Here is a 72,089-nt window from a genome sequence, read left to right on the forward strand (position 1 = left end):
AATCTTCTTTTCCATTTAAAATGATTTTTAATATAACCACACTTCATATGAAAAACCTCACAGACTAGCACAATGTCAAGCACTTAGTAGATCATTAATATTTGTTAAATGAAATATTCTTAATCATGAATTTGTCTCATACGTTGAAAGTTTGGGGTGATGTTGCCAGCTGTGAATAAAGATGTGATAGTGTGATACAGATTTACAAGGAGTCGAAGGAACATGCCAATGCCACCATCAATGGGCAACTTATCAGCACCTGAATCACTTTCCTATTGGACAGAGATCTATTCTATGCAGAAATTGGTCCTTACAGTTTCCAACTAAAGGCAATGGAAAGAAATGTGCATTTAAGATAATATCTCCCACTAGATTTCAGGATTGACTCTATGACATGAACTCATTTGAGTATCGAGAAAATAATCAGGCAATAACTGTTCACTTCTAGGAGTGGCTAAAAATATATTCAGTTCATATAGAAAAGAGCATTAATTTCATTTATTTTATTGTGAGAATACTTCTATAGATCATGACTGGCTGATAAAGTATTTTTGCTGATTAAATCTTGTAATTAGTTACATATGTGCTTGCAAATAGTAACAGGAACAGCAAATAACATTATTTGCATTTACACACATGCTTGCAAATAATAACAGGAACAGCAAGTAACATTATTTGTAAAGGTCCAAGCATGTTACATAATTCAGTGTGAATATCATATTTGATACAATATGAACAAGATAAGTTAGAACAAAATCCAGATGTTTTAACTAAAAATGGAAATTGCTGCAGTATTCAAGTTCAAATTTTCAAAATGCTCCAGGAGTTGGACAAACTCTCAGAGTCTTGATTCCTAAATCATAAAAAAAAACTCATGAACTTCCACTGAGCACAGGTTGAACTTTCCTCTTAATATCCTTCCCAATTTAGTCAGACCTTCCTGCACTTCCCAGATGTGCCAGATAGTAGGATTATATGGATTGCCCTTTCTATCTGTCCTTAAAACATGGAGATTTCTGCTTCCTTTATTTGTTACTTTTTATTTGAAATAATTTGTCACTGAAAATTGCAAAAATATTACAAAGAATGCTGCAATCCTTTGTAATAGTTTTACAATTTTCAATGATTCTTGAAATTGATTCTTCAACACAGATTCTCCAAGTGTTGACAATTTTCAAATTTGCTTTTGTTTCCCTCTCTCTCTTTCTTTCTCTCTCTCTATATAATTATATTTATATGCACATATATGTATATTTTGTATACATACACTTTTAATAAACATTTGAAACTAAGTTACAGGCATGCTTTCCCTTTACTTGTAAATACTTCAAAGTATATTTTTCTAAAGACAAGAACATTCTTTTATACAATCACAGTATAAATTATCAGCATCAGGAAATTATCACTGATTCTACATTATTCTTTCACCTACAATACTTATTTAAATTTAGCCATTTTCCCCCCACTAATGTCCTTTATAGAAAAAGGTGGGAAAATCCAGTTCAAGATCAAACATTGCTTTGATGTCATGTCTCTTTAGACTGCTTTAATCCTTCATGAACTGAATGTTTTTGATGTGCACCTGTCAGTCTTTTGCAGAATGTCTCTTAATTTGAGTTTGTCTGCTGTTTCCTTGTGGTTAGATTTAGACTTGCATTTTTGGTAGGAAAGCCACAGTAACAATATTGTGTCCTAAGGGCATTCAAGCAGGAGGTACATGAGGTGTCTTTGCCCCATTACTGATGTTAACTTTAATTACCTCTTGCTGGGTGAGGTGTCAGAGCCCCGGCATCAGAAAGTGGTCCCCTCGCAGGTTGGTAAGAAGAATTTACAGACAACAGTATAGGTTTGAAAAAGGAAAGTTTTATTAGAAAGGAAGAACGCTGCAGAAGAGTGCAGTGAGGTGCTTCAGCGAGACAGGACTGAGTGTGCTACAGCGGATTTTCCTTAGGGGTATTTATGAACCCTAAAGCGGTAGCTTAAGGGTTGGACCGTGTTAGCCACATAGGTCATAATAAATGATGACATTTGTAGACACTGGTGCCTTAATGTCAGCCAGGGATGCACAAGGAATTTCTATATGCTTGCATTCCAGAGATATATAGAAATTCTAGTTACTTATAAATTTTTGGGAAAGAAACCTGGAACCAGATGCTTGCTTTAGATAGTAGGAAAGTCCAATTACTTCTGAATTCCTCCGATAAAGAGTTTTGCCTCTGGATGTTCTGCTGGATGGCCACCAGGTGATCTTTGCTCTCCTCATTTTCTCCCTGACAAATATCTTGGTTGAATCTTTCCCGCTTTATATTCCCCCATGCTCATGTCTACCTGCTGCCTATTGCGGTCTCAAGGAAGGGAAAATGACACAGTGAAGAGGGGCATCGGGTATGTCTGGCTACTTCCTGCTGAAAGGGGGCATAGAGAGGATAAGTTGTTTTTTTCCCTTTCTTGCTCTCTGTCATGAAGGGAATGAAAGATCATGAAAAACTTGCTCATGGGGAAAGACCAGATTCCAGCAAGAGGCCCCACGTAAATGGGAGTTGCTGTTGCAGGCCGGTATTGGGATTGCCTAGTCATCTGTAGGTGGAATCCTTGTAATCTGGGAGATATAAACTTAATGAGAGTGTTAAAGAGGCAGGACCAAATATTAAAAGAATAATAATGAAGAATAAAGGTCTAAGGAATGGGAGAAGCCAAGTGATTTCTGGAAACCAATCAGTAAAGGCTTTGGCACAGTTTTGGTTGCTTTGGGAAAGTGTGTGTAGCCATTTGGCTTATTTGAACATTTATGTTCAAATTAGTGATACAGGAGCTAGAAAGAAATTATTTAGGCAGATAGTGAGAGCAACAGAGTCCTCCGCAGAATTTCTCTTTTAACAAAAGGCAGCCCCCAGAATCATTTCTTTTCTAACAAAGAGCAGCCTGAAAACTCGAGCTGCAGACATAGATAAGCAAGCTGGAAGCTTGCACGGGTGAATGCCAGCAGCTGTGCCAATAGAAAAGGGCTACCTGAGAGTCAGGCATGTTCGACATGGGGGCTCCATCTTCCCTTTCCTTTGTCACCACGTGTACAGTAAAGCAGCAGGCAACATGGCACCAGCCAGGTAGAGAATCCATCTGCATATTACAAGATTGGGGTGGGGGTGGCCAGATTCTTGAATGCTATGCAAATGGCATGCCCGGTCCAACCAATCTTTTACACCCTACGTAAATCAGACACTACCTCCTCAAGCTCATCTGTAAAACTTTCTGCATTTCACCACGGAAGTGGCAACCCACTTCTCCAGGACCCTTCTCTCTGCAGGAGATAACTTTTCTCTTTCTTTCACTTATTAAACCTCCACTTTTAACTTTACTCTTTGTGTGTCCACATCCTTGATTTCCTCGTCATGAGTCAACAAACCTTGGGTATTACCCCAGACAAATGACGCTACTTTAGTTTCCACTTTCCCAGACACGTTAATGTAGGTGCAACAGGTTTTGTTGACAACAGCACAGACTCCTCCTTGTTCAGCTAAGAAGTATTCCAGAGCTGGTCTATTATCAAAAGCCATTCCTGCTAGTGAGTCCAAAGGCTTTTCTAGCACCAATAGACTTGCACCAGTTTTTGCTAAGGCTATTTCAAGGGAGGTGGTAAGTTCCCATAGTATGATTTCATAGTAGCTAAAACCTCCCTAAGGGTTGAGAGTTGTGATATCTCCTTTAGGTATCGTCTGCTAGGTTTTTCTACAGAAAAGCAGTGGCTTTTTCTCTTAGAATTAATAAGTAATTTGTGGGAAGTTATTTTGAGACCACATAAACATCCAGTATATCATCAAATTACTACTCATTGATGATTTTTTTCTTCTTAAGCTTTTCCTTGCATCTCACAGTTTTCTCAAGGTAAACTGACAATATCCTTCTTTTCTTTATATAAAACATTTTGTAATGGTTTGGGCAATTCTACTGCAATTGAATTTTTAAATTTTTATTCATCAAGTGTCCACTTGTGAGAATTTGTTAGAAAAATTTTAAACTCTCTATTCCTCTCTTTGTGTGTAGAATTACAGCAGATAATTTTAATGCAATAAAGCTAGTTCTGTAATTCAGCAAAACTGTTTAAAGACTCATTGATTAAAACGCACTGCCAGTAAATACATAAGAAGGCATCAATTTGATAAATCTCAAAATGGGCTTCCAGGGAAGAGGTGAAAGTGAGAAAACTTGGCATATTTAAATTAAGATGCACTTTTAAGTTAAGATACATGTTCCTCCAGCAAAACAGCTAGCCAAAGCTCTCAATTTGAAATTAAATGTTGACGACTAATTGCTTTCCACATTCTATTTCCTCAAAGTTGCTAGAGTGAATGTTTCTTTGTTTCACAAATACTTATTTGAATAATAGAGATTTGTATTTTATTCTGCATAATCTTTCCATCTCTCAGGATGTTCTTTCCCTGCCTTTAACTCTGGGAATGTAAAATTCATTCACGGGTGGCAAATAGAGAAGAGCTGTAGAAGAAATTATGGAACTCCTACTGGGCTGAAGCATGAAATTATTCACCCGAACCAGAAATACATTAATTCAGCTCTGTCGGGATTACCTAAAACTACTTGTGGCTGTACGTTCGCTAAGGATCCCAGTAGGGTGTCGCTTTAAGAGCCTTTAGCAGTCAAGAAAATATATCATCTCAATGACTTCAGCAGAAGGTCTTTAATAAGGTGGTCCATTCTTGTATAGCTCCACTAGATCAGCAAAAAGCACTATATACCTGTAGCACACTAGCCCCCAACCTTGACTCTACATTGTAACCACATGACTCCCATTCTGAGAATCTACTGGTATTGATCTGAGTCTAATGGCCTGGCATTCAAGGCTTTTAAAAGCTCCCCAGGACATTCTAATGGGCAGCCAAGGCTGGGAACCACTTGTGTAGAAGGTTTTTATTTCCCCCTTAAGGCCTAAGGAATAAAATTCTAGTCTCCCTATTTATGCAGATTTCTGTGAATTACTATACTTTCCAGATCCCCCACTAGTGTATTTCTATACAGAGGGTGAATAAAAAAACAATTTTTATAAGCTGTTTTGTACACTGGGGGTTGCTAAAAACTTCGCAGACTAATGGACTAAAAAATATCTTACTTGGCTTAAGTTTCACCTAACAGAGTAATGAATTAGAAATACCTTATTCTCCTCATTCAGTTCCACCATACCTGTCACATCATTACCTTCTCTTCACGTTTGTTTCCATCACTATGATGCTTTCAGATATTGGCAGCTAAATGAGCTGGTTCTGGGGTTGTTATAATTATTTTAGTAGTGTTTATCGAGTGCCTCCTAGCTACCAAATGCTTTATGCATAACTTCTAAAATTTTATTTTAAGCAGAAATTTATCAGCTTGAAATAAGAGAAAGCCAGGATTAGAACCTGGGTCTGAAAGGTTCCAACATCATTGCTGTGTCTACTGATGAAGACCCTGTAGAAGACATTTCCCCTCTGTTGATTAGTCCAACACACAGCCCATTCCTTTTCTTAGCAATTGTTATTGGCTTAGAGGTTATCACATATTATAGGATCTCCTGGGAAAAAAACTCCGCTATATTCCACGGTTGAAAGATAGGTTAATGCTGTCTTTCTCCTGAAAAACATGGTAAGGAAGCATGGAGCCTTGATTTCTGCTGGCTGCCATTTTATGACACGTGGGAAAAAAAAAAAAAACAAACACAAAAACAAGAAAACCCCGAATTTAAAGGCAATGCTGAGAACAATGTAAGGCTCCAAAAAGTCAGCAGCAGGGTCAACATTATCCACGGGCAGCTGCTTACATAAGTGATTTCATGGGCACTGGAAGGATTTCCCAAAACAACTCCTTTCTGCTCTTAGGTGCCTGGAATTCCCTTAAAGGAGAGACTCTGATTAGGTATTTAAAATGAAGACTTAATATGCAGACAGCTTGGAACAAGGTAACTCACTGACTCATATCCAGTGGTTGACACAATAATATTTTCTGGGAGCAGATTTGGAGGTGAACACACAGAGATGCAGATGGCAGAAAGGAAATCTGAAGGAGGTAGAGAAAGGGATGCTGAAAAGGAAGGTGGTGGTTGGCAGGAGGCTGGATGGTTCTAGGACTAGCGCCAGGAGAGGTCATGGAATTTCTTTCCCCAGCAATATATTCTGGCTGAAATGTCTTCCATATCCTCCTGTTTGAACAAATGCAGGTAGCTTAAAGGATTGCTCAGGGATGTTTTTTCTTTTTTGGTGTACATTTCTATGAATTTTAACACATGTATAGATTCATGTGAACACTGCCATAATCAGGATAAAGAACAGCTCCACCACCTCAATAAAGCATGTCATGCTACATTTTCTGGTCATCACCTTCCCCACCTATAATACCTGGAAACCTCTGATATGTCTTCCAGCACTTTATTTTGAGACCGTCAAATAAATAGAATAATACAATGGTAAATTTTTGAGACTAGCTTCCTTTTACTAAGCATAGTGTTATACAGGCTGTCGTGTATCAATAGTTTGTTCCTTTTTACTGCTGAGTACCATTTCATTGTATGTATCTACCATGACCTGTTTATTCATCCATTAGTTGAAGAACATTTGGATGCTGGAAGTGGATATCTTTGTCTTGTTCCTAATTTAGGGGCATTCAGTCTTTCAGCATGGAGTAGGATGTTAGCTGTAGGGTTTTTGTAGACACACTTTACAGAGTTGAGGAAGTTCTCTTTTATTCTTAGTTTGCTGAAAGTTTTTGCCATGAATACATGTTCAAGTTTGCCAAATGCTTTTTCTGCTTAAATTAATATGATCATGTGTTTTTTTTCTTCTTCATACTGATAGTTTGACAGATTCCATTGATTCATTTTTGATGAACAAACCTTATATCCTTGAGAAAAATTGCCCTCGCCATGGTGTATTGTTCCTTTTAATGTTCCTGGATTTGAATTTGTTGATGAATGTTGCTGAAATATTTTGTTGATGATGTTCGTGTCTATGTTCATGACGGATGCTGGTCTGAGCTTTTATTGTACTATCTTTGCCCAGTTTTGGTACCAAGGTAATGCTGGCTTCATAAAATGAGTTGTGAAATGTTCTCTCTTCTTTTGTTTTCTGGAAGAAAATGTGCAAAATTAATGTTATTTCTTCTTTAAATGTTTGATAGAATTTGCCCACCAAACCATCTGGGCCTGGAAATTACTTTTTCAGGAGGCCTTTATCTAAAAATTTATTTGTAGATAAATTATTTTTTATTTTATGTTATCTATTTTTAGACAAAAGTACAGATATAGTACTATTTAGGTTATCTATTTCATCAAAGATGAGTTTTGATAGTTTGTAGTGTTTGAGGAAATACCTCATTAAATCTAAGTTGCCAGATTTGTGTGTGTGGAGTTGCCTGTCGTATTGCTTGCTATCTTTTTTTTTTTTTTTTTTTTTTGAGATGGAGTCTCGCTCTGTCCCCCAGGCTGGAGAGCAGTGGCCGGATCTCAGCTCACTGCAAGCTCCGCCTCCTGGGTTTACGCCATTCTCCTGCCTCAGCCTCCCGAGTAGCTGGGACTACAGGCGCCCGCCTCCTCGCCCGGCTAGTTTTTTGTATTTTTTAGTAGAGACGGGGTTTCACCGTGTTAGCCAGGGTGGTCTCCATCTCCTGACCTCGTGATCCACCCCCCCCTCTTGTCCTCCCAAAGTGCTGGGATTACAGGCTTGAACCACCGCGACCGGCCGCTTGCTATCCTTTTAATGTCCCTGGGGCTTGTCCTGATTTCCTCTCTTTCATTTACGATCATGGTAATTTGTTTCTTTATTGTCTCTTTTCTCTTTCTTTCTCTCTTTTTTCTATCAGTCTTGCTAAAAACTTACCATTTTTATTGCTCTTTCCAAAAAACTAAGCTTTTGTCTCACTAGTTTTGCTTTTCTGTTTTCAACTTCATTTACTTCTGCTATTTATTTTTTCTTCTGTTTGCTTAGTTTTATTTTGATTTATTTTCTACTTTCTTAAGGAGAAATTTCCATTGTTGATCTGAGACTTTTTTCTTTTCTAATATAAGCATTTAATGGCTTACATTTTCTGCTAAGCACTTATTTCCCAGAGTCCTCAGATTACTCCTCATTGCCTTCTTTCCAAGCTTTGTCGCTGCGTTCAGCAGGAGACACAAGGTGTGGTATGCTTCCTCTGTCTGACCCAGAACTGGCTAGTCTTTGAAAATACAGTTTTTCTAGGAATTTTATGCCAAAGAAAATTCCTCTATTTCCAAGCACACACAGCGGCAAGATAAAGGTATGGCATTTTTCTGGTGGTTTGCCAGAAGTGCATGCTTAAAGCTAATGGCTACCATGAGAAACTTTTTTTTCATGATTAGTGCTTAGTTTTCGAACAATTTATTATTAATTATTATTAATTATTGCTCCAAACTTCTGTTACAGAGGATATATTATTAACCTCTCTTTAGAGAAGGAAGCCAATGCCCTCACAAAAGACATCTTTTGGCCGAAGTGTCTGAAGGCTCAGTCAAGCCCCCAATTCAGATGGCACAGGAGAAAAAAAAATTGATCCTCGGTAGACATTCCTATGGCCTACCTAGTTTGTTCTCTAATCCATTTGGCTTGACCTAGAAGTAGCAAGTCAATTCCAATGAATTGAGGTAGGGAATCTCATTGCACTATTTGTTTTCCGGTGTTTGCAAAGGAAAAAAGTCAGGGAATGAGCCAGGATTATGCTTTGGAATCCTGAGGCCACAGGCTACTGCTCTTTATTCTCCTTCATCAATGATACAAGGATACCTTGTTATCACTCTTTCTCCACCCCAGCCACATATATTTTAATATTTAGTCTTTGCATTGGCTAGGAAAGCATCATTTCTGCTGCTAATCTATCTGTGTAGTCATGGTCAAGATTTTCTTTATTAATTCATATAGAAATCAATATAGGCTGGTGCACTGGCTCAGGCTTGTAATCTCAGAACTTTGGGAGGTGGAGGCAGGTGGATCACTTGAGCTCAGGAGTTTGAGACCAGCCTGGGCAACATGGTGAAGCCCTGTCTCTACTAAAAATATAAAAATTAGCTGGGCATGGTGGCTCATGCCTGTGGTCTCAGTTACTCGGGAGGCTGAGGCGGGAGAATCTCTTGAGCCAAGGAGGTAGAAGCTGCAGTAAGCTGTGATCATGCCACTGCACTGCAGCCTGGGCAACAGAATGAGACCCCGTTTCAAAAAAAAAAATCATTATAAACAGTGCACAATCACTCAGGTGAATGTGGGAGGCCCCAGCCTATATACAATGGCCCCTGAAATCCCACATTTTGTCACAATGGTATAGGCTGAGCCTTTCCATTAGTGAAGGCAGACTAAAGAACCCCCTTCAAAAGCAGAAATCAAGATATTTTCCATTCATTATTGCAACTCCATAATTTGATCTTTGGTTGTAATAATAAGAGTCGAGCTTTGAGCCTGGTTTCTGAACATTTGGATAAGCAAATTAAAATAAACCTAGCAACTGAACAGCTCTTTTCTGCCACTGAGCAGCTTATAGAGGATCACCATATGTGTTTTATACCTAGAATACCAATTTTTAAAAAATTTAACCCAGAAAAAAATTTGAACCCAGAAAAAATGAATTAAGCCCTAAAATAATTCTCAACCTCATCCAAATTTTCTTCGGTGATTTATAAGAATCCCCTGAAATCCTACAGCATCTTCACCACAACCGCCAATCATATTTGGGCAACAGATGTGCAGAAGTGACAGTTAGCAGAGAATTCTGGTTAACAGAATGTCAGCTATTCAAGAGTTCACTTAGGTACCAGGAAGAATTTATTTAAATATTGATGTGGATGACAACCTCTTCATCTGAAAGACACACGCACTCACTGACCTGCCTGAAACTCCTCTCCTGTGCCTGTAGTCATCTTCCAGCAGCATCTTGGCCACAGATTGTCACCATCTGGATCATAATACAGGAAAAACATGATGCTTAGTAAAACTGAGATGAAGGTGATACCAGGAGCTGTCAGCATCATAATATATACATACTGGGAAGAAACTTGAACTTGCCTTTTGCAAAGAAGCTCTGATTTCCTCAGCGATGAGTCCAGGCTTCCTGTACCAGTTGCTCAGACAGCATCACGTTTTCTTGTTTTCTTGTCATCCAGACGTGACTTGCTGAGGGCCTGAGGTATCTTGAATTTTATTTATCTCCTAAATGATAGAAGGAAGTAGAGAAGTGTGTAATTACTAGTTCCTCATACTCACCGGAATCCTTGTGAGAGGATCCCACCATGCCTATTCATCGGCCACAGCCTTCCCTGCTTAGATGTTTTCCAGCCTTTTCTTTTCCTGTGACCATAGGTTTTTCTGTTACAGCATGATACACTAGATCTGACTGGGCTCCTTCTAGTCCCACAGACAAGCCAAAGGTTCTTCTCTTCCTGTTGGAGGTTCTAATTCTACAGACTCTGTCCCCTCTGGCTCCCTTCATCTTGGGAAAAAACACACACATGAACCAAGACAGCTTCCAAATCATTAAGTTATATGTGATTAGTAACCAAAAATTTACCAATCACAGACAGATACACTAATTAGTTTATGGAAACACAAGGAGAGTCAAGACAGGCCGTATGTAATTTTCTATGTAGATGTGTGTAGTTATTCCTTGTATCTTTTCCTAAGCACCCTCTTCCTGCTTGGGATGTTAGATCCAGCCTATGCTGCTGTTACAGATCTTTCAGCCAAAATTCCTTGGCACAGATTTTGATGGTCAGTTTTATTGATTCAGAAAGTTTTTTTTTTTTTTTACTTCAGTGTATATTCATGTCTGCAAGAGGGACTCACTTAAGCTAAACTAACAATAGATTTATAAACTAGGTTATCTATGTATTATTAATTTACAGGCAGATTCAGACGTAGCCAAAAAGCCACATCTGATAACCAGTAAGTGGCAATCCCTTAACTAAGGTTTAGACTTGTTGGAGAAAAGTTGAGATGGAGCAGAAGGTTATTTGGTGATGTGCTATCTGAATAATCAAAATTAGATGACCCTAAGACAGTGGTTTCCACCAGGGGTGGTTTTGGCTCCAAGGAGGCATTTGGCAATGTCTGCAAACATCTTTGATTGTCATAATTGGAAAGGAGGGTGCTATTGGCATCTGCTGGGTAGAGGCCAGGGACGCTGCTCAGCATCCTCTGATACACAGCACAGGCCCCTGCAAAAAAGAATTATTCACCTGCAACTATGAATCGTGCTGAGGCTGAGAAAGCCTGCCGTAAAAGAGAGCTCTACCTGGGTCTCACACTCCTTTTGTCATCTTCTCCTTCTCTGCATGGAGGCGAAACACAGCAAAGCATAACAAACAAAACTCCTCAATAAATCAAATCAAATCATTAACTTCCCTATGGAGCCAACAAAATGCTAGCTATTAAATGTCCCAGTCGTTCCACAGAATTAGCTGTGAATGCTTTCTGGCACATTTATTCCTCCTCTGAGTGAGAGGTGACGGCATCATTTAAGAATACGTATTTCTTTTCAGGCATCATATGCATGAGAGGAGGAAAGCGTGCTGGGAGGAAACATCTTAGGGTTCTGATCAAGTCATAAAAGGGCAAAAAGCACACACTCCAGGCTGGGTGAATGCACAGAGAACTGTCCACAAGGAAAGATTAAATAATTACTGTTAAATAGCTCATCAAAGCTTTGGGGGTGGGGGTAAAAAGATAAGCTTCTTTAAGGAGAGCCCTGCTGCAAATAAGAAATGCAAGCTTCTCCTGAAAGCTTTTGGATTGGGGTGAGTAGGGAGGGATTAGGATAGAGGTCAGGGCCTGGGGAGTCAGAGCTGCAGGTTGTGGAGACAGCCAGAGAGCCACAGTAAGAACAGGAGGAGGATTTTTGGGATTTGGGGTGGTAGAGGAGCTGGAGCTGACATAGGCCCCTGCCCTTTGGAGATTACTGTGGTCCTGCCAGTGACCTCCCCCAACAGGGCTCCGTACCCCAAAGTTTCAGGTCCTTTATAAGAGTCAGGCAAGTTGATCCCAAATGATACAACGCAGCAAAGCAGCACTGGCTCCCCAGGCATAGTGACCAGACCCAGAGGAGACACACGGAGAAACAGGGGTTGCCCCAGGGCAGGCAATGCTGATGTTAGTGGAAAGCTGGAGGTCTGGGGCTGCAGGCAGGCGTAGAGCTGGGTGGCTTCCGATGAGACTCGGGCCTGCCAGGGGGAGGCTGTGGGACTCTGAGCTCCATCTCCATTTCCATAAAATGAGGAAGTTAGATTAAATCATAGATCAGATTTTTCCCCACTCTGAAGTGTCTGGTTTTATCATTCATATCTACTGCATACTGTTCATCAGCTGGTGCCTACAGTTTTAACCTCAACTTCCTTTCACTAGCTTTGCTCTGTCCTCAAGTTAATGGTTAAATCTGAAAAACATTTTTTTTTTATTAAAAGGTAATTGTTTTGAAAAAACAATAATGCAGTTTTGAGGGAGCCTTTGTCTGGGTTTGGCCTCCCCTAGAACCCAAGCTAGAGATAAGGATTGAATATAAGCACTTCTTGTGACATGATCCTAGGAAACACCACTAGGTATAGGGAAGTGAGACAGGGGAGGGACAGGAAGAAAATGAAGCGTGTTTTGTGGAGTCAGTCAGGCCATACTGGAGCTTATCTGCTTTGAGGCCACTAACTCCTTTTTACAGGCTGAAATGTCCTTGGGCGGAGAGTCACAAGTGTTCATGGTTAGCAGCCTTTGGTGTATACAGGTGAGTGCCACATGATATGGATGACTCACTCACAGCATCTGCTGCAAGACCTGCAGGCAGGAGTGAGTTGGGGGCCCAGTGGCTCTGTTCTCATGGACAGTGTAGCTTGGCCCTGAGACTGAAATGAAAGGCAGGTTATCTCAGAGCTACAGGCTGCTCTTGGGGTCATGGAGATCAGGACTAAGAAAGCTAACCCCAAAAGAAGGCAAGGAAGAAAAAGGGCTCCCAGGGGAAGGAGGCCAGAGGGTGTGAGGCCCTCTCTATGTGCAGGTGGCAGGGGGATATAGGGTGAGCAAGAGCAGCAGAAGCTTCACTTCTAGACTTCCCTGAAGCAGTAGGAGGGTAACCTCCACCTAGGAGAAATTTCTCATTGATGTGTCCTGGCCAGAAGATGGGAAGTGAAGGTCTTTCTCTTACAAAGAGCAATACAAGTAAACAATTCAGAGGTGTTCAAGGCAGTTACCTTTGGTCTGCAGCCCCCAAAGCCTTGAGGGCATTGGATTATTGAATGAGGTCTGAGAATTCACACAGACCCTAAGCATTGCCCTATCTATTGAATAAATGTAATGCCTGGCACTTATATGTCCTATAATGTTTCAAATACAAATTCTTTTAAAGGTATGACTGATTATACAATAGTCTTTAGTCATGTATTTTTTTAAATTAATCAATAACAATACATGCATACATGGGGTTATAAAATTACTATGACTTTTAGAAGAAACTGCAGTTATGGAACTTTACACACGTATCATTTCATCTGACCCTCACAAAAACCCTCTGAGGCAAGCATTATAGTATCTCCATTTTGCAGAGGTTAACTAAGGCTCAGAGAAGTTTGGTGACTTACTTGAAGTCACAAAGCTAGAAATTGGAGGATCCAACTTAAGACCTGTTGTGCTGCCTCTGCACTGCACACTTCCAGTGTAAATTCATGTACAAGTAAGTACACATGTACAAAATAATCTAAAAGAAAAAGATAATCAAAATAACCAAAAAACTGAGAGTTGAACTACCATTTGGGCCAGCAATCCAATTATTGGATATACACTCTCAGGAAAATGAATCATTCTACCAAAAGGACACATGAACCCGTATGTTCACTGCAATGCTATTCACAATAGCAAAAACATGGAATCAACCCAGGTGCCCATCAACAGTGGCCTCGGTATTTAAAATGTGGTACGTATATACCATGGAATACTACATAGCCATAAAGAAGAATGAAATCACATCTTATGCAGCAACATGGATGCAGCTGGATGCCATTTTCCTAAGTAAACTTATAAACACAAAACCAAATACCATATGTTCTCACTTATAAGTGAGAGCTAAACATTGGGTACACATGTACATAAAGATGGGAACAATAGACAAGGGGGACTGCTATAGAAAGGTGGGGCAAAGGCTGAAAAACTGCCTATTGGGTACCGTGCTCACTATGTTGATTATGGGCTCAATCATACCCCGAACCTTAGCATCACACAATATACCTTTGTAACAAACCTGCACATGTGCCCCCAAATTCTAAAATAAGAGTTGAAAAAGAAAAAAAACCCACAAATGTTTAAATGTGTCTTTAAAGGATTTTAAAGGAATCTCTTAAGTGAATCAGGAAAATGGAGTTAATGCAGTGATTCTCAACTGGGGGCAATTTTGTTTCCAGGGGACATTTGGCCATGTGTGAAGACATTTTTGTTGTTGTCACAACTGAGGGATGCTACTGGCGTTCAGTGAATAGAGATCAGGGATGCTGCTAAATGTCCCACGAGGCACAGGACAGCCCCCTACGACAAAGAATTCTCTGGCCAAAATGTCAATAGCACCAATTTTGGTTTGATTCTTTAAGTGGAACTCCTAAAGGCCAGGCCAGGGCACCTGAGCCTTTCCGTTACTCTGACTCCCTTATTTGGGTAAAACCAAAATAAGGCCCCGATGCCGTGGCTGTGCTCATGGAGCGCATCAGGCACTCTCCCTGCGTGCTGTCTTCCGGCCCTGGAGGTGGCTTCTACACCAAGAACAAGCTGCTTTCATCAGTGGCCTTTTGGGTAATATATTTTTTAAATGTTTACCAAGTAACTGGAAGGTAAAAAATTAGAGAATAATTGAGAAAATATCCGTCCATGTCCATTTGTTCTTGGAAATCATGACCAGTATTAGAGTCACAAAGAGCAAGGTTGGCGTTCCAAGTACCAGTATATAATGAGGGACAGGAAGCACCTGCCTCACTGGCCACCGCATGTTGTTCTGTACATTGTGCTTGCCAAGACCAGGTCTGTCATCAATATCCTGTTAGATACTGTGGCATGGGTCTTGCCCCTAAAAGTTGTAGTCTCACCATTTCATCTCCTTAAAATCACCTTATCGACATATATTTTAATGCCCACTTCACTTATGGCATTATATTGGAGGGTTTGGTTTTTTCTCTAATTGATCCTTATTAATTTTCAAAGTTCTGGCAGGAAATATATAAGAACTGAGACAAATCTATTACCTTGAAAATCATTCATCTATTCACTCATTAATTCATTCCCTATTCATTGAGCCCTTTACTACACTAAGTAGGATTGCTGGGTCCTATAGTATACACACATCAGGTTCTGTGTAAGCTTACATTTACAAAAGCAAAGACAGCAGCTCACTATCTAGGTAGCTGAGATAGAATTACTTTTAACACTGCTAACCGGGAGTGGTGGCTCATGCCTGTAATCCCAGCACTTTGGGAGGCTGAGGTGGGCAGATCACCTGAGGTCAAGAGTTCAAGACCAGCCTGGCCAACACTGTGAAACCCCGTCTCTACCAAAAATACAAAAAATTAGCAGGGCATGGTGGCGGCTGCCTGTAATCGCAGCTACTCAGGAGGCTGAGGCAGGAGAATAGCTTAAACCCAGGAGGTGGAGGTTGCCGTGAGCCGAGTTCACACCATTGCACTGCAGCCTGGGCGAAAAACAACAACAACAACAACAACAAAAAAAAAAAAAAAACAAAAAAAAGAAAAGAGAAAAGAAAAAACTGCCACATAACTTATGATTTAACAATTGCATTTTGCTAGCTAAAGAAATGTCCACACATATGTGGAAAGATGCAGCTACAAATGTTTACTGTAGTATGATTGGGCTAAAAAAAATTGGAAACAACCCAAATATTCATCAATATAATAATTGCTAAATAAAATGTGGTATATGCACACTGTGGAATTTTATATAGCTGTTAATAGAAAGGATCTACTTCCATAGATAACAATACAGACAAGCCTCTAAGACAGAGTCTTGGAGAGAAGGACCCTAGAGATACACACCAAACTCAGAGCAGTGGTTAACCCTGGACACGTGGGAGGGGAGGGAACATGAATGAAGAACTGTGGTCAAAAAAGAGTTTAACCTTTTTTTTCCCCCAGTGTCATTTATTGAAGAGCTATCCATTCTCCATTGTGTGTTCCTGGCACCCTTGTTGAAGATCAGTTGGCTGTAAATGTGTGGGTTTATTTCTGGTCTCTTTATTCTGTTCCATTGGTCCATATGTCTGTTTTTATGCCAGTACCATACTGTTTTGATTACCGTAGCTTTGCAATATATTTTGCAATCAGGGCGTGTGATGCCTCTAGCTTCGTTCTTCTTGCTGAAGATTATTTTGGCTACTTGGGGACTTTTGTGGTTCCACATGAATTTTAGGATTACTTTTTCTATTTCTATGAAAAATCCCATTTGAATTTTGATAGGAATTACATTGAAACTGTAGATTGCTTTGGGTAGTGATATAGTTTGGATATGTGTCCCCTCCAAATTTCAAATTTCATGTTGAAATTGGATCTCTAATGGAGGTAGGGCCCGGTGAGAGGTGTTTGCGTCATGGGGGTGGATCCCTCATGACTAGCCTGGTGCTATTCTTGGGGTAATGAGTGACTTCTCACTCCGTTAGTTCCTGTGAGATCTTGTTAAAAAGACACTGGCACTTCCTTCTCTCTCACTCCCTCTCTTGTCACATCATATGCTGACTCCCCTTCCCTTTCTGCTATGATTGGAAGCTTCTTGAGGTCCTCACCAGGAGCAGATGTTGGTGCCATGCTTCTAGTATAGCCTGCAGAACGATGAGCCAAATAAATCTCTTTTCTTTATAAATTAACCAGCCTCAGGTATTTATTTATAGGAATTCAAGCAGACTAAGGCAGGTAGTTTGACACTTTAAAAATATTAATTCTGGCAATCCATAAATATGGGACATCTTTCAATTTATTTAGTCTTCTTCAATTTCTCTCATCAATGTTTTATAGGTTTCAGTGTACAGATCTTTCACGTCCTTGGTTAAGTTTACTCTAGGTAATTTTTTTTCTTTTTGATGCTACTATAAATGAGATTATTTGCTTAATCTTTTTTGGATAGTTCATTGTTAGTGTATAGAAATACAACTGGTTACAAAAATTACATTTGTGTTGATTTTGTGTCCTGCAACCTTACAAATACTTTCATTTTTAAAGAGGATAGTATGTATTGCTTATGCATTTTGCATTTAAAACTAGTAAAAGCCACAAATCATTGCAAATATAAGGCAAAGCAGTAGTATAAAGAAGGGAAAGCTCTGCTGTACTTGGGTGCATTAAGGAAGACTTCAGAGAAAAAGAGGTCTATGAATTGGGATTTTGAAAGGCTAGTAGGAGTCTGACAGGCTGAGGTGGAAGAGAGGGGCATTATTACATACTAGGGCAGCAGCAAAGATACAGAGATGTAACCATGCTTAGGGCATTTTCACATAACTGGCCCATTCAGTGGAGAGGAATGGATTGGGGCAGAGGAATATGACCCTGAGGGAAAAATATACATCTGGGAGTAAGACTGCACTGGAAACAGTGATTTTATATATATCTTGCTGAGGAGTTTTTGAGCTTACTCCTGTAAGCAATGGAAAGCCTGCAAATGAGAGGTGACATAACCAGATGTTGAATTTGGAAAGAAAGAGTGATTTTTCTGTCCTGAGGCTGCAGAGGACAGATGTGCTCATTACTCAGCCAATTTATAGCATCACATCAGACTATCACATGCCTATATTGGTGTTCCTTACATTGCCTAGCATATATGGATTACTATTTTTATAAAGGTTTCCAAGCATAAAGGAAAATGTGAAGTATTTTTGCTATTAAAAGTAATGGCAAAAACCACAGTTGCTTTTGCACCAAGCTAATATAATAATAAAACATATGCCTAATATACAGATTTCAGTAATTTTTAATTAAAAGGATACCATACATATGGAAGAGTGCACAAATCTAAAGAGTGAGCTTGATGTGCATTCACAAAGCAAACATACCAAATAAACCACAATAGAAATCACGATGTGAAACATTACCAGCATTACAGGAGGCTCTTTCATGACCCTCCTAGAAATCGCACTCCCAAAAAGTAACCACTATTCCAACTTCCTCTGGAATTGATTTTTGAGTATAATATGAGGTAAGAATTAAGGTTTTTTCACCGATATAGCTATCGAATTGGTCCAGCTCCGGTTATTGAAAAGACTGTCACCACTCCCAACCCCTGCATGTCAGTGTCACCTGTGTTGTCGAGCAGGTGACTCTGTGTGTGTAAGTCAGTTTCCGGACTCTACTTGGTTCCGCTGTCTATTTGTATATCCTTGTGCCAATGCTTTACTGTTGTAATACGTGTAACTTTATAGTAATTCTTGATAGCATTGTGAGTTATTCAACTCTGTTTTTCAAGATTAGTGGTGCTTAGCAAGAGAAACAAGTTTGACCAGTAAATAAATAAATAAATAAAAATTATCAGTGCTATTCTTAACCTATTGCATTTCTGTGTAAATTGTAAAATCAGATTGTGAGCTGCCCCAAAGGCTGCTTGAAGTTTTATTCGGATTGCATTGAATTTATGGATCAATTTGGAGGGCAATTGATGTCTTTATAATTTAAAGTCTTCTAATCCATGAACTTTGTATATGACCACAACTATTTTAGGACTTCTTAAACTTCTCTCAGTAAACATTTGGTAGTTTCCTGTTTAAGAGATCCTTTGTTAGATGTGTTTCTATGTTTTATTTTTTATGCTAATGTAAATACTATTATATTTCCATTTTTATTTTATAATTGTTTGCTGCTAGTATATAGAAATGCAGTTGATTTTTAAATATCTACCTTTAAACCATTTTGGCTAAATATGTGTATTAATCCTAATAGATTATCTGAGCATAATCAGGTTGTGTGCAAATGACAGACATTTATTATTTTCAATTTTTATATCCTTCATTTTTTCATGCCTTATTATACTGCATAATACTGCTAATACAATGTTAAATAGAAGTGATAATAACGGACATCCTTGTTCTGTTCTGATCTCATAGTGAAAATCTTCATTTCAACATTTAGTATATTGGCTGTAGGATTTCTGTATCATACTAAGGAAGTTTCTATTTCACTTTAGTTTAATGTTTTTATTTTGTTAGTGAATGTTGAGTATTATAAAATACTTTTGGGGCATCTATTGAAGTGATCATATGATTTTTCTCTTTCGTTCTACTAATAGTAGAATTGGCTTGTCTAGGTCTCAGTTTCTCCATCTGTAAGATGAGTAGATTGGGTCAGATGATCTGAGTTCTTCCTCTAATATTTCAGGGTGCATGAATTTTCGCTGTCATTAAAACATTCCTTGGTACCACCAGGGTTCTTCTTGTACTGGCCTTCAGAGAAGGCTCCCCAGAGTGTTCTAGAGTGACCTCCAGGAGGTCAGAGACTTGAAGCACTATCAACTTCCCAGCACCTGCAGATATGTTATGAGCAAATCTCTACCCAACTTATTGGCCCACTTTGACCCTTTCAATAGAGAAGAGAAATGACCAACTAGAAGGTCCAATCCAAGTCCCCTAGTGTGGGTACTTCCAATCAATCTTATTCCATCTCAACTCAAGGCTGGAGGGATGAGGATTCCTGAAGTGGGAGCTCAACACCTTGTTCTGTGAGGAGAAAAGAAGAAACTCTTTTTTGTTGTTTTTTTTTGTGTGTGTGGTGGTTGTTGTTTTAATTTAAATTTGTATTTTAGGTTCCGGGGTACATGTGCAGGATGTGCAGGTTGGTTCCATAAGTTACTGTGCCATGGTGGTTTGCTGCATCTATCAACTCATTACCTAAGTATTCAGGCCTGCATGCATTAACTGTTTTTCCTAATGCTCTCCCTCCCCACACCCCACCCCTCGACAGGCCCCTGTGTGTGATGTTCCCCTCCCTGTGTCCATGTATTCTCATTGTTCAACTCCCACTTAGAAGTGAGTACATGCGATGTTTGGTTATCTGTTCCTGTGTTAGTCTGCTGAGGATGATGACTTCGAGCTCCATCCATGTCCCGGCAAAGGACGTGATCTCATTCCTTTTTATGGCTGCATAGTGTTCCATGGTGTATATGTACCACATTTTCTTTATCCAGTCTATCATTGATGGGCATTTGAGTTGATTCCATGGCTTTCCTATTGTGAATAGAGCTGCAGTGAACATACATGTGCATGTATCTTTGTAACAGAATGATTTATATTCCTTTGAGTATATACCCAGTAATGGGATTGCTGGGTTAAATGGTATTTCTGGGTCTAGATCTTTGAGGAATCATCACCCTGTCTTCCACAATGATCGAACTAATTTACATTCTCATCAACAGTGTAAAAGCATTCCTGTCTCTCCACAATCTTGCCAACATCTGTTGTTTCTTGACAAAAAGAAGAAACTCTTAAAGATGAGAACCTTAATGAAGAAAACTTGAGAGAAGGGTAAGTTTAAGGGTCCATGTATTGGAACTAGGTAGAGGTAGCAATTGTACAGCACTGTAAATGCACTAATGACCATTATAACTATTATAAAGTGTGGATTATACACTTTATAATAGTTACAGTTGTGGTGGGGTGATGGGGAAGTCTAGTACAGAGCACTTAAATGCTGTCTGTACAAAATAATGTTAATTCTGATATTCTCCATTCATGCTCCACTAAACTTTTGAAAAAAGAGTTTAGACTTGGGCTGATAGAGTAAAATTAAGTCCAAAGTGTGAAAACTTTAAGTAAACAGTTTGGGATCAACGCAAGGAACACTGTTTCACCAGTCTGAAATGTCCAAAGATGAAACAGGCTCTCCTGGGGTCAGTGAGTTGCATGTTAGTGGATTCAAACTCAATGCACTTGGAATTGAAAATTGGCTGGTGGGCTGAGGTGACTCTAAGGCTTTGCTAACTCCAACTCTGACTCATGCTCCTTCTCCTTTGAAAATCATCCAGGCCTTTCACCTTCCTCATAAATAGTTTCTTTAAGGCCAGGTGCAGTGGCTCATGCCTGTAATCCCAGCACTTTGGGAGGCCGAGGCGGGTGGATCACGAGGTCAGGAGATCGAGACCATCCTCGCTAACACAGTGAAAGCCTGTCTCTACTAAAAATACAAAAAATTAGCCCAGCGTGGTGGTGGGCGCCTGTAGCCACAGCTACTTGGGAGGCTGAGGCCGGAGAATGGCGTGAACCTGGGAGGCGGAGCTTGCAGTGAGCTGAGATTGGGCCGCTGCACTCCAGCCTGGGTGATAGAGTGAGACTCCATCTCAAATAAAAACAAAAAGTTTCTTTAAATTGGTAAGAGTTCATTGCAGGCTCAGGAAATCTAACTATTCAAAGGGTATTGCCATTAGATGACAGTGAGTCCAACTTCCCAAGGGTTAGAAGGTTTTGGTCATTTCTCTGTTGTAAGAGTATTATAAGTCTAGGTTTGAAAATAGTATCAGAAATAGCAAATGGAACAATTATTTTCAATAAGAATGATGATTGCTATGTATTCCAGTTGTTTTTGCTGCAAACAGCCCCAAATTTAGTATAAAATGGCAACCATGGATTCTGTGGGTCAGGAATTCAGGAAAGGCATGACAGATGGTTTGTTCCTGCTCCATGATGTCTGGGGCCTCAGCTGAAGACTTGGTGGTCTGGGGGTGACTCCAAGGCTGGGGGCTGGAATCACCCGGAGGCTTCTTTATGCATATGTCTGGGGCCTGGGCAGGCGCTTGGCAGGAGTGCCTACAGATGGGCTCTCCATGTGGCCTGGGCTTCCTCACCCAGTGGGATCTTCAGGGTAATTGGGCTCCAAAAGTCAGTGTCACAGCAGAAAGGGAGGAAGCTACATCTCTTCTTGTGACAGGTCTCAGATGTCACACAGCACCACTCGGGCTGCGTGCTATTGGTTATGTGTGAGTCGCAAGCTCACTCAGATTCAAGGGGGAGGAGACCTGAACCTCTTTCCCTCCAGGAGCATGTGGGATGGGAGAGATTTTCACAACCACCCCTGGAAGCTAGAATTGGCCATACTGTTGACATCTTTCTATAATATCATCAACAAGTCCTTCATATCGCCCAAAGCTCTACCTTCTCTTCTTTCCACCATTCTAAAACCTCGTGCCTTCCTGCCCTCCTTATTACAGACAGAAGGGGTTTGCAAGTTATTTCCCTTTTCTCTTTTTCATCTAGTATCCCTTTAACTAATTTCACCACAAGGCACCTTACTATTTTACCTTCTTTTGTGTTACTTCCATTTCTCCTCCTCTCTCTTTCTTTGTTCCATTAACGAGTGAAGGGGAAAAACTCTCAAGTCTTAAACGGAGCGATAAAGATCTGCTAGAGACACATGAAGGAAAAGAAAGTTGGATGTTTTGACATTTGCTTAGACAGAATGCGGAACCAGAGCCATGAGTCCTTCAAAGTGATAAGGAGGCCTTTTTTAGAATCCCTCAAGTCCTTCTCTGCCTTTCTAGGTATGCCAGATTTCCCTCAAGAGTAAGGTTTTAAGATACATGAAAAACTTGATTTTATCATATTTAATTTCAGTTGTATTACAGCTTAAATAAGCTTTTGTGGTTTGGCCTGGGAATGTAGTATGTATTCCAAGTTTTTAACTAGCGACTAACAAGTGAGCTTAAAAACCCAAGACCTTGCAAGCTGGGAGTGGCCTGTGTAATGCTTCTGAGGCTCCTAGCCTTAGATAGCAATTTACTACTCCCTCGAGCACCTTGGCCAGCTGGAATCCAGGACAAGGGAGGCAATCCTGAGATCAGACAAGCCAGCTGCACTCTGCTAACTGCTGTGTACAGCCACGGTCTCAGAACTGTCTTCTGCCTCCACAGCCCCTGCGCTTTCTAGTCCACTGACTGCCCTTGTGGCCTGGGGCTGCAGGGGAAACTGAAAAGGTAGATGTTCCATCTTGTCGCCCTGCCCTAATGAAATTTCACTTTTCAAAGCCCGCTCTGGAACAAACTACAAACCCCATCAGAATTCTAAGCATTCATGTTCTGATTAGGGGCTACAGAGGGTAGACCTCTATTACTAAATCCAAAGGAAACTCTGCACTTCAACCAGGGTTCACCCAGAAGCAGCGAAATGATTGACTTGGGGCAAGGTTAAAGTGTGGAATAAACCCCACGATAGGAACTTGCAAATACTTGCTCGGTTAAACAGAGTGCTTATCGGACCTAACCTGAAGGCAACTCTGACTCTCACTGTCAAGATTACCCATTCATGCAAAAGTGGCTCTTATAAGAAGAAAACAATTGTTCCTGGCATATTACCACAGGAAACTTTCATTTGCCAGTGCAATGAAAGTATGAAATCATCAGATATATTTCTTCAAGAAATACACAGGGTCTTGAACTCTTCCTTGTAGGGGTACAAGGAAAAATAGAATATTAAAATCTTCTTTAACAGAGCTCCCACTTACGGCCACTCTGATCACTAGGTTAGTGCTGGCTCAGCCTCTAGTCCCAGAGAAGCCAAGAATTAGTGCATCGATATTTCTCATCTTCATACTGCACAGTGAAGTCAGTAATTGATCTTGTCTGCTTCTTCATTAGTAAATCGCCCCCATCCCCTCATTCTGTGTGTCCATTGCACATCCTTGTTCTCCCGGGACCACACATTTCCGTGTGTTGCAGGTACTTCCAAAAACAGTCTCCTATAGAGACCTACTGCTCCAGTAGTTTCTTATCAAAGGCCCATTTGTACAGGGGAATAATTTTCTAGTTGGAAAGCAGTAGACACAACTTGCATTTATTTTTAAAGAAAAAAATTTGTCAGCGCTAACAGGGCTAGAGTCTCCTGCTGGGATGTTAGGCTACTGAATTATTCTCCTCCAAGCGATTTGTAGACTCTTTAATTGAGAAATTAGAGAAATAAGGGCACATACGCCTATGTAATTAAACTGCCCATTTTGCCTTTCTTCAGTAAAGCAGTTTCCAAGGATGTTAATTGGCCGGTGAGTTTCCCTGTGCCTGGTAAATCTTGATAAGTTGTACATTAAAAAAGAACTGTTTCCACCTTTAAACTGTCAAGGGGCTTTTTTATTTCTTTAAGCAGATTTAGCACTTTGAAGAGTTAATTACAAATCTAAGAAACATTTCTGTAAGGTGTGCCTCTTGGCATATTGGATGCTAATGGCCCCTTCCTGCCATTAAATGATAAAAATTTTCTGTTAGATAGATATATATTTTTTTCTCTCTCTTTTTTTTTTTTTTTTTTGCTTTGCCTATGGCTGTGGGGAGGGAGCTTTCCTGAGAGCAGCCACCAGATTGCTGCTTTGTTTCTGGCGAGACATTCATTTCCTCGGCGTTTTGCTTTATGAGGAAACTCTATTTGATTCCTGTGTCTGCAGTTCTCCCAGTCTAGTGTCTGCCATTCATCACCCCAGTTATCCTGATGTCACCACAGATACATTATCCTTTTTATGATGATTGTGGGAGAAATGACCATTTGTGTCCTTGGCTTCTCTGTGTCTTTATCGGCCCTGACACATTCCTTTTGATAGCTAATTGTGCCTTTTCTCCTTACTTTTATTTCCAAGAAAGAAAATACACGTATACTTTACTTTAGAAAAAAAAAAAGAGACATGGCAAACTGGAAGAGAGAAATTGTGTTTTGTGCAGTTTTTAAACAAGCAGCAATGGTAACTGGCAACAGTCCTTTTAATATTTTTTACATTGACAGTTGACAGCAATCATTTACCTGTCCCAGATTTTCTGGGACAGTCTCAATTGCAAATATTTTGGCCTGCTATTATCTCTTCAGTAAAATGCATTTAAAATAAGAAAGATAAAAAAAAAAAAACTCCTTTGTTGATGAATATATCCTGAAGTTTAAGTTCAAGAAACATAATCACGATGAGCATCTGAGTAAGCACAGATAGAGTTTACTGTTAAAATTAAATGGCGCACACGCAAATCTAACATATTTTAAAGGGGTGTGTGTGTGTGTGTGTGTGTGTGTGTGTGTGTGTGTGATTTCACTGCCAATAGAGGCAAATAATAAGCAGGTCAATAAATAAGTATAATTAGATGCATTGTCAAATTAAAAAAGAAAAAAGTGCAAGGCTTTGGAACAAACCAGATGTGGGTAGGAGTCCTGGGAGCCTCGGTTGGAATCTTGACTCTATCATCTAGAAACAAATTCCCACCAAACATGTCTAAACCTCAGCCATATTAAATGAAAACAATAATATTCATCTGATAGGGTGGTTGTTAGGGCCAAAAGAGCAAAGGTTTATGAAGTTCTTCGTGCAGTGCCTAGCATATAGAACTGCCCGAAATAAAAAGAGGCACATTCATAATAGGATTTTTAGGAGTAAAATAGCTATGTTATAGTTAAAACAAGACTTTCTGGAGGGGGCAGGAAGGAGGAAGCAGTGAGGAAGGAGAATCTGCAGCGTTCTGGCAGGAAAGTACTTCTTCCTTCACTGCGCCCTGTCTTAAATCAAGTGAACCCAGGCTCCCATCTCTGCCCAGAGCTGCAGCCTAATAGCCTAGGAGTGGATGAGCTGGGCACTAGAGTGGCCCCAGGACTTCCCTTGGATGTCCCTTGTCAAAGAAGCCATGTTGTCTGTGTCCCTCTGGGACATAAATCCATCATTAGAGCATCTTTGAGAAACTCCGTGCTCTTCCAGCCCATTTTTCCTGTTGAGCCAGGGCTAGGGCAGGACAGGCTGCCTACCGAGTCTTCTTTCCTCCTCTTCATTCCAGGGCCCCCTGCATGAGTGAGGAGCAACTCACTGCTCACCACCCCATCACAGCTGCTTGAAACTGCCACTTCCAGAGTCATTTGAGTGCACTTGGAAACCTGGCAGCAGTTGTTGGTCAATTGCTCTTTAGAGTAGATTCCAGAAGTGGGTTCTGAGCCAGCTATAAGTGGAAATGGATCTGGTAACCAGTGGCTCTCAAAACCCAGGCGCATTAGTCTCATCAGATGGGTTTGTTAGAAATGCAGCTTCTTGGACCCTCTCCTTGGTGATTCTGAGGCAGCAGCTATTTCTATAACATCAAGGAATGAGCTTCTTAATGCATCTATTATGTCTTTAGTGTGTACCCAACCCAGTGCTAAGTGCTTCGCATACATGATCCATTTTTGTTTCTCCTCAGTCCTGTGAGGTAGCTATCATTGACACCACCTAGGCAGCTCAGGAAATCGAGGTTTGGAGAGGTTAAGTTACCTACTTAAGGTCACTCAGTTGGCCAAACTCTGTAGGCCAGCGATGCTGAAGCCCCGTGTCACAGGTCACTCTTGTCCACTGGCTCCCCACCAGCTCCCCAAATCTTCTCCATGTGAACTCCACTGAATTTATTTTGGATCTGAATGGACCAAATGTATGGTTCTAACTTTATGAAACAAAAAACCAAAAACTTAAACATCACTTTCTAATGGTCCTTCTAGGTAATCCAGGGCCCTAAAAGGTCCCATGTTACCTTGTAAAAGAATCATTACTAGGCATAAAAGAAGATCCACTTCTCCAATGTTCTTTCCACTCTCCAGTAAAAGAGTTTATTGAGGATTTCTTTGTACTGTCTTTTGTCTCTGAAATAAAGATGTAACAGGCCATCATTTCTGTAATCCTTTTAGGTGTTTATTTTTCTACATTTCGATGGCAGCAATATTTCTTCAATATGCTTTTTCACCCTGTTTGTCTAAAGTGGATGTGAAACAGTTTGAAGTGATCAGCTTTATTATTATTCTGATGTTTCCATTGTTTTCCATTTAATAAGAAACATGTAACCACAGGCTCACAGGCTACTCTTTGATTTCTACAACTTTTCCAAAAGTATTATCATTTTGCTTTCAGATAGCACTCCAAAAACTAAATATTATTGTATCAACCATTCTACTTAGCATGGTTTTTGGGTATTAGAATTGAGCCCCAAGATTGAAGTCCCTTGTTAATTTCACTAGCAACACATATGTGCATTCGCTTAGTATAACACAACTAGAGGGACTCAGCATGGAGAAGAGATTGCGGTTTTCAGTTACGAAGACCATGGGGAGGGTAAGAATAATTTTGAGGAGCTGTTAGGAGAATCTTTTGGATGTTTTGCTTTCTAAAATGAAGAAGATGTGGAAGCAGCAGACTCCCCCTCCTCTTATCTAGAGGCTGTGCCTGTAATTTAAAAAAATATTAAATTGGGAAGCAGTTGATGAGCTATTTTCTAAAGTCTAGATAAGCAGCAAATATATGCTAATCCTAAAAGAGAGGCCATTTTTGGTGGGGAGCAGACTGGAGCTTTGTTCTAGAAACTATTTCTCAGTTATTAAAGCCAGAATGGCCTTGTTGAACCTCAGTTTCAACAAATTATATCTCATTCTGCCTAAGCAGAGCCACTACATATGATTGTGTTGGGCGCTCAGGGCCTTGGGGTACCTGGCTGAGGCTGAGTGAGGTTGAGTCATCTCACAGCCTGTCCTCTACAGGTTGAACCCACCCAAAGGTGCCATATGCCACCAAGGCGTGCATCTGTGGGCTTGGCCACCCAGGTAGAGCCTGGGTAACCTAAGGTGTACCTTCTCCTCTTTCCTGCTTACCTCACATGGTAAATGTGTCTGTTGTTACTAACAATAAAAAGGAATCAGGAACAGGGATTGTCTCCAGGAATGAGCCAAGGTATGGAGTTTCTTATAGAAAATATTATTCATCTTTAATTTGTGTAGTTGATTTTCAGATCGTCATAAATAAATATTAAATGTTTATAAAAATGTAAATAATTCCTCGTGGTTTAAAAATTGAACTTCAAACCTCTCACAAATTAAATATAAACAATTAATAGAGTGGTATCTTGGGGTAAGGGTAAAGCAGAGTCTTTTGGGTTTTTTTAATAAAAAAATAGAATGTAAAATTTTAAAAAGAGGCAAGAGTAATGACAAGGGAAAATACATAGTGATAATGAAAAACAGTGCTTAGCTTGTAAATGCTACAGAAAAACCCAAAACATTCAAGGCAGAGTGTTACAGAAAGCAAACTCGAAGCTGCACTGTAGAGATGCAGTGATAGATATGAACAGAATCTCTGTCCACTCAAATGGATAACTGCACAGATAGATTTACACATCCACACCTTTGGAGGTTCTGCTACAGTCTCTCAAGCAGTGCAGTTTTTCTGGGGACATCTGGCAATGTCTAGAGACATTTTTGGTTGTCACTACCTGGGGGTGGCTACTGGCATTGAGTGGGGTGGAGTTCAGGGGATGCTGCAAAACATCCTACATTGTTCAATACACCACAACACCCCCACTCATGACAAAGAATATCCAGTCCAAAATGTCAACAGTGCTGAGGTCATCGGGAAACCCTGCTCCTTTAGGATTGCATCCAATCCCGAGCAACAGAAAAGTCCTATTGCTGCAGTGACTTAAATAATTAAGAAGTGTGTCTCAATAAGTAGTATAGTGTATGCTAGGTCAGAGCTTATGATGCAGTCAGCGATGTCGTCAAAGGCCCAGGAGCCCTGGAAGAACTCTTAGAAGACGCACATTTCAACTGGGCACATTACCAAAATCAAACTGAGCTCGCTAGTAGGAAAAGAGAGTCATATGGATATTGTATAGGCCAATGGCAGGGTTAGTCACAGATACACTTTCCCTTTGCTATGATGCCTTTGCCTCTAGCCTGCCTTAACTGCCCAGCAAAGCTCTATCCAGCCACTTTCTACCCAAATTAGGCTCTTCATTGGAGTCTTCCAGGCTATTCCCAGGCCACACTGATTTCCCTGAGCCAGATTTCAGTCTTTGGGGACAAGGAGAACCTCAGGGCCAGAAAGGAGGCCCTAAGGGAGAGAAATAGAGCTTTCACCACAGAAGCAGTAGCCAATAAATTGGACTTGTTTCTTTGCAGGGAGATGGAAAGGTTACAGTAAGATGGCATGGACATCTGTGAACAGAATAAAGAGATGCCAGTGAGGAAAAGTAAATTCAGATTTTTTTTAGTTGGGCAAGGTTAATTACTAAAAGTAAAACCTCAAGTAAAATCAATAGCAAATTCAAAAATATAATGTAAGGATTTTATGAAGGGTTTCTGGCAACCATTACATAACAAATGGTGGGAAAGAAAACAAAAAGTAAAGTCAAACAGCTTGCCCATTATTACTAATAGGCAATGATATTAATAAATAGCTTGCTTATTATTATTACAATACTGCTAACAATAAAAGTGACAAAAATCATAACCATAAGGTGAAGCCTTTGAGTCAGTCTCCAGTCCACTGGAGCCCATTGCAAAGAAGCATGCCAAGATGTCATCTGAGCTTGGGAGGAGGGTACGGTGATATTTTACTGATTAGTAATTGGTAGAATCTTCCAAGGATGTGGAAGGGGAAATGGTGTTGAGTGAGACATATACCTTCCTAGCCAGGACCTTGTCCATAAATCCAGATAAACAGGTTGGCCACGGAGACATTGGTCATGAAAAAGTGGGTCATACAGTGGCCTCCTTATGGCAATGTGTGGACTCTCCCTGAAATTACCACAGAAGTTCCCAAGACTTGGCTTTTCCTGACAGTCCAGAGAAAGTTGATGAGATTTTTATCTTAAGGTTTCTTTACATCATCCTTGCACTGATCGTTCATACGTTTGTTGGTGGCTTCCAGCAACAGCTGCTTCCAAAGGACCCCATCATCCTAAAAGGGCTCATTATGCCAGCCTAATGAACCAGTCCTCTAAATCAGAAGCCCTTTGATCTGTTTAAAAATGAAACCTTGGCAGTCCCAAATAAAAAACAAAAAAAACAAAAAACCTTCCGCTAAGCAATTCTTAGAAGACTGCTTAGTAGGGGATAGATCAGGATTTATCGAACTCTAAAATGATCTCCCTAATAATTTGGTACTGTTTTATTTCTTTTTCTTTTACACTTCTGTTCTGATTTCCCTTGAAACAATATCTCTCAGAAAACCCTATAAGACTGAAAGATTTATCCTATTTTTAAACACTTGGTCTCTCCCTGAGAACTGCACTCTGTTGGTAAGGAATGCTGCTTAATTCTATGTTCTAAAGAGCCCCTCAATAACAGTGGAAGCTCTCAGTAAATACTTAGTAATCAATTTCAGTTACATTTGCTCAGAATGATCAAAATGGCATGGCTGTACTATTGCACATGCATTAAGTGAGATTAGAGTGATATGTTTTAAACCTATTTTCAAACCTATTTAGAGTTTCCTTGCCAGTGTGTTTGATATAACAGGGCATGTGTTTTGAAAGAGGCTGAAGGAGAAAAAGGGATCTGGGCATAATGAACATAAGCATATCCTCTGGTTGCTTTCCTGTCTCAGGGGCATGTAGGATGTACTTGAAAGGTCACTGATTAGTCCAGTTCCATATCAGTAAACAGTGTTTTGAAACAGACACAGGAAAATAATAGCCAATGGAGTTTTACCAATATAATAAAGTAAAAAGCAGGGAAACATGGTTTATAGATTATTTTCTCCAGCAGGATGCTTTCAAATATGACAGAATGGCACCTTAATAGCACACTGTGGGCATATTTCACCAGTCTTTGATCAGATTTGATATCTAGATTGGATTTTTATTCCGCATTAAAATGTAGATTGATCTGGTAAAATCTGATACAAAATTGCCTAGAATGAAGAGCACAGGAAAGCATGTTAAGCTGAAGACAGTGTAAAGAGTCTTGCTCAATGGGTTTGGGAAATCCAGCCCATAGACTTGCCTATCATTCATGACTGCCTTGGTAGCTCACCTAAATTTGGATGTGTCTATGCACCGCTACCCCTACTTTTTTGCTCTTTTTTCCATCTTGCACCCAACTGACATGAGTCAAAGGCCTTCAGCGTATCCCTTGGCAAATTCAGGTGGTTTTCCACCCAATAGCCACTCTATCTTGCTAACCAAACTGTGATGTTGTTAGGTGTCAGCTGACCATGTGTCTCAGAGACACCTGGATTTCACCCACCATCCCCTCCTCCTCTCACCCAGAGGAAGATTCTTGACAGGTATAAGCCCATCACGGGTAGTTCCAGTCTCCTTCACTTTGGTTGGTTTAAGTATGAGCATGCGGCACAATTCTGGTAAGTGAAATATGAGATGAAGCCTGTGGGGAGTGCCTAAAAATATTCCCCTTGCTTTTAAAAAGTTCACAAAACCCATCCTTGTCTTTTTTGGACATTGATGTCTATATCAATGGGAGCATCCATCTTGGAGCCATGAGAGCTGCCGGCCGATGGAGGAAAGCCAACACACTGAGGTAGCAGAGCAGAAGGAAGAAAAGAAATGGAATCCTTTATTACACCATTGAGATGCTGAGTTCACCCAACCTGCCCACTAAAGGTAACCACTATCCTGATGTAGTAGACACTGTGATGTACCACAGATCCCTTCTTCAGGACAAAGGCATTCATTTCCTCAGCTACCAGAAATATTCATTCTCCGGAAATCACCTTTGGGTGTTGCTTTACTCCAAATAGGTCCTCTCCTTAGGGGAAACCTGTATCCAGTAATTGATTTGTATGGGGTACGAAGGCCTAACCACTTTGCTTCAACAGGGGAATAACTCTAAAGACCATCCCTCCTCTAGAGTTTTTTGTGGAACATCTAAGGCCTTGTGATTGCATTGCAGTTTAACTTTCTCTTCTGTCCAGTACTGCTTCTCTTACGTCTTTACATGTTGTCAATAAATCTTCGGCATGCAGAACTCCATCTGAGTCAATTTCCAGTCTAAACCAGCATAAAGGAGTTAATTTTTAAAGTAATCACTCCTTTGCTTTTTAAAAATGACTTTGCCACCTAAAATCACATGCATCCTTAAACGCTATACATTATAACATGCCTGGTCGCTTCCCCGAGAGGACTTTACAAAAATAGAGTCATACACCATGCGTATTTTTGGTGTTTGCCTTTTCCACTCAACATTATGTTTGTGAGATCTCATGATTTACTGTATATACTTACATTTTATTTATTTTATTGTGTTATAATACTGTAGAAATTTACCACAAACTATTTTTACCTTATACTATTGATGGGCATTTGGGCTGTTTACAGTTTGGGGGCTATGATAAACAATGTTGCTATGAAGATTCCAGTACATTTCTCCAATACACATTTGCATTCATTTTTGTGGGGTATATATCTAAGAGTGGAATTGCTGGATCAAAGAGTTTGCATAGGTGCCGTTGTAGAATTCTGTCAACATTTTTAAAAAGTGGTTGTGTGTACCAATTTTTTCTCTAATAAAGTGTGAGGGTTGTTGCTCCATATTCCAGCCAATACTTGGTTTTGAGGGCTCCAATTTTAATCTTTATAATGGATATGTAGAGACATCTGTGGTCTAATTTGATTTTCCTTATTGCTAATGGGGTGAGACATTTTCACATCTTTACTGACCATTTGGATATCTTCTTTAGAGAAGTATCTGTTCACATCTCTTGTGTATATTTTCACTAAGCTGTTTATCTTTTTCTTATTGAGCTTTAGTGTTCTTTACATATTCTGGATATAAATCATTTCTTGGTTATAGATGTTACAAAAGTCACAGGTTTCAGTGGCTTCATTTTTCACCCTCTTAATCACGTACTGTATTTTAATGAAAAGAAGTTCTTAATTTCAGTGTAGTCAAAATTATTAATCTATTCCTTATAGTTTGTAGTGCTCTTTGGGTTCTGATTAAGAAATATTTGTCTCTCCAATATCATGAAGCTGTTTTTCTATGTTACTTTATAGTTGTTTTATTGCTTTATCTTTTATACATAAATATGTCTGTAGCATACTTGTAATTGTTTCTTGTGTACAATCTGAAATTATTTTTTTTCCACACAGATATTTAAATATCCCAGCACCATTCCCTGAAAAGGCCATCTGTTTCCACTGATCTCGGCAACACTTTTCTGAGAAATCAAGTGTCCATATACGCACAGGTCTGACTCTGGGCTTTTTATTCTGTCCTAATTAATCTATTTATTTATCCTTTCATTGGCACAAAATTGTGTTAACTATTATAACTCTGTAATATTGATACCTCCAATTTCTTACCATCCATTCATCTTTGGGATTTATGGTTTTATCCCCAGTCCTCCACCAAAACCTCTCCATCAAAAACACTCTGCATAATCTCCCTGGTCAAGTCTCTGATGACTTCTGTGATGCCAAAACAAATGGCCCATTCTTGGTCCTCATCTTATTCCACCTCTCAAAAGCACTTCACACATTTTCTTCACTAGGATTCAAGGAAATCACACTCTCATGATTTTCTTCCTAAATACCTGGCCATGTCTTCTGAGTCCCCTTTGCTGAATCATTCTCCTCACCCTAATCTCTAAATGTTCGAATCTCCTAGAGCTCAATCATTGAACTTCTCTATTTACACTCCCCCTTAGGTCATCTCTTCCCATCCCATGGCTTCAATTCCAGCTATGAAATTGATATGGAATGATAGCATCCACATTTATATCACTAGCCCCAACCTTTCTTTCAACTTCCTCATTGATATCTCCATTTGGATGCCAAGTAAATGCCTCAAACTTAAAATGTCCAAGACAAAATTACTGCCTTCCATCTTCTTCCTCAATCTAATCCTTCCTAGTGTTCCTCATCTCAGTAAATGGCACCAACAACTAGTTTGTCAATTCAAGCCCCAAACTTTATTGTCATCCTTGACAGCAGATACATTCCGAATTTAATCACCTTTGCCACCTCCATGAGTGTCACTCTGGTTTACATGAATCACTTAAGAATGGCTAGAGTCGGAGAAATCTTAAGCTTAAACCAAGGATCAGAAAACTAGGGTCCCCAGACTAAATCTGGCCTCCATCTAGTTTGGTAAATAAAATTTTATTGAATCACAGCCATTCTCATTCTTTTGTGTATGGTCTATGGCTGCTTTTGTGCTACAACAGCAAAGTCATCATTGTGATAGAGACTATCAGGCCCATCAAGCCTAAAATATTTGCTACCTAGCCATTTGCAGAAAAATTTTCCTGACCCCCGACTTTAGGGGGTCATTACTAGGCTCATGTAAGGATATCCAGAGGCATGTGGTCAAAGATTGATGCAGGGGCCAAATGATATCATGAAGGAGAAAAGATCTTTCTAGTTTTCTATTCTGTCATTCTTGTCTTATTGCCTTACAGTTACAAACTGACTACTGCACCTCCAGGTATTATGTTCAAATTCCATATAAGAAGAAGGGGATAGGCTAAGGAGAAAAGGGAGGAAAAAAAAATAGTGTCAACCATATCTGTCACCTTTCTTACCAAAAAAGCAAAGCTCTCCCTAAAGCTTTCTCAGCAGATTATCTCTTATATCTCACTGGCAGGAGCCATGTTACATGGCCACCTAGAGCTGCAAGGGGAATCAGGAAACCAAGCATCTGGTTTTTCAGCTTGTCTAGTAGATGAAGGAAAGGGAGAGGAAATGGAGAATTGGTGCTGGGTGAGCCATGGCGCAGTGTGTGCATATGAACCCATTGTTATTTCTCTCCTGATCTACCTAACTGGTCTCCCTGTTTACATGCCTGTCCTTCGCTTACAGGCCTGCCCTTCACAGTCTATTAATCACACCAAAACCAGGCTGATGGTTCTCAAAAACAAATCACATTTTGTCACTTTTTGCTCAGAATCCTCCAGTTGCTCCTATCACACTTAGAGTAAAATCCAAAACGTTCCAGGATCCGAACTCTGATGGTTCTCCAGTCTTCTTCCTGCCTCTCCCTCCCTGTTTCACTCTTATCCAGCCACACTGGCCTTTAGAGTATTTTTTAAACAGACAAACCATCCTGCCTCAGGGGCCCTGCTTGGGCATATGTTGCACCCACATCGTCACACGACTTTCTCTGTCACTATGTCCTAGTTTCTGATCAAATGCCACCTCCTTGGAGAGGGCTTTCTTGCCATCTAAAACAGCACCCATATCACTTTTCTCTCCTTGCTTGCTTTATTTTTGTTCTTGGCACTAATAAGAACCTAACATTATAATTGATGTTTATTTGCTTAGTTGCATATAGAATATAAGCAATTACTGTATTTATTTCATTACTGTATTCCCAGACCCTAGGAGTAGGCCTTGGCACAGAGTAGGATAAATAATCATTAAATGAATGAGTGGATTCCCATTACTACCAGTTGGTCTGTGTTTACAGCTCATTTTTCCTGATGTTCACAAGGAAATAATATGATCTGAAAGCCTGGAATCTTATTTTATTCCTTCTTTTCTCTGGGTAATCCTGAGGATGTCCATCAGTCTCTCAGAGTCTCAGTTACATCATCTGAAAACCAGGGTTGGGGACAAAAGTTGCTCTCCAAGTAAGTGCCAGTCATCCTCAATTCATCAAAAGGACCCCTGTCCAAACAGCAAAAGGGTCCCTATCAAACCAGAATGTCGGCAAACAGATCTCGATCTAATCAGAGACAGGGCAAAGAGTCTGTTCCATAAGATCCATCCAAAAGATGCCAGATACCTCCTTCTACCCAAGAGCTTGGCTTTCCTCTGCTCTCTCTTTTGAGGCTTGTCTCTTTCACAGAGATTTAATATATGGCACAGAAACAAGGTAATGAATCCTTGCTCTTTCAAAGCACCTTTCATTCACCCATCAGTATAAACAGCCAGAGCATGATCGATTGTAAGCAATGGAATTATCCTCTCCTTTCATGGTTGAGCTTTTGTTGCTGCATTGTGTCTTGGCTATTGTACAGTCTATGTTCTATGTCCCATGTGCTATATAACCTGAATTTCTGAATCTTCTTATAAATACAAAGCCATGCTGTGATTCTGGGAAAGGTTGAGGAAGAATAGGCAGCCCACTGAAATATGGCAAGTCAACACTGTGAGACCTTTGGAGGTGATCAGGTAGGGAGAGATCTCTGGGGACTATGTCTGACTGTCACCTGCCCTGAGAGGAGGAAAAGGCCAGAACATGGCATGGTCCCCTCCACTTAGGTCAGCGAGAGTGGGCAAAGCCCAAACCCTGCAGGAAGACTGAGGTTCAAACAGCCAGAAAAGGAAGAAAAAACTGACTGATGTGGGGAACTAGGGCCACTTCCTCTAACTTCTTTTGTGTAAACCTCCTGGAAAATGATGCTGCCATGAGTGGCCAGTTAGAACTGACTCAAATCAAATGAGTAAGTGAAAAACTTCCTAAATTTCTGATTCATACTATTGATGGTTAATAGATAGATTATGGGAGGTGGTTTCTCCCTCCCTCCACCAGAAACTGGCCAGAAAACTTGCTTCTCATCAACGTGTGAGCAGTGGTCAAGGTATTTGTCATGGTGTAATGCATCACAGAATGACTTTTATGGCATTACAACAAATGGAGGCAGAGATCAGCAAGGCTCAAGAGATTTGTTGTCACATTAGAGTTGACCTGAAAATCTTCGAAGTCATGTATTTGTGATACAATTCACCCTAGCACTTTTCAAGGCACAAATATTCACAGTATATCCTATTAAAACACACACTCAGAGACCCACTGTTATAACTATATGCTTCATTCATTCATTCATTCATTCAATATGTACTGATCACTATCATCAATACTTTCTACAGTGAGTTCTAACACATCCCAGACTTTAATATCATCTTTGAAAACATTGCTTTTTCCGTAACAAGAAGTGTATTCACTTAACATACAAGTAGATTCCTTATTCTGTTATACAATTCACACATTGTCACACAAGAATAATATATTATCCTGGAGCCGAACCTGACTTTATCTGGATCAAGGGTGATTAGTCAGCCATTTGTCTTGTTATTTCCAAGTCAAAATTAATATTTGTGTGCCAATGGAATTCCTTATCCTTGTGATATTTTTCAATATGTGACTAGCAAATAGATGCTAAACATATCCAGAGCAGGCATCTTATATTCTGCTTTATGCAAAGCACTGAGATTCAATTCACAAAATTTTGAAGTTGAAAGGAACCTTAGAGTCATGACCTTTCATTCTACAGATGATTGACAGCCAGGTAGAGTGGCTGGTTCAAGGTCACCAGCCAATAAGTGGTTAGATTAGGACCCTTTCACCTTTACACCCAATTTTCTGGTGTTTTACACCACATTGCCTTTGGATTTGATGTAGAAGAAACACTTTTTCCAAGTGTGGATGGATAAAAATGTGACATTAAAAATATTACCTTAAACTTTAAGTGGGGGAACTCCATAACCTAATGTATTTGAATTCTCATTAGGAAGAGATTTTATTCAAAACCACCCAGATGGTCTATTACTTTATGGGCATTCTATATTTCTCTGTGTTCTATAAATTATTCCCAAAAGTTAAAATGATCAAAAACTAATTACCAGAGGTTCAAGCTACTTATTCACATAAAATTATCAAGTATTTAAATTTAAAAAATGTAAATTAGAAAGACAATGTTCTTTTTATGTGGTTTGTAGTTTGTAAATATGATAGACATTTCCATACCTGCAAATAATCTAAAGTTATCTGTAAACCTTGCAGTTGAGAAGAAAGAAAATAGCACCTCTTGGAAATGGCTCCTGGATGTAGCCTCAAAGTCCACAGATATGCATCTGGGTGCAAGAAAAAGAGCGTGAACATAGAGGAAAAGTCTCTACCAGATCCAAATTTGAGTTTTAGAAGATTTCTACCTTTTCATTGAATGTGGACATCAATGAATATTAGTAATGTGAAAGCTTTTGAAAGAAGAAGATGCTATGGGAAGCTCTCTTCAAGGGGTGCCTCATCCCTGCAATGGGCAAATGCCAAAAATTTATAATGTACAAGTGGAACCCGTATGAAGTCCACAGATATCTGGGTTGAGCTACAAAGCATGAGACTTTCAAAACCCAGAGCTTCTATTACTGGACAAGTGAGAAAACCAGCTGCACTTTTGCATTCTAGGGGTAGACGGAGGAAGAGAAGCACTGAGTGTCTTTCATTACACTCGCACACGGTATCTTCTCCCTTTGACAGCTTGGCAGACAAGTTCACCAATTTGGATGCACCAGATTCGAGTAACTCAAATCGAAAGTCAATCAGCCTTGTTTTGTTAGTCTCTGAAATAAGCTTTTAAAAAGTGTCCTTTCTGTAACTCCTGAACACAAAACTGTTCTCATTCTCCTGTGTAAATTGCTGTCTATGACAACGCCCCGCCTGTGCACAGCTCTTTAGGCTCAGACAAGCTTCTTTTTCACTTGCACTCAAATCCAGAACTTTTAAAACAGGTTTCTCCCACCCTGGTTCGTGAGGCTTTCCTCATTTTACACAACTGTCAAAAGCAACAGAGGCCAGAGTGGTGGGAGGCAGCCACGGTAGGTGTATTGATAAAAGATGCCAGCGTCCTAGTTCCAACTGTGACACCCTTTTTCAATACGTAAACTTCTCACCACGCTGAAATGTTCATTATGCCATTCAGAAGTAGAGGTCTAGTGGGACAATTTGCTGTAAAGCGCCTCCGTGATTATAAAGAGAAAATCAGTCACTTATTCTGCGAGGATTGTTCATAAGACTGACAGACATGCTCAGTGTAGAGCCGGGAGTCTGCACCTGGTCAGGAAACTGCAAGATGGGACAACGGTTTCTCTGTTGCTAATAATTATGCCTTGGGTTTAATCACCAACTTCATGCCTGACAATATGGAAGCCAAAGACGGGGGAAATGATGAAGCAATAGGTATTTAAATCATGGAACATTTTTCATTCAATTAGTATGGTGATGAGGCACGCCGTTTGTTAGGGATTCTAGCTGACGCTGACAGTATTCAATTTAAGGTTAGTTGAAATGACGGCAGCAGAGTTGGAGAAGTGACATACAACAATGAATATGTCAGTTCCCTATAGGCTGGAGATAGACTTTTGATGGCTTGAATCATAGCTCAGAAAGCTAAAATTGAAAAAGAGAAAGTAATTTGCTGCCTGATATTCACAGTACTTTCTCTTCATTTTAGTGAAAGCAAAGAATGGGGTTAGAAAAAGACAGCCTAGAGGAAGGAAACAGATGACTCTAGTCTGTAAATTTCATTTGCATATCATTAATCAATTTAGGCAGCTGGATGGTCTGGGCCTATTACTTAGAATACTATGTTAACCCAGCCCACTTTGTGCTAGTCTAATTGCTCCATTGTACAGATAATGCCACAGGAAGTGATAACGTCGCTGCTCTGGCTTTGAAGCTGTCAACTTGACTTTTTTTTTTTCTTTGACAAATTTCACAGTGATACTCAATCACTTCTCTCCCTGGGAGGTTGCTTCTTGATGTCATACTTTTAAAATCAAAATTGCTTATGATGTGATCTTCTACTTTTTCCTTCTCTCCTTTCCACGATTGGAAAACCCCATCCATTCCGAGAATCACTAATCTTCATTAATTGCATAAATGGCATGTGAAATCTCTGCCATGAGGTCTACTTTGATGCCCACCCTGCCATGAATACTAATGTATAGGCTTTTCCCAATGACTCAGGAAAAACTCAAGAGGCAAAGTCTATTGAGACACCATGTTTATTGCCACAAAGTGGCAATAGAAAAAAAAATAATTAATTGAACAATTGGGAGTTTAGCTATTCAGTTCATTATCTCAAAGTGAAAGAGATGATAAAGATAGGATTAACTCTAGCAGGATGGGGATAAAAGGACCAACTTCAGTCACCTCTTAGCCACAAATATGTAATTCATGCTGTGGAGTTTTCTGGGGCAAAATGTTAAATGCAAGTGTTTCTCTTAGCTAAGGGTACATAGATATCCTCTGCTATTATGTATCTATTGGTGTGTGCTCTGAGAATACTAAAGAGTAATTTTAGTATTAGCCCAGGTACTTGATGACTGTGTATTATACATGCCTCTGTTCTCATTCCTATGCCTGATGGATGGGATGGACAAGGAGCTGGTTTTGAGGACCGAGGTTCTGCCATAACTAGTCATGTGATCTTGGGCAACCATCTGTGGGCTTCAGTTTCCTTGTGGGTAAAATTAAATAAAAACGTGAATCACTAAAGTTCCTTCTTGTTCTTATATTGCATGTTTTTATCCTTTTAAGTCAACGTGTCTTGAACTACTGATGGGCCAGATACTGTGCCATGTGCCTCCCAGGCATTCTCTCGTTTGCTGAATCTTCTCAGCAAATCTTCTCAAATGCTGAATCTTCTTCCAGCAGCCCTCAGAAGCAGGTACAATTATTCATCCCATTCACAGGTGAGAACACCGAGGCCTAGAGAGAGAAAAGCCAAGCTCTGCATCTCATGCCCAGACATATGCCTGCCATGTGCCTCCCTGTAACAGGTCTCAGGTGTTACTTTTTCCTTCCTTCTTTCTTTCTCTGCCTTTTTTCTTTAGTATTAAAATTATTGTTTTTATGGAAATACTATTTGCTAATTGTTTAAAAAAATCAATAAATACACAACAGCATGAAAAACAAAACAAAACTAATCTACATCACCACCATCCAGGAAAAGCTTACTAATATTAGGTAAGCATCATTCCAGATACCTTGCGATATACATGCACACCCAGCTGGAGCTGGCTAGACACACAGACAAAATGGGGCAATTATTTCTAGAAATAAAGTGTGTAAAATCTTTTACTTTATTCTAAGAATGAAAAAGAGGAAACTGAAGAAACTGAGTCTCTGCAGGAGATATTATTTTCTTAAGAAGCTCTTTAGGGTTAAGAAAATAAGTTTATGAAAAACAGTTACAGATTGACAAGGTCTCACTCTCTCACCTAGGCTGGAGTGCAGTGGCACAATCAAGACTCAGTACAGCCTCAACCTCCCTGGCTCAAGTGATCTCCCCACCTCACCCTCCCGAGTAGCTGGGACTACAGGCACGTGCCACCATGCCCAGCTAATTTTTTTTTTGTATTTTAGTGGAGACAGGGTTTGGCCACATTGCCCAGGCTGGTCTTGAACTTCTGGGCTCAAGCAATCCACCCACCTTGGCCTCCCAAAGTGCTGGGATTACAGGTGTGAACCACTGTGTCTGGCCTATATACTTCATATTTCAATTTCAGACACCATTAACTAATTCTCTGCTATGAAAGGTGAGGAAAGTAGCCCTAGTTCCCATGTTCTGACACCTTCTGATTTTCATTAGTTATATTACTTTTTTTTTTTACTCAATAATAATAAGATTTTTAACATTTACATTCTATGCTATACTCATAATTCTCAGGATTTGGAAGTAACTTCATAACTCCAGGATTTGTAGCTTGCGTTCTCAGTTTAAATGGATTTATTGCTTGCTTGTCTTTTTATCACACAGCTTCTTCATTCCTGAGTACTTTCATTCTGATTCATGTCTTAGTTGACTGGTGTCTGTCAAGTGGATTTTTCAAGGAGGACTCAGAAACACTGAATCTCTAAATTCTCATGTGCTTGGGAATATCTGCTTGATGCTCTTATGTATGTACAAACACTTGCCTAGATTTATTATTCCTGGGTCATTGTTTTCCCTTGGAATTTTGTAGACATTGCTACATCGTCCCCAGATATTGGGACTATGGGGAAGTCTGAGGCCAGCACCATTTTTCCCCCTTATGGGCAACTTATTATTTTCCTTAGGCCTGATATCTAAAGAATTTTTCCTTTATCCTTGACGGTAATAACTTAACACCATCATGCCTCCATGTCGAATAATTTTCATCAATTTGTCCTGGGGGAAATGTAGGGATTGTTTTATTCTGCAGATCCAGTTCTTTGAGGCAGGGTAAGCGTATGCTTCCATGACATGATTTGGAGGATAATAGATAGGTTCCCCCCATATGAAAGTGTCCTCCCATAACCTTCTTACTAGCAAACCACTCTGTCTAAAACTTATATCTTGTTCACCGTCATTTCCCTAGTGCTTGGCCGTATGTGGCACACAATGGACACGCCAAAAATATCTGGTGAAATAGAACACAGGATAAATGGAAACAAGGAAGGTGGGGGAGAGGCTAGAATGAGGAAGGGCACTGGAAGGAGGGGCGAAAATTTCACTCTCTTGCCTTGCTGTGTCAAAGCAGTAATCCTTTAAACAGTCCTACTCGATTTTAATCCACTCAGGAAAATCATGGGTGGGGTGAACCACTGTTGACGAGGTGTTGTGTCTACCCATTAGTGTGGGGGTGATGGTAAAAAAGTTTAAACCCACTGCTTGCGGTAAGAAGCACTTGAACCCTTTCATCTTGGACACTGATCTCCCAACTGCACTCCTGCTTGAGTGTTTTCCTGATCCAATTCATCTTTCCCACTGCCTTAACGGTAATTTTTCTAAAACAAACAAGTAAAAATAAGTATTCACAGAGACAATCTGTAGTCTTAGATTCTTGAATATTTCCCTACTGATTTTTCTCCAGGAAGAAGCAAAGTAGTCCAAGTTCTTTGGAGTAAGACGCTCTCAAATGCCTGGGAACACTGATCTCCTAATTTGTCTTCCTGCTTTGAGTGTCCTCTTAGGCTAAAGTTCCTGGCTCAGTCTCCAACAATGGTAAGTACAAAATCAACGTTACTTCCTGACCTCTCTTCCTCTCTGTGTATTGGTTAATCACTACCTGATCATATTGTACTGAAATTAATTCTTGGAATGTCTGTCTTCCCCTAGACTATGAGCCTCTCTGGGCAAGATCCATGTCTTACTTATTTTTGTGTCTGCAGTTTAGTTCCTGGTTCATGGTAGGTTCTCAATAAATGTTTGTTGGAATGAGTTGATCTCTTGGAGCCAGTGCCCCAGAAAGATATACAAGTACTACTTTTATCCTTTCCATTGTGTGTCCACCTTCTCTCCAATCCTAGATCACCGAAAGTGAAGTGGAAGTGATGAGAGTAGCAATTCGTAGTATCAAAACAACTTATTGTAGGGCACAGAAAGCCCAGCACTGTCTTGTATGGGAGACTCGTGGTTCTGCCACTATCTTGCTGGGCGACCTGAGATAACTTCTTTTCTCTCTGGGTCTGATTCCTCACAGGTCATTTCCACTCCTGACCCTGAGGAATGCCACTGGAGATGATTCACAACTAAGAGACGGGGAGAGGTCAGGAACTAACATTTATTTTGTAGTTACCATTGTGGTATGGTTTGCAACATGGCTCTGTAACCCTCAGGGTCCCTGCCAGATATCTTCATCTATTCCCTTATTCTCCTCAGGTCCCTGGCCCTCCCCTTTCCTCTGTGCTCTCAGCAGATGACCTTGTCTTTTCCTTTACTGAGAGTAGAGGCACCTCTTACAAATACTCTGGCCTCTGCCTGGACTGACTGGGCTAAATTGTCTCCAAAGATGGCCACCAACCATTCCTCCCACCTGTCTGCATGCAGGCGGCTCCTCCTGTCAGAAGATGGAGACTGCTTCCTTGCCCTTGAATCCAAGCTGGCTCATGACTTCCCTCAACCAACAGGAAATGGCAGAAGTGATGCTCTGAGGCTTCTGGGTCTAGACTTCAAGAGGTGCTGCAACTTTCCTTTTTCCCGCTTGGGATCCATCCTACCACATAGAGAAGTTTGGGTTGACAACTAAATGTGAGAGAGAGACAGACAGAGAGAAGAGGGAGAGTTAATTCAGCTAGACCTTAGTCATTCCAGCCTTCCTAGCTGAAGCACTAGCATATGAGAGAAGCCACCTTCTAACCTATCAGAGCCCCCAATTTTACTGACCTCAGTCAACACCATGTGGAATAGAACTACCCCAGGGAGCCCAATCAACCCATACAATCATGAGAAATTAAAAACTGATGTTTTAGCCTCCTGAGTTTTAAGGTAGTTTGGTATATAAAAACACTGGAATTTTGACCCACCTTCACCTCCAATGCCAACCTGGTAAACCTGAATACATCTTTCAAAATTTGGCTCAAGTGTCAACTCTTTCATGAACCCTCTGTATCCTTTTCTTGCTCATTCCAGCCGTATTTTCTCCTCTCCTTCCCCAAATTCCGTAGTACTTTGTATTACAAACTATGTGCTTACAACCCCCAAAGGGTCTGGGCATCTAGAAGGCATAGATTTGGTTTAATTCATTTTTGCCTCTGCCTAGCCTGACACCTGGCACATTTAGATATTTAGTCATTGTTTGCTGAATTAATGGATGGATGAAGAGGAAAATTTAACAAATGATATCTACAGGCACATCTGGCTCCAAAATTGAATCATGTCATCTAGCAATGCTCAGGACAGTTAACATAAGCAATTTCTCATACCACGCTAAAGTGGAAGGATCACAGACAGCATACTACACAGAAGAGTTGAGGTGTCCAGGAGATTAAATCCCCTGCTTGAACTTATTGTTTGAATAAAGACAAATTAATTAATATCCATGCATTGAGTCCAGTCTACAAAAATGTATGACTTAATTGCCCCTTCAAAGAGTCACAAGCAGCCAAAACTTATTAAAAGCACTGCACTAGGCACCACTATTCCATTTTACAGATGAGGTAAGTTAGGCCAGAAAGGCCTCAAGTCTCACAGTTGAAAGACGGTGGAGATGAGACTCCACCACAGGCTTGTCTGACACTCAAGCCAAGCACAGTTTTGCCTAGTCCAGGACAAAAACACAAAAGTGGGAGGAAGCCAGAATGATCCTTCAGTCATAGAACCAGGCAGGTGATAATGAAGGCTATGTCTTTTGGCAAACCTCATTATCGAATAACAGCAAAGACCTAAACACAACCTCAGCCATGGTCTAGAACACATCATCTTCACCCAGAGCACTGCAATGCTTTCTTAGTGTCGATGTACTCCTAGGCCTTCTTTCATTTCCATGCTACTTTCAGAATTAATTTCCCCAATACAAATATGATCCAGTTATGCCGCTACCATAAATCCACAGCATAATGTGGCTTCCAACCACACCTGGACATTCTTTTCTTGTGTTATCTCCAATCATTCATAAACACAGGTGATAGAGTTTGAATATTTGTCCCCTCCAAATTTCTTATTGAAACATGATCCCCAAGGTTGGAGGTGGGGCCCAGTAGAAGATGTTTGGATCATGGGGGGATCCTTCATGAATGGCTTTGTGCCCTCCCCTGTGGTAATGAGTGAGTTCTCACTCCATTCATTCAAGAGCTGTTTTTTTAAAAGAAGGTGGCACCCCTCCTTCTCTTGCTTGCTCCTTCTCTCACTATGTGACCCATCAGTTACCCTTGGCAAAAGCTTCCTGAGGCCCTTACCAAAAGCAGATGCTGGTGCCATGCTTCATATATACAGCCTGCAGAACCGTGAGCCAAACAAATGTCTTTTCTATATGAATTACTCAGCCTCAGGTATTCCATTATAGCAACACAAATGGACTGACACAATAAATGAATGGATGACCTACTGTCTCTGGCACGGGTGTGGGTTATTCTCAAGGCTCCATGCATTTTTACATGCTGTGGCCTCTTCCCAGACTGCCCTTCTCTCCCCATAGACATTTAAGCATCCTTTTAGGCTCAGTTCAAACCTCGCCTCCTCTGCAAAACCTTCTTATTCTCCCAAGCAATATTGCCTGCTCTCTGCACCCATACTTCATTTGCTACTTAGTTGTCACCTATGCATGTTTATGTATCTCTCCTCAAATCTCAAGGTCATTTTTGTATTTTTCTTAATCTGGCTTTCACCCTGAGCACCTAGCACAGTTTCTAACACAGCCTAGACCTGGTATAAATTCTTTCTGAACACAGGAGTACATTTTCTTTCTTCACTCACATTCCTGGCTTGCTGGAAGAATACAGAATCTACAAATCTTCTTGCTTGTCTTCTCCTTGCAGTGGAAAGTGCAGTCAAGTTTTTAATAATAATCTTTCTCAAAAACTTTCGTTTCCTTGGAAAGAGATGTTTCAAATCCCAAGGCCATTCCCTACTGCAAATGTCTAACACGCCGTTTGTGAAGCTGGAACAAATGGATTATATCCCTTTGATTTTCTGGCATAAATTCCACCATGTGGTACAGACTTCCTGTTTCTGCCATTTGTTGTCATGACAGCTCCAGTAGGAAACAGCCTTGTGCCTTTGGGCTTGTATAAGTTTCCATCTTTGTCTGCAAGGCGATACCTGCTCAATGTAGTTCACAGCAGGGACTTAAGAAATTTGAGGGTTTTCAGCATCTTCCATTTTTCCCTTCCTCTGAAAGGTGCATTTGGTTAATTAAATCATGAAATTCAAAGATTTGAACACATTCAGAATTCAGTAATGAGGTACATGACACACTATGCCATTGTACAACCTGTTTCAAAAGGGATTTCTGCCTTTAAGCTTCATGGATAATTCTCGTGTCACATTACCAGCCTCAGGTAGGCACATTTAAGGATTACCAAATAAATGTTTGATGACATGAAATTAGAAATTCCTGCTACAACCTTGTGCAGCTCCACTGGCAGTGGGGACAGGACAACAGAGGATGCCTCCTAACAGGGTAAACTACCCTATGATTATGATAGTCATAAAGAGTGTGCAGGGGGCAGCCAAGAGAACTTCCCAGAGCGCAGGCTCCTTGTGACCTTCACCCCTAGCAGAGGTCGGGCACCAGGTGCAGACTGTAAATGCTCAGCAATGTAAGCACAGAGCCTTCTTACAACATGTTTGTTTGCTCTTCGGTATCACGAGTCCTGTGCTAGGCTCTAGAGCAAGGACGATAGATAATCAGGATGAGTCTTCAAGTAATGAACAGATTATTAAAACTCAGAGGGTGATTTCTACTGACACCCAGGGTTTGCTTTCTATACCAAGAGAGATAAAATGATTATCTTTAAATAAGTTATTATTATAATCCATTCTCTCCCAAACCAATAGGCTCATTTCCCCAGGCACTTTGTCATTAAACTATTCACAGCATGCTCATAGTTACTAATATCATAGCTTACTCTGCTAATATTAAATTATTTGACAACATAAGCCAGAGTTTACTCTGGATTAGCTCCACAGAAAATGAATGTAGAGGCCAGTAAGCCAACCAAATCACTGATCCTTCAATCCAAAGGAGGAAATGTCCTATTAGCTTAACAAACACATGAATTAGCCTACCTAGAGTATAGCATATTAGCTGTAAGCTGATGGTTTGAAATCATTCAAGATGTGGGACAGTATCGTATACACAAAGCACAGGCTTTAGAGAAAGACTGGATGTCAGCCCTGATATGTAACCTTGGGTAAGGGAAGGGGGTAATTCAAAGCTCTATGACTCAGTTCTCTTTCATGTAAACAAAGCATGTTAATAATAGCTACCTCCTTGGGTCATTGCAAGTATTCAAGGAGGAAACTATGCAAACCACATAGTCTAGGGCCTGGCATGTCATAAACACTTGATAAATGAAATGTCTGATTATGGTCATAGAAAGAGAGGAAATATATAGAATAAGACCTTGTTTAAAACATCAGGATGAATAGAAAGTACAACATGAAATGGCAGAAAAATTTCCAAATCCATCATTAATCAACAAGGAAATGAGTTTCAATTGCAGCTAAGATGGAATAGCAGGGACCAGATTTACCAACCCATCTGAAACAACCAAAAACCTTGACAAAATAAAAGAAACAATGTTTTTTAAGACACAGGATACTGCTAATGAAAGTAATCCCCAGGAGGTGGGAAACAAATGAAGAGAGCCCTAAGATTACCTCAGCTTACCACCTTCAGCCAAGCAGAGCCTGACAGACTCCTTGAATTTAGGAGAACAAGTTGGGAGTCAGGGGAAATAAAGGCAGCTAGAGTTTGCAGGACAGAGTACTAGAGATAAGTGAGCTGTACAAAATGAGAATTCCAGGGATCTACAGAGGGTCCTTCTTGAATATTCAGGAGAACACTGATCAGTATGTACATATGAGGAAATGACGCAAAGCTAGGGAGATAAAATTACCCTAAAGGATTAGAAAGAACATTACCTATGGCTCACACTAGGCCAAGAATAGTGTCTGTTTCTACCAGCCAATTGGAAAAGCTCATAATCCACAGGGCACTGAATGTAGTACGCTGAACAGCCAGGACCATGTCTCAGTCATGAGAAAAATCAGTCCTGAATTAAATGCTGCCTCACCTAAAAATTTTTAAAGCAAGACTAAAAAGGATCAAGCTGTTTTCAAGTAACTGAACTGCATGCGAAAACAAAGCTCAATAATATTTATATGAATGAAAAAATATACCAGCATCCAACAAAGTAAAATTCACGATATCTGGCATCTAATCAAAAATGTTCAGATATGTGAAGAAGCAGAAAAATATGATTTATAAGATGAAAAATCTATCAAAATGGACCCGTAACTGACACAGATATTAGAATTAGCAATGAATTAGCAAAAAACATTTATTATAACTATATTCAATATATAAAAAGTGCTTCATAGAGACATGGAAAATATAAGAAAACTCCAAAAAGAATTTCTAGTGATGAAAACTACAATATCTGAGATTTTTAAATATGCTGGATTAGCTTAACATTAGATTAAACATTTCAACAGAAAGATTCATGAACTTTAAGACATAGCAACAGAAATTATTCCAAATAAAACAGAAAAAAAAGTTGAGTTTTTAATTTGTTTGTTCATTTTTTAAGAAACGAGAAGAGCACCAGTGATCTAAGGGACAATTTCAAGAAGCCAAATATAAGTGCAATTAGATTCCCCAATGGAGAAGAGCAAGGAGGGCAATAAAGAAAATATATTTAAAGAAATAAAAGCAGAATTTTTTCAAGTTCATAAAAACTATAAAACCTTAGATTCAAGGCTACCAATGAACCCCAAGCATAAGAAACAAAGAAAATTTCAAGTAACATCATAACCAAATTGCTCAAAACCAGAGATAAAGAGAAATTTTAGAATTAGCCAGAGGAAAAAAGACACATTAAGAACAGAGAAACAAAACTGAAGATGATATCACATTTCTCGTTGGAAACAATATAAATGAGAAGTTATTGAGGCAACATCTTGAAACTACTGACAGTACAAAACAAACAAAACAAACTCCCAACATGTCTGTACTTAGCAAGAATGTCTTTTTTAAATGAAGGCAAATAAGACTTTTTCAGACATACAAAGTCTGAAAGAATTAATCTCCAGCAGCCCTGCACTACAAGAAATGTTAAAGAAAGTCCTGTGGCACAAAGAAAATGATACAAGATGGATCTATAGATCTATGCAAAGGAATAAAGAACCTTAAAAATGGTTAATACATGGGTAAGTATGTATCTTTTATTATTTAAAATTCTTTAAAAGATAATTTATTATTCAAATAAAAATAACTACAATATGTTGTGGAATTTATGTCATGTGCAAAATAAATATATAGTAACTGCACAAAAACTAGAAAGTGTGGGCAGGCACAGTGGCTCACGCCTGTAATCCCAGCACTTTGGGAGTCCAAGGTGGGCAGATCACCTGAGGTTGGGAGTTCAAGACCAGCCTGACCAACATGGAGAAACCCCGTCTCTACTAAAAATACAAAATTAACCAGGCGTGGTGGTGCATGCCTGTAATCCCAGCTACTTGGGAGGCTGAAGCAGGAGAATCACTTGAACTCAGGAAGTGGAGGTTGCGGTGAGCCAAGATTGCGCCATTGCACTCCAGCCTGGGCAATAAGAGTGAAACTCCATCTAAACAAAAAAAAAAAAAAAAAGAAAGAAAGAAAGAAAAGAAAAAAGGAAAAACTAGAAAGGGTAAAACCTAATTACAGAAGTATACTATTATAGCATTCTTCCACTCTATATGAAGTAGTGTAATAATTTGAAGATTGACTGTGATAAGCTAATGATGAACAGCATAAACCCTAAAGCAACCTAAGAGTTATAACTAATAAGCCAACAAAGCAGACGAAAAAAAAAAATTAATAAAAGGTACTCAATTCAAAGGAAGTCATAAGGAGGAGAAAGAAAACAAAGGACAAATGGGACAAATAGAAAACAATAGCAAAGTGATAGATTTAAGTCTAACTATATCAATATCTACATTACATATAAATTATCAAAATACTCCAAATAAAAGACACAGATTGTTGACCTAGATAACAAAGCAAGACTACTATATGCTGCCTACAAGAAATGCACTTTAAATGTGAAGATACAAAATAGATTTAAAAACGCAAGTTTGGGAAAATGTGCTATACTAGTCAAAAGAAATGTGAAGTGACTATTAATACTAGACAAGGTAGACTTCAGAGCAAAGCATATTACCAGAGACAAGGTAGGTCATTTTATCATCATAAACAGGCTAATTCATCAAAAGAACATAACAATTCTTAACATCTATGTACTTAATAATGGATCTTCAAAATGCATGGAGTAAACTGATGGAAATACAATGAGCAACAGAAAAATCCACAGTTAAAGCTAAATAAATTTCAATACTTAATTGACATGTATAGGATGTTCCACCCCAAAACAACAAAACACACATTCTTTTCCATTGTACAAGGCACATTATCAAGATATACTATAAAACAACTATCAATAAATTTAAAGGCATTAAATTTATATGCAGTATGTTCTCTGACCAAATAAAGTTAAACTGTAACTTAATAACAACAAGTATAAATCAATTAATCTTTCCAATTAAAACGTAAGTATTGTCATATTTGATATGTGTTGCATGCACACACACACACAAATATGGCTATATACTGTTTGCAAGTGAAAAACCTAAAACATAAAGACTCAGAAAAGTTGAAAATCAAAAAACTGAAAGTATATATGAGGTTAAAAAGATCTTATGGCTCCTTACAAAAATAATAGATACTTTGACACAAACATTAGCGGGACAAATAAATTCACTACATAAGGAAATGATTTTTAGTTCACCAAAAAGATAACACAGTTTTAAACTTCATGCAACCAAAAAGAAAATATAGAAACATAATACCATTTACATCAATACCAAAAAATAAAATATTTAGGAATAAATCTAACAAAATATATATAATTTCTATATGAGGATAGTTTTAAAACTCTAAGATATACAAAGATGGAGAGATATTTCATATTCATAGATAGGAAGATTCAGTATTAAGATTCCGTTATTTCCAACTTAATCTAATATTCAATGTAATTTAAGTCAAAATCCTAACAAGTTGTTTTGTGAATACTGATAAACTGATTCTAAAGATTATATGGAAAGGCAAAAGACCCAGAATAGTCAATACAATACCGAAGGAGAAGAACAAAGTTCCCCTGACTGGAGAACTGACACCACTAATTTCAACACTTACCATAAAGCTATATCAATTAAAAGAGTGTGATATTGGTGAAAGAATAGACAAACAGATCAATGGAACAGAATTGAGAGTTCAGAAACAGAACCACACAAATACATGAAACTGATCTTAACCAAGGAGTAAAGGCAATTCAATGGAGGAAGATAGTCTTTTCGACAAATGGTGCCAGAATAACTGGATAGTCATATGTTAAAAAAATTACTCTAGACACTGACCTTCCATCTTTCACAAAAGTTAATTCAAAATGGACTACAGACCTGAATTTAAAATGCAAAATTTAAAAACTTCTAAAAAATAACATAGGAAAAGAATCTTGGATTTGGTGGTAGGTTTTTAGATACAATGCCACAAGCAAAATCCATGAAAGAAAAAATTGTTAAGTTTGACTCCATTAAAATTAAAACTTCTCTGCAAAAGACACTGTTAAGAAAATGAAAAGATACACTGCAGAGTTGGAAAAAATATTTACCAAATACCTATCTGATAAAGGATTTGTATCCGAAACATACACAGAATGCTTAAAACTCAACAATAAGAAAATGAACAACCCAATTTTTAAAAGGGCAAAAGATCTATACAGATACCTTATCAAAGAAGATATACACATGACAATTAGCATATGAAAAGATGCTGAAGATCATATAGTTATTAGGAATTGCAAATGTAAGCAACAAGATGCCATTACACACTTATTAGAATGGATAAAATTCAAAACATACTGACATACCATATGCTCTCAAGAATGTGGAGCAACAGAAGTTCTCATTTATTGCTGGTGGAATATAAAATGATACAATCACTTTGAAAGACAGTTTGGTAGTTTCTTATAATACTAAACATAGTGTTACAGTATGACCCAGTAATTATACTCCTAGGTGTTTACCCAAATAAGCTGAAAAGTTATGCCCACACGAAAACCTGCACACAAATATTTTTTGCAGCTTTGTTCATAAAATACCAAAACTGGAAGCAACCAAGCTCTCTTTGTAGGTAAACGAATAAAAAAGATGTGGTACATCCATAAAATGGAATACTATTCAGCGATAAAAAGAAATGTGCATCAAGCCACAAAAAAAGACATGAAGAAATCTGAATGCATTCTTTCTAGTAGAAGGAGCCAGTCTAAAAGGCTACATGCTCTGTGATTCAAACTATATAATAACATTCTGTTAAAAACAAAACAATAGATTTTGCCAAAAGAAAAAAAAAAAAAAAAAAGCAGTTGCTAGCTAGGGATTTGGAGGAAGAAAGGACGAGTAGTGGAGCCCAGGGAATTTTTAGGACAGTGAAATTATTGTGTATGATACTGTAATGGTGGATATATGACATTCCACATTTGTCAAAAACCCATAGAGCATTACAAGGCAAAGAGTGAATCCTAATGTAATCTATAGACTTCAGTCAATATAATGTATCAATATTAGTTCATCAATTGTAACAAATGCAAAATGTTAGTAATAGGAAGAGTTGTGAGCATGGGAGACAGAGGCCATATGAAAACTGTCTGTGTTACCTGCTCAACTTTCAGTAAACCTAAAACTTCTCTTAAAAATAAGGTCCATTAATTTAGAAAATACAGCTTCAACTTACAGAAATAAAAATTTCCATATATATAAATAAAATAGATAAATCAACAAATATACTGAAGAATTCTAGCATATTTCTGACAATAATTGATAGATTATGTTGACAAAAATAAGTATATCCTATATTTGACCTACACAATTAACATTTGTTTTGTGGGACATATATCAAACATAACACTTAACAATAGGAGAATTCACACTCTTTTTAAACACTGACACATTTATAAAAATTGATCTCACAGTAATCCATAAAGCAAATCTCAATTTCAAGATATTGATATCATTAGGGTCATTTTAAACTGGAAATCAATAATCAAAATATATCTTTAAAAGCCCATGCACTTGGAAATTTGAAAGCATATTTCTAAGCAAATCTTAGGTCAAAGAAAAAATAAAAATGGAAATTTTAATGTCAAAACTTATGGGATACAACTAAAGCATCAGTTAGAAGATAAATTATGGTATTAAACATTTACATTAGAAAAGATTAAAGGCCGGAAATTAAAGAACTAAGTATCCAACTTAAACATGTTAAAAAGAGAAGTACTACTAAAGAAGCAAGAAGAGGGAAATAAGGACAGAAGTACTCAACTGGAAAAGAAAGATAACATAGAGAATAAAGTTAAAAGTTAGTACTTTCTAAAAGGCTAATTAAATTAGCACCCCCCTGCCAATATAGATTAAGAAAAAAAAAATGACAGAAGCAAAAGAAGAAATGAAAGGACATTATAGACACTTACGATTTATTAGAGAAAATTATAAACACCTTTATGGCAATAAAATTGAAAACACATGAAATAAACAAGTTCCTAGAAAGTGTCTTGCTAAATTTGACCAAAGAAAAAAGAGAAAATCTAAATAATCCGATACCTATTAAAGTAATTAAACCAATAGTTTGAAATCTTCCTACAAATATCAGGATAGTGATTATATTCAGGGATGGGAAGTGAGAAATGCATGAAGGATAGAATATAGAGGGTTTCACAGGTAAAGGAAGACAAGAAATAACCAAACTCAGAGCTGAACTGAAGGAAATTGAGATACAAAAAAACACACAAATGATCAACAAATCCTGAAGTTGGGTATTTGAAAGTATAAAGTAGAGAGACTGCTAATTAATTAAAAAAGAAAGAAGATTCAAATAAACGCAATCGGAAATGACAAAGGAGACATTACCATCAACCACACAGAAATACAAAAACAAACAAAAAAACCCTCAAAGACTGCTACAAACAACCCTATGCACACAAGCCAGAAAACCTAGAGGAAATGGATAAATTCCTGGAAACATGCAACCTCCCAAGACTGAACCAGGAAGAAATTGAATCCCTAAACAGACCAACAAAGAGTTCCAAAATCAAATAAGTAATAAAAAGCCTACCAACCAGACAAAGCCCAGAATCTGATGAATTCATAGCTGAATTATACAAGATGTAAAAGAAGAGCTGGTACTATTTCTACTGAAGCTATTCCAAAAAATTGAGGAGGAGGAACTCCTCCTTAACTCATTCTATGGGGCCAGCATCATACTGACACACATACTCTGTAATATAGTTTGCCATCTTTGCTTTGGTATTGTTTGTATTTTCTTTTCTTTTTTTTTTTCTTTTTGGAGACGGAGTCTCTGTTGCCCAGGCTAGAGTGCAGTGGCATTTTTTTTTTCTTTTCTTTTCTTTTTTTTTTTTCTTTTTTGAGACAGAGTCTCACTCTGTCGCCCAGGCTGGAGTGCAGTGGCATGATCTTGGCTCACTGCAACCTCCGCCTCTTGGGTTCAAGCAATTCGCTGCCTCAGCCTCCTGAATAGCTGGGATTGCAGGCGCCCACCACCACGCCCGGCTAATTTTTTTGTATTTTTAGTAGAGACAGGGTTTCACCATCTTGGCCAGGTTGGTACTGAACTCCTGACCTCGTGATCCACCCACTTCGGCCTCCCAAAGTGCTGGGGTTACAGGCGTGAGCCTGGCATTTGTATTTTCTATGTACAAGTTTTTTTTAAACCTGTTAGATTTGGGTTAGGATTGCATTGAATCTATGGATTTACTTAGGGGTAACTGACAGCTTAACAACATTGAGTCTTGGGACCTATGAACAGATTATTTGTCCTTTGAGTTGGTTCTACTTTAACTCGGTGATATCTTGTAGTTCTCCTTTTATAGATCTTTCACATCTTTTAAAAAATGTACCCCTAAGTATTTGATATTTTTGATGATACTGTAAATGGTATTTTTTATTTGAATTTCAAGCCGTTTATTGCTAGTATATAGATGTAGAATTGATTTTTGTATATTGACCTTGTATCCTGGAACTTGACTAACTTATTATTTCTATAGTAGTTCTAGAAGTGTTTTTACAGATCCCATTGCATTTCTATATCAGCAATTACACTGTCTGTGAATAACAACAGGCTTACTTTTCTTTCCATAATAGATGACTTTCCTTTTTCTTTGTTGCACCAGAAAGAACCTTCAATATAATGCTGAATAGAAGTCGTAAGAATAGACAGATATATTTGTATTAGTCTTGATCTTCAAGGGAAAGTATTCAGGCTTCCATCATTAGGTATAATGTTGCTGTACATTGCTTGTAGATGCCCTTTCTTAGGTTGAGGGAGTTCCCTCTATTCCAAGTTGGCTGAGAGATTTTATAAGTAATATATGCTGGATTTTGTTAAGTGTTTTCTTTGTATCTCTTGAGATAATCATGTGTGTTTTATTTTTTATTTGGTTAATATGGTGAAAAAGTTGATTTTCAAATGTTGAATGAGCATGGCATTCCTGAGATAAATCTCCCTTAATCATGATGTATATTATACCTTTCTTAGATTGTTGGATTCACTTTGCTAAATTTGCTTATCATTTTCAGTCCTACGTTTACTACATTACATTACTGTAATTTATCTGTATTTGCTGTCAGCTTAAAGCCGGACCTACACAATTATTTTGGAAGTATATCTAAGTCTTTCATTTTCTGAATTGTTCTTTTTTTCTCCCTTAAATATGTAGCAGAATTCACCAGTAAAGCAGAATTCACCAGTAAAGGCCTGGAGTCTTCTTTGTGAGAATATTTTTAACTACAAATTCAATTGTAATGGACACAAGCTAATCAGTTTATCTATTTTTTCTTAAGAAGTCTCTAGTAATATGAGTCTTTCAGGATATTTATCCATTTCATCTAAATTATTAAATTTGCTAGCATAAAATTGTTTATAATACTCCCATATTATCCTTTTAGTATCTATAGAATCTGGAGTCATGTCACCTCTTTTATGCCCTATATTAGTAATTTGTGTCTTCTCCATTCTTCCTGATTAGTAGAGCTAAAGGTTTCCTAATTTTATTAATCTTGTTCATTTTTGGTTTCTTGGATTTTCTCTCTTCTATCTTATTGATTTCTTTCTTACTCTTTATTATTTTCTTTTTCTTTCTTACTCTAGGCTGAATTTCCCCTTCTTTTCTAATTTCTTAAAGTTGCAGTTGAAGTCATTGATTTTAAGATCTTTCTTCTTTTCTAATAAAGATGTTTAGTGCTATAAATTTTCTTTCTGCTACAGCTTCAGTGTTATCCCACAACTTTTATGTATGTTTTTTCACTTTTATTCAGCTTAAAATAGCTTCTAATTTTCTTTTAGATTTCTTTTTAAATCTACAGGTTATCTAGAAGCATGCTACTTAGTTCTAAATATTTGCAGATTTTATCTTTTTTTCTATTATTGATTTCTGATTTAATTCCATTGGGGTTCAGAAAACATACTTTCTGTGATTTAAATCCTTTTAAATGTAGTGAGACTTGTTTTTAATAAACTTGTGGATGCTTTATTATATGATTGAGAGGGACATTAACTCGATGTTTTAAATATTTATTGGGGAAGCTTTTTAATTATGTTGTTTAAATCTTCTATATTTTTACTAAATATTTTTTGTCTGATTGCTTTATTTTTATTTTTTTTAATTTTTTTAATTTTTTTTTTGAGACAGGGTCTTCCTCTGTCACCCAGGCTGGAGTGCAGTAGTGGTGCTATCTCCCAGGCTCAATTGCTCAATTGATCCTTCCACCTCATCCCCTCATGTAGCTGGGACTACAGGCATGTACCAAAACACCCAGGTAATTTTTTTTTTTTTTTGGCAGGGACAGGGTCTCACCATGTTCACCATGTTGCCCTGACTGGTTTCGAACTCCTGGGCTCAAGCAATTTGCCTGCCTTGGCCTCCCAAAGCGCTGGGACTACAGGCATGAGCCACTGCGCCCAGTCTGATGGTTTTATTTTTGATAGGGTTATATTAAATTATCCACTATGATTGTGAATTTGTCTGCATATTTTTATAATTCTGTTAGTTTTTCTTTATATGTATTAAAGCCGTGTTGTTAATGCATACAAATTCACAGTTGTTATATCTTCTAAGAAAAACTATCTTATAATGCAGTGTGCTTCTTTATCACTAGTGATGATTTTGCTTTTAATTCTGCTTTATATGATATTAATATTGCTATACCAATTTCTCTATTTGTTAGTAGTTGCCTGTTATATCTTTTTCAGTTGCTCCAGGTAGTTTTGTTTTCGATATGTCTTCGATAAACAGCATTCGTTTGTTTGTTTTAATCAAATATGACCATCTTCTTCTTTAGCTAGCCTGAAGTTGACCCATATACAGTTATTGTGACAATTGATAGAGTTGGGTTAATTTATACACTTTTGCGCTGCATTTTCATTGTATAATCTTCCTGTCACCACCTCCCCCAACCTCATTTTTGCTTCTTTTTTTCTCCCTTACATTCTTTCTCTTGGATTGATAAAATTATCTTTATTCTTTGTATTTCTCTTCTAATGGTTTGGAAGCTATAGATTGCATTTCTATTATCTTGGTGGTTACTTTCAACATAAATATAAAATGATATATTTCCTGACAAAGTCTAAAGAAATTTAATATCCTCATCTTTCTAAACAAAGTGATGATCTTAGTTGACACTGGCCCATTGAATTCCATCTCTTCTATCCTCCTTGTATTTACTGTCTAAATTTTGTTCCCAACTCTTTTAAGCAAATAAAAATGTTAATCTTGAATTGTCAGTAATTAATTTAACAACATATTTTTATCTATTACTTTGTTCATTAATGCTTCTTACATCCCATATCATTCTGGGGTTTTGTTGTTGTTGTTGTTGTTGTTGTTGTTGTTTTGAGACGGAGTCTCGCTGTGTTGCCCAGGCTGCAGTGCGGTGGCCGGATCTCAGCTCACTGCAAGCTCCGCCTCCCAGGTTCATGCCATTCTCCTGCCTCAGCCTCCCCAGTAGCTGGGACTACAGGCGCCCGCCACCACGTCCGGCTAATTTTTTGTATTTTTTAGTAGAGACAGGGTTTCACCGTGTTAGCCAGGATGGTCTCCATTTCCTGACCTCGTGATCCGCCCACCTCGGCACCCCCAAAGTGCTGCAATTACAGGCAGGAGCCACCGCGCCCAGCCGGTTTTCTTTTGTTTGAAAGAACCACTGAAGAACATTCTGACCCAGAATATTTTTTAGTAGTGCTTTCAATAGGAGTTTGTAGGTGGGTTGAATTTTGGAAGTGGGAGGAACAATATGGAGTCTCTCAATCCATCTGTTATTTCACTTAACGTCTTCTTAATATTTTTCCCTCTTTATTTCTTTATGCTTCTTTCTTGGTAAATTCTTAAATACTATTTTCAAATTCAGTAATTCTCTGATTTTTCCAGTCAGATTTTATCCCATTTATTGAGTTTTCATCTCTATTATTATACACATTTTTTAGTTTCAGGTTTTAAAATTAGTTCTTTATATCCATTTATCTTTGACTCCTTTCTACCCACTTTTAAATTTCACAAACATTTTAATGGTTATTCTCTTTTCTTTTATTTCTGAATACATTACACATACTTATTTTAAATTCATTTTGAGAATGTTTAATTTTTATTTTTTTAAGAATTAATTCTCCACACTTTATTGACTTGCTTTCTTAAAGTGAGTTTTCTTTATGTGCTTTATTATTTCCCCTCTCTCATCATGCACTCTTTTCTCGTGGCTTTGCAGCACCTCCACCCAACTCCTGGCACTCCGATGATAGAACAGGCCTTATGTCAATAGCCAAAGGCTTCCATTTTTGAGGCAATTTCACAAATTTAGCTATTGAATCAGCAGGTGCCCTGACATAGTTTCTGTCTCCAGGGCCTTCTCTGCTTCTTCTGGCAACATTGGCTACACAGCTACTTAGCTTTACTTATATTAACTCTTTTAAACAAACAAAAAGCTTTCTTTTAATTGCCAGTATTAAATTAGATATATACAAGCTATAGCCCAGTCATGTCTTCTTTTCAGTTTCTTTTCATGGTAAGAAAGCCCACCTCCTTGCTTCTGTCACTCTTACTATCTAGTAGGGCTTCAGGTGCTGTTGGTCCTGTCTACCCCATAGAAATCCCAGTTTCAGCCAACTCTGAGCATTTCTAGATTCAAAAGCCAGTGGGTTGGTGGCCTCAGCCTACACTTAAGGCTAGAAGCTTCTGTTTTGACCTTTGTTTACACAGATGTTTGTTTTTGAGCATGGCTATCTTTGGAGTATGTGCATGTGTATGCGCACATGCATGTGCACTGTATTTGGAGCAGTTTAAAACTTGAACTCATATTACCATCTTGAAAAGAAGCAAAGAGCAGAGTCTCTCAATAAAAATGGCTTCATTCTGTTTTGACATTTATAAAAGTCTTAGGTATCTCATTTTTGTACATAAATCCTTTGATACTATTTGATATTTCAAAATACTATAAATGAAACTATGACTGCCTTGACAGGGAAGTTAAATTCTTTCCACAGACTTTTAAAAACTGCACATCCCACGCCACCCCTACTCTTCCCACTTTCTAGGTATACTTTCCCAGGTTCAAAATCACTGTCCTAAAAGGAAACATGCCGTCTAATCAGATAAGCTTCAGAAAACTAAGAGAGTAGGAGAGCTAACAATCAGGGAGCCCATGTGACTACGGGCAGACAGGGATGCCTGGAGAAAACAACCTGACCTGCCCACACAGGTCAGGTCAGAAACCAGGAGAGGCAGCTGATGGGCCTGCACAGTCTATAACTAGGTCTCGCTTACTCTGGTCAATTTGTTCTCAAATTCTAACCATGGGAATAAACATTACTTTCGGTGCAAACACTCTTTTTATTTCACAAATAACTTCATGACAACATTTACAGAAATCAAAATAAAAGAACATCAAAAGTCATTTATTTGCCTAGTAGGTAAATAGATGAAGAATAAGAACAGGCAGTTCTCGTAAGAGGAAATAAAAATTGATCTAACATACACACATGTGTTATCCTTTATCTTAAAGAAATAAAAATTAATGTACCATTTTGTATCTAGGAACAATTTTTAAAAACAATACTGAAGTATAAGGTTGCTATTAAACTTGGGTATTCATACTTACTGCTACACTGGAAATTGGCACAATTCTTTGGAAAAATAATATAGCAATATGTATTGGGAGCTATAAAAACGGTTTTTATCTTTTAGCTAGTAATCCAAACTGCTAGGAATTTATCTTAAGAAAACATCAAAAGGAAAAAGTGTTCACACAGCATTATTTACAAAAGTGTAACTAAATGTTGAAGAAGACAAACAGGCAGTAAGTTCTCCCAACAGTTTTAACAGCTTTATTAAAGCATAATTGATGGGCAATAAAGTGCACATAAAGTGTTTAACATGTTAAGTTTTGACCTATGTGTACATCCAAGAAAAAGTCACCACAATCAAATGAACATAATCATCCTCCCACATTTTTAATTGAGCAGAAAACAGAGCCAGATACTTGCTAAATGAGGCTACCCCAGCCATCACCCACACCCACTGCCAGGCACCAGCAGACCACCCAGGGACAGGAACTGGAATCACTGGGAGTACAGTGCTCCTGCTGAGGAGGTTTGCCCTCCCCTCTTTCTTATGGTTTTCAAGAAACTGGGACTCCAAAAAACAGAGATTAAAGGTGCCTTTAGGCAAGAGGAGCCCAGCATCCACCAGCTGACTGGGTAGATACCAGGCTTCAGTCTCTGCAGGCCCACTTTGAGGATGGCTACTTGGCTGAAGATTTCCGAGCATGGGAACTTGCGAGGGCAGCTCACACCAGCAGCAAGAAGGGATCATGGTGTAACTGTTCTTGGGTAAAGGATGGCACTCCAGCCTGCAGCCCCCTGTGGCCCTTGCAGGGTATGGAGGAGAAACTAGTGGCTTTCCCGGCTCACCTGAGGGAGCTGAGAAGTAAAGAGGCAGGCAGAAACTATGGTGCCCCTGGCCAAGGGAAGTTAGGTCCTACGGAGATAGAGAGTTGAGGGTGTGTGTCAACAGCATGGCTTAAAAGGGATGCCACTGTTCCTTTCTGAGAAGGTCCTCAGTGACAAAGGGACCAGAAACACATGCCCAGAAATCACATGAGACAAAGACAATGTCAGCAGAACGCACCAACAGCCAACCAGAGTGACCAGTAGGAAGCTCACGGCCACTGTCCACCACTGACAGGTGACAGTAGGTAGCTCAACCGTCCCCATTCCTTTTTTAAATTTTTTATTTTTTTGTTTTAAGACACAGAGTCTTGCCCAGGCTGGAGTGCAGTGGTGTGATCATAGCTCAATGCAGCCTCAAACTCCTGGGCTCAAGTAATCCTCCCACCTCAGCATTCTAAGTGGCTGGGACTATAGGTGTGTGCTACCATATCTGGCTAATTTTTATTTTTTTATTTTTCAGAGATAGGGGTCTCACTATGTTGCCCAGGCTGGTCTATAATTTCTGCCTTCAAGCAGTCCTCCTGCCGTAGCTTCCTAAAGCATTAGGATTACAGGTGTGATCCACAGCTTCCCTTTTTACCCCAATTTCTCCTCCTCCCCACCCAATCCCCTGGTGATAGAGAAATAAAAGCCAAAACATATTCCCTCCCAACTATAGGTTTCAAAGACCATGATTCAGCCAGACAGAGAAGGGAAAAGAGAAGATGAGATTGAATTTGAAACTGGACCAGATAGAACTTTTAATAATGAGATATGACTTTAAAGCTATGGGATCAGCCCAAGATGTCACTGAAGGACAAGCAAGGGAGGTAGTAATTGGAAGAAAATAGATTGCTTATGCCTGTACTTCACTGAGTTTAGGAAAATCACTATACCAGAGACAATCACAAAATTAAAAGGAAAGTGTAGCATATCAACTCAATCCATTATATGACACGTAAAAATATAATTATCAAGCACTACATAGAAAAATGGAGTGTATTTACATACTGTCATCCTAAATAATAACAATAACTTCAAAACAGACCAAAATGTGTAACAATGCACAACTATTAAAACAGGTATGTATTGGGAGGCTGAGACAGGCAGATCACGAGGTCAGGAGATCGAGACCATCCTGACTAACACAGTGAAACCCCATCTCTACTAAAAAATACAAAAAATTAGCCGGGCATGGTGGCAGGCACCTGTAATCCCAGCTACTCGGGAGGCTGAGGCAGCAGAATGGCGTAAAAACCCGGGAGGCGGAGCTTGCAGTGAGCTGAGATAGCGCCACTGCACTCCAGCCTGGGCGACAGAGCGAGACTCCATCTCAAAAAACAAACAAAACAAAACAAAAAAAAACAAGTATGTATGGACAAAATCTTAAAGAGGGTAAGAAAAATAAAGGTGATTTTGTTAATGTGGTATGATTATTGTTTTTAAATTACTTTTAAGTTTTCACATTTTTTTATAATACAGAAAAGTGGAAAAGTCTACCACCCTCCTGTCTTACTATTAAGAAAAGTATTTTTATTTTCCATGTTCTTTTCTTTTTTTGTTTTAATCCAGTACCATTTATGGAAACGTTGCCCTTTCCCCACTGCACTGTGAATTTTATCATAAATTAAATGACTGTTTAAGTGTTGGGTTTGCTTCTGGACTTGCCAACAGATTCCACTGGACGATTTCTCATTTCTTGTGAGAATAGCAAGCTGTTTTAAATTATTATATCCTTATAATAATTCTTGACATTAGGGGCTCAAGTTTCATTGTTATTGTTTTTTTCTTCCTCTTCTTTCACCTCCTTTTCCTTCTTCAGTTGCCACATCTATTTTGTTATTTAGACTTCATATCATTTCTAGAATCAGCTTGTGAATTGCAACAAACAACTACTGTTATTTTGATTGGATTTCAAAAAATCTGCGCATCAATTTGGAGAGAACTGACATCTTTCCAAAATTAACTCTTCTAATATATGATTTCCCATATTATTTTCTCTTTGATGCCCTGACAAATAGTATTGAGCACTTATCTGCCAAGTTGAGGCTGTGCCAGATGTTGTGGACACAGCCCGGAGCAGAGCTGGTGGCCTCGCTGCCCTAACATGTACAAACCTGCAGGGATGCAAGGTGCCCAGGCTGTGCAAAGCCATGGCAGCTACATGGAGTCCAGAGAGAGCACCTGGAGGCCTGGAAGGCTTCCAAAAGAAAATGGTAAGCATGGGGAGACAGAAGGGATGCCTGGAGGGTGGTCCAGGGAGGAGACTGAGGGAAGAATGCTCCAGGCAGGGGCACACCTTATAAGAGAAGTTTGCAAGGGCTGGAGCATGTTGTAGGAGTTGAAGCTGCAGGCTGGGGGAGCAGGGATGCAGAGACAGAAGCCGGGTCAGGCCTTACAAATCTTGGTGAGAAACACTGATTTTAAGATAAAAGCATTTTAAGATAAAATATAGATTTTAAGATAAAAGCTAAATATAGATTTTAAGATAAAATTTTAAGCTACATATTATTTTAAGATAATATATAAAAGCATATATATACACATATATAATGCACATACATGTATAACATTCATAATGCTTTTGCAGCTGAATTTCTTAATTTCTGTAAACTAGGACATATGTTTGAATTTGGAACTTTCCAGTCTTCTATAATATTTCCAATTCTACATGCTTATGTTCTTAGAGTTTGCACTACTCTGAGACACAAGACAAGTATTTGGAAGATGCAGGATTTTACTGGAGGTCTCATGGCCGGCTTTGGGCCCACTGGTCCCATCCATGGCATTTTGTCCCCTCCACATTCCAGCTGAGGGCTGGACTTCCCTGGGGCCATTCTCAGGGGTCACAGGCATAACCTGCCCGTACATTAAAGGTTGGTACAGAAACTTGGGACACCTCCAGTTATTAATTCAGATTCACCTGAATTTCAACGTATTCCCATCCACCCACAGACTACTCAGGGCCACCCAGAGGCCTGGGTTTCCACCAGTTTCTCACGAGAGAGAAAGATGAAGGAAAAGGTATGAATGCGGATTTCACTGTTGACAGGTTGTCTTTCATGTGTGGGTCCTGGCGTTTATGAGGCAATGATGAGACACCTAGAAAGAAGCACACCTCTGAAACCTGACAGTTCAGTCTCAAAGGCCATTAATAGAGGGCCAGCTCATGAACACAGCTGCAGAAACGGAGCAGAGCCAGCCTCGCAGCCCCGCGCGCCGAAGCCCCCGCTGCAGTATTCCATCTACTCTAGCGCCCGTGCAAACTGAAAACCTAAAATATTCACTCCCCACAGCCACTGGCTTTGAAGAATCTCTTTTGTCTCCATGAAATAGCTCCAGGAGACAGAACCCAGAGGAAAACTTTTTGAAGTGAATTTTTTCCTTATAATTTTATTTAAATTTGAATATTTTTTGTAGAAATAATAAAGTTATCCACTAATTGTTCACGTGACACAAAACAATCTCATTTTAATTATGGCTAGTTGTTAGGTAGTTTAAATACAATTACAAAGTTACTGAGTTTAGACTGTTCCTCCGGGTTTTCTGACACAATCACATCTCTGTCTTTTTTAAATTTATTTTTATTTTTATTTATTTTATTTTTTTAAGGGACAGGGTCTTGCCCTGTCTCCCAGGCTGGAGGATGGTACCTTGATCGTAGCTCACTACAGCCTCAAACTCCTGCACTTAAGCAATCCTCTCAAGTAGCTGGGACTACAGGCACATGCCCCTACGCCTGGCTATTTTTAAAATTTTTTGTAGAGATGGGGTCTCATTATGTTGCCCAGGCCAGCCTTGAACTCCTGGCCTCAAACAATCCTCTTTTCTCAACCTCCCAAAGTGCTGGGATTACAGGCATGAGCCAGCATGTCCGGCCTGTGTCTTTTTTTTTTTTTTAATTTATAAAAATAACGCATGTTCATTGCAAGTTATTTATGTATTGTGCATATATGCATATATACACACAAGCACATATATAAGTATATATGTATATACATCCATATTTATGCACGCATAAATATATACATCTATATGAATACATACATACATATATATATATAATCTGAGGAATCAACTAAGCACCAGAAAGACTCAGTTTTACTCCCTGCTGGGCCTGCCTGGAAGCCAGCTATCCCCACTGGTAGGGAGCAGAGCCAGGCATCAGCATCAGCTCATGAAGCTCCCAATCCTGGTAAGAACTCTCCTGCACCTGTGCCCTTCAGCTCTTCTGCTACTTCTGCCTAGTGGGCTCCGAAACATCAGATCACCCCAAGAGCAAGTGCTGGAAAGAAGCGGCTCGGGGTGTCCTATTGGCCCTAGTTTGCCTGGGATTTTCCAGTTTTAGAAAGTCTTGCATCCTGGGCCTCCCAATAGAGGGCAGAGAGACCACACCCCACCTTCCCTTCCCAGTACCAGATCTGAGTTCCAGGAGGTGCGAACATTCAAGGCTAAATCAGGTGGGAAGTTTGCCCATCACAAAGGATTGATGTTCTGTTTTTGTACTGAATGAAAACTGTTTGCAACTTAACGTAATTATTACCAGTTTCCTAAAATGAGCAGAGAAACCAGAGTCCTGATATCATTTTTATACACAGGCAGTGATGGTGGGGACAAAAAATTGTATTTTAATTATATATATATATATATACACACACACATAATTTTATAACAGAATTTAAAAAAATCTTTTAGAAACAAAGTTTCGTTCTGTTGCCTAGGCTGGACTACAGTGGTGCTATCATAGTTCACCATAACCTCGAACTCCTGGGCTTAAGTGATCCTCCCATCTCAGCCTTCCAGGTAGCTAGGACTATGTGTGTACCACCATGGCTGGATAATTTTTCTTTTTTTGTAGAGATAGGGTCTCGTTATGTTGCCAGGCTGGTCTTGAACTCCTGGCCTCTAGCAATCCTCTTGCCTTGGCCTCCTGAAGTGCTGGGATTGCAGGCATGTGCCACCGTGCCCGGCCAACAGTATATTTTAAACAGTACTATCTGATGCTTACTTTTCTTACAGCACATCTATCTCTAAATCTAGATATCCTGTATATTTTAAAAATTATAATGTATTCATTTAATTTGATATCCTGCACTTTAAGATAAATCCGCATGTAAGAATGTGCAGAGATCCTATACAAGTTTGTGTCGATGAGTAAACATTTAGTGGAATATTCCACTAAATTTTAAGGTCCAACAGCATCAGCATCACCTGGTAATTTATTAAAAGTGCAGGACCTGAGGCCCACCCAGACCTACTGAACTGGAATCTTCATTTTAATAAGCTCCCCAAGTGACTGATTTGCACAGTGAGGAATGAAAAGCCCAGATCAGCAACATTGTTTTTAATTGTTGACAATGACACCATTGTATGATTGGGCCAGGAGGCTAGAGTTTAGTCATTTGATTCTAACTAGTGTTAGGAGAATTTATCCATCTAGATGGCCAGGAGCCATTTACTAGGAAACCTTGTTGCAGTCAATCTCATTGTCTTGGGTGATAGAGACAATTCCTGCTGGGCTGAGGTTGTAGGAAAATTGAAGTCTCGGTGTAAGGCTACACTGGAGAAGAATCTCACAAATAACTGTTCTCAGAATGGTTTTAAAAAAAATGTTTACTATGTTGTGATAACAGATGCTTCCAAACAAAGGGAACAGGAAGTTGGTGCCTTGTCTGTCTGCCATTCAAGAGGACTGAATACGTTCCATTAAATTCGCCTGCAAACTTTCCTGAAGAGCCCAGCAAGCAGCGATGAAAATTACAGAGTGGCTCCCAGGCACTTTAGTGGGTAATCAGCTGAAATTGAGCTGTTTTCCATATTCTTTGCTGATAAAGCAAAAGGAACAAACAACTCCAAGTCACCACACATCCTACAAGCTGAAAGGGCCCATGTGGTCCACACAGATGCTCCAGCCACACACCAAGCCCTGATGCAGAGTAATTGGTTCCCACAGCTATCAGAGGTGAGAGCCAGCCGACTGCCTGTGCATTCACAAATGGCCAGGCTGAGCTAGAGGGTTTATGGGTCCAGGGCCAATCATTGGGATGAATTAGCTGTCAGGAAGTAAAAGCAGCTCTAGGGAAATGGCTAGGTCTGTCTAAAATCTCTCTTGATTTTTTTCACACCAGGTGCAGTTTATCCTTGAATATTACTCGCTCATGCTGTCCAGGAGAAAAGGACTCTGGGTTAAAGTATAGGATTCAGGACTCTAGGTCTAAATTGGCCCAGATGTTAAATGCCCAAGATTATCGACCAAAGTAGAAAAGAGATGTAGGGATTAGTGATTCAGGAAAAGCTATTTCCTCTAAGATTTTCATGGTTCTGAATGGAGCATCTGGGGAGAAAATTCATTTGGGGGTTGCAAAGAGGCCAAGAGAAGGGAAAATGGAAAGGAAGCTCATGTGACACATGGTGGGACATGCAGGGAGGGGCGATGGACCCAGGCTTGATTCAGATGCCAACTTGCCATGCCCTGGCTATGTGTAAGCCAAAAATGTACCTGAGACAGGCTTCAATCAATTTATTTTGCAAGGTTAAGGATCATGACCCATGGCCTTAGGAGGTCCTGAGAACATGTGCCCAAAGTGGTTGGGTTACAGCTTGGTTTTGTATTTTTAGGGAGACATAAGACATCAATCAATATGTGTGAGGTGTATATTGGTTTGATCTGGAAAGGTGAGACAACTTGAAGCACGGGCTTACAGGTCATAGGTGAATTCAAAGATTTTCTGATTGGCAATTGGCTGAAAGAGTTAAGTTATTATCTAAAAGCTGGAATCAATAGAAAGGAGTGTCTGGGTTAAGATAAGGGGTTGTGGAGATCAAAGTTCTTATTATGTAGATAAGGCTCACAGAAGGCTGCCCTTAGAAGCAATAGATGGCAAATGTTTCCTATTCAGACCTTTAAAAGGTCCTAGACTCAGCCAGGTGAGGTGGCTCACGCCTGTAATCCCAGCACTTTGGGAGACCAAGGCGGGCGGATCACCTGAGGTCGGGAGTTCGAGACCAGCCTGACCAACAGAGAAACCCCATCTCTACTAAAAATACAAAATTAGCTGGGTGTGGCAGTACATGCCTGTAATCCCAGCTAGGCAGAGGTTGCAGTGAGCCAAGATGGCACCACTACACTCCAGCCTGGGCAATAAGAGTGAAACTCTGTCTCAAAACAAAACAAAACAAAACAAAAAAACACGGTGCTAGACTCTCAGCTAATCTCTTCAGGATCAGAAAAGGACCCTGAAAGAAAGTAAATTCCGCCCCCCGCTTTCCCACAAGAGACAGCTTTGCAGCGCCATTTCAAAATACGTCAGTGAGATATATTTTGGGGTAAAATATTTCCATTTCCTTCAGGGCCTGCTATCGGTCATATGATGTTATACCAGACTCAGGTTGAAATTGTTATTGTATTACTACAAAGAGTCTGTTTTGTCAGTTTTAATTGTTTTAATGTTAATGCTAGTTTGTTGTATCTAAACTCCAAAAGGGAGCGAGTATAACGAAGCATGTCTGACCCCTACTTGCCATATAGCCTGGACTAGTTTTTTAGGTTTCTTTGGAATCCCGTTGTCTGAGAAGGGGGCCCATTCAATTACTTAGGGGGCTTGGAATTTTCTTTGTGGTTGACATTCATAACTTTCATAGTGGCTTAAACTCTCTGACCCTTAATTTCTATGAAATAATATAAAATCTCACAGGTAAGATACTGTAGATGAAATCACCTGGGACATAGTAGTTATTTGATACATTTTCTTTTCCTTCTTTCATCCCCTGAAAATGAACCAAACCTCACACCCTTTCTTCTCTTTACTCAACCCAAACATCATGTGAAATGAATGTGAAGGTTCACAAAGAGCACATGTCACTTTTAGAAAAGCTAAACTCAATATTTTTAGTACCACTTATAAACGATAAATTTTTATTCAAAATATTTACTTGCTATATAAACAGCTACCAGTTTAATTTCAATGGGAAAAACTATTCTTAGCATATATTTGATGAGCAAAATGTGGACCAAAAAAAAGTCCTATTGACTAGGTCCTGGAGAAAATGAACACTCTTGTATACATTCAATGGGTGTGTAAGTTAATAGGAATGTTTCTTTTTTCTATTAAGTATGATGTTTGCTATAGGTTTCTATTAACATTTTTTAAATTAAGGAAGCTTTATTCTATTCCTAGTTTGTCAAGAACTGTTGTTGGTAGCAGGTGTTAAAATTTTATCAGTACTCTTTCAGTATCTATGGAAATGATCATATGACTTCTATATTTTAACACAGCAATGTAATGAATTATAATATCAGATCCTTGATATTAAAATATCCTTGCATTTCAAGGATAATACATGCTTTGTCATAATGTATTATCATTTCATTTTATTGCTAGTTTCTACTTTAAAATATGATTTATTATCTTTTGTGTCTTTGTTCATAAATGTTTCATATTCTTTTAAAGAATTTATATAAATAGTAATTATTCGCAACTTGTGTTTCAATATAATTTATTTTAAAAATGATTTCTTGTCTTCTTTAGGAATAGGGCTTATATTTTCAGCTTCCTCTATGGTTATTAGTCTGTAGTTTTTCTATTTCTTTGAATCTATTTTAATTATCTATGTTTTCATAGAAAATCATGTATATCTTATTTAAACATAGTGGTATAAACTTGCACGTAGTTTTGTCATTTTTAAAAGGTCTTTCTGGTGTTCATATTCATTTTTAATGCTATTTATTTGTGTCATCCATCTTAATCTGTTTTATCTGATCATTTCAAAGTATCAGATTTTGGTTCTGTTGTTCAAATACACTTTTTATGTTCTGTTTTATTTATTTTATGTTTTATCTTTAAGCTGAAGACTTAGGTTATTTACTTTCAGTTTTTATTAGTTTCTGATAAATACTTTCATGCCTATAAATTTTGCATGGGATGCCATTTTTCCCACACACCACAGCTTTTAATATGTAGTGATGTCAGTGCTGTTTATTTTTTAAATGTTATAATTATTAAATGTATGCTATATCCAAAATATAAAAGATGTTTAAAGGTTTCAAGATAGACTATTTTTGACCACTCTTCTCAAATTGTTTTATTGATTATTTGGCAACCTATTTTGTATTTATTTTAAGTTTGTTTGTTTTTTTTTTACTGAGTCTCGCTCTGTTGCCCAGGCTGAAGTAAAATGGCATGATCTCAACTCAGTGCAACCTCTGCCTCCCGGGTTCAAGCGATTCTCCAGCCTCAGCCTCCTGAGTAGCTGAGACTACAGGCGCACGCCACCATGCTCAGCTAATTTTTGTATTTTTGGTAGAGATGGGGTTTCACCGTGTTGGCCAGGATGGTCTCTCTCTTGACCTCCTGATCCGCCCACCTCGGCCTCCCAAAGTGGTGGGATTACAGGCGTGAGCCACTGCACCTGGCCTAATAAGTATTCTTTATAAAGCACAAATCTGATCCTGTTTCTCTCATGCTTTGGTGGCCTCACTACCCTCAGGATAAAATTTAAATTCTCTCGCAGGGCATCTTCACAGTCCTTCACTCTCTCAGCCTCACTCACATCTCAGTATCCTTGTTTATTATTCCTGCTGACTCCTCCCAGTCCCACCCATTCAACTTCGCCCTCCAACCCTTCCACCACTGATTTCATTGAATCACAACTGCATACACTTCAGCTACTTAGAATTCTATGTTATTTCATAAATGGGCTGTGATGTTCTCTCTTGCTTCAGGAATGTAGCTTGTTTGTTTTCTCTGTGGAAAACATTTTTCTCATTTCTACTCCATTACTGAATAGTTCCTACTTATCCTTCGGGTCTGAAAATGCATGTCAATTTCTCCAGAAAATTCCCTGCCAAGGTTAAGGAGCCTCTGTGTATTACTCTGTTCTCCCATTGCTATAAAGATACTACCTGAGGCTGGGTAATTTATAAAGGAAAAAGGTTTAACTGATTCACAGTTCTGCATGGATCAGGAAACTTACAATCATGCCGGAAGGCAAAGGAGAAGCAAGCACCTTCTTCACAAGGTGGCAGGAGAGAGCAAAAGTGCAGGGGAAATGCCAGACACTACCAAACAACCAGATCTCATGAGAACTCCCTCACTATCACAAGAACAGCATTAAGGAACCACCTCTATAATCCAGTTACCTTCCACCAGGTCCTTCCTGATAGCAGCAGGAGGCAGACAAATTCCTAGGCAGATAGGGGAAGGTCCCCCGGGAAAACCAACCTTCAAGCCAAAGACAACCTGAAGCCTGAAAACCAGGCTTCAAGTTCCGGGTAGAATCCACAACCTGGAGTGAGAACTTCGTTGATGCCTTTCAGCCAATCAAATGGTGTTTTTTCCAAGCTCACCCATGGACCAATCAGCACATACTTCCTCCCATCCATGGACCAATCAGCATGCACTAGCTCCATTCTGAGCCCATAAAAACCCTGGGACTCAGTCACACATAGGGTCTACTGCCTGCTAATAGGAGCCACCCACTTTGGGTCTTCTCTCCGTTGAGAGCTGTTCTGTCACTCAATAAAACTCTTTTTTGCCTTGCTCACCCTCCAGTTTTCCACCTAAATTCCTACTGGATGCAGGACAAGAACTCGGAACCTGCTGAATGGTGGGTGCAAAAAGGGCTGTAACACTTTTCTGGCTGGCTCACTGAGCTGCCAGTAGGAGCAAAAAGGGCTGTAACACATTTCTAGCTGGCTCACCAAGATGTGGGTGGTGACACACTCCTGTTTCCCAGACTGTGGATGTGAAGAGCAGTGACCTTTCTGGAGGCCCAGACCTCAGGATTTCCCTAGACTCAGTTGTAACACTATAGCCCTCCCACCCTCTGTTGCCATTGGGTGGCCACCCCATGTGACAGGAAGGGGCAGTGGCGCTGGGTCAGCCCAGGAGCCACAAGCCAGAGCAAGGTGGTGGGACTGAACAAACGGAAAACATTCCCCCACCATTTGCCCAGCTGTGGGCAGCAGGAATGAGAGCTGTAGCACACTGCCGTCCCCCCTTGGGACTCCACAGTTGCTGGCATCTCTGAGTTTTCGGATGCCATTGCATCCACCATCCAGAAGTGGGTGCCTGCAGCAGAAGCCACTTGTGGTATGCCTGGTCCAGCCACAGCCACCTGTGCCGGCTTCTAGAGCTGCCC

This window comes from Macaca mulatta, chromosome 3, assembly GCF_049350105.2.
Source record: "Macaca mulatta isolate MMU2019108-1 chromosome 3, T2T-MMU8v2.0, whole genome shotgun sequence".
NCBI classification, from domain to species: domain Eukaryota; kingdom Metazoa; phylum Chordata; class Mammalia; order Primates; family Cercopithecidae; genus Macaca; species Macaca mulatta.